This window comes from Neolamprologus multifasciatus, chromosome 12, assembly GCF_963576455.1.
Source record: "Neolamprologus multifasciatus chromosome 12, fNeoMul1.2, whole genome shotgun sequence".
Taxonomy (NCBI): Eukaryota; Metazoa; Chordata; class Actinopteri; order Cichliformes; family Cichlidae; genus Neolamprologus; species Neolamprologus multifasciatus.
The window spans coordinates 24,199,581-24,271,669 of NC_140450.1; positions in this window are offsets into that span (position 1 = coordinate 24,199,581).

The window sequence follows — 72,089 nt, forward strand, 5'->3', positions numbered from 1 at the left end:
TTTGCTCCTGAGATGTTGAACTTAAAAATATTTCAGCTAATAGTTCATACTTTAAAACCATCATTATTATGATTCTCTGTGAGGCCAAAACATCTCTTCTTCTTCCTAGCAGTTTATATCCCGCGATGCAGGGTCCGCTATTTTGCATGCCTTCCTCCACTTCTTCCTATCCAGGGTGTAACATTGGCAGCCTTCATAGGCAGGCCAAAACATCTAATTGTTTAAATGATATTTGACCAATCACATGAGCATTTTCAACCAACAGAAGATGATAACCATCTCAAATCTTCCTTTAAGTCATATGACATTAGACACGTGACTCAAGTGGAATAATGACTGTGTCTAATGTTATAATTTGGGACATTACAGCCCTGAAGATCTAGTATTCTATCTTTTTAAAAGTTAGATTTTTCTCATTATTACAGACACTTATGGACCACAAGCCAAATACTACAATCCATATACTAATGTGAAGAAATAACAGGACAATCCATAGATTTCTGTCAAATAAGTGAATCCACTAATCACCTTTACTGAGCGTGGACTAATTATACTCATGCATAGTCATCGTAAAGGCCCACTGTGAGCAAGAAAAAAATCTCTGGGCAGCGTCTCAGCAAAGATCAGAGTGACAAAGACAACGGCAGCAGAGGGAGTGACAGTTATGGGTACAGGAACACTCCCTATGCTCAGTGTTCATGCACTATTCCATCATTAGCCAATGAGGCTCTCATAAAAGTGAGTTATGTGCCACAAGAGGGGAGGTTCCATATGGCACAAGTGATCCAGAAAGGCAACGTGTCACAAAAGACCCCTAGAGCCCAACAAGTCAGCTTTTACAGGGGCCTCCCTCCCCGTCATTAATTGATTTTAATAACAGGCTGCAAGGGGGCAGAATGCTCTCATTCACTGGGCTGATGGGGCTTTTCCCAGGTCCCTCAGCGAACACTGCAGCACTTAGAGCTGTTTGTTTGGATTGCCTCTAGTGTGTGTGGCTTTCAGACCAGTTCGGTTACTCAGTCAGACACATACTCAATGTCCCAGCCATTCACTCGCTCGCTCACTCACTCAAACATTTGTTCATTTACCAGCTCAATAATTTCTTCACTCAATCACTGGCCTAGTCATTTACGTGCACATTTATTCATTCCTCCCTGTGTACTCACCAAGGGCCATCGTTCCTTAAATCAAGGTTTATGGGAATATGATCAGTGTCTCATAACAGGTCATGTAACCTCACAGTCAGACACTCTGTGTTATTTTTTGGGGGGGAAAAAACAACTAAAAAATAAAAATAAAAGTATAGAAGGAACAATGCTTGTTCTTTCTTCTCAGTCTGAGAACTCCACGCTGAGTTCCACTGTCTCTTCTTAGAGAGGTGGCTGCTTCTCTTACCCGCCTCCCATCACGTCTTTGTCCCAGTCATTTCACAGACTCAAAGTGAAAATCCCTCATTTTGCATGTTTTTGCTGTTTGCTTTGATTGTTCAGCAGTCTGAGTGATGGGTAAAGGGGTAGGGGGGTATTCTTGTTGATGGGGAGGGGATAGGGAGGGGGCTAGGCCTGTCATAACTGCATAATATATCCATTACTCCTGTGCAGCAGAATTACCGCTGATGAAAATGGGATTTTGGAAGATATATGGAATGTAATTATGATATACATATATGCATGGCCTTTTTTACTCTGAAAAGGAGCTTCGGTGTGGCATTTTCAGCCACAACTGCCTCATATGTGTGTAACTTTAAGTGTGCACCTGCCTTTATCCGAGCGAACGGATTTTCTTTTAAGCATAAATGATTTGAAACGGTTTGGTTTTGTTGTTTTTTGATGCTGCTGTTGTTGCGTAAAATGTGACATAGTGCTTTCCCGTCCCATCATTTCTGTGACCACTTGGTGCAAGCCTCTTGCCTCTGCATATCCGTGGCCTCACTCCCCAGGTAAACCCAGTGCAGAACATCTCTCTGAATATCCGAAGGCTAAGGTCTAACACTCCTAAACAGACAAAGAGGGCCATGCCGACTCATTCCAGCAGTGAAGCCGTCTGAAGAGTTATCAGCCTTTAGAATACCAATTTTTCAAACTCCCTCAACCAAATAACACACACAGAGCAACCAAATTCCCCCGCAGTGAGTAATGCCAAGATAAGATGCAGAGAATATGTATTTGCTATCATATCCTCGCTATCCATGTGAGGGGTAAAAATATTACTTTTAGGCTGAGTACAAATACCATGCAGTGCTTTTTCCATTATGTCTTATGTGACATTCTGTATTATCATAATAAGCGTGCAGCTGAAGCGTGCAGCTGAAGCGTGCAGCTGAAGCGTGCAGCACGACAGCAGGAACTCAAGGCAGTATGTATGGTTCTCAGTGTGCTGTACCTTAGACAAGGGGCCTCTGCAGGAGGTTTTCTTTGGAAAGCACCTGGGTGTGAAAATAGGGCCTCCCAGTCTGGCCCGAGAGGCTGTGTAAACAGAGGTTCCAGTCGGGCCAGCCGGCACTGAATTGGACCTCTCCAAACAGAAACCATGAGTCAGCCTCAGGAACCCATCCACATTCCTCCTTCAGGGATAATCAGCCAAACGCAGCCTGGAAAATGTACATGCTATAGGCGTGATGGTAGTGCTAGACTATATAATAGCATATAATGTAAGAAAATATACAAGTCTTATCCCTACAGGCTTTTCACAGAAGATTATGAAGAAATGTAGGATAGTGAGGTGATTTTAGACCCGATTTCATCACAGGAGGCAATAACCTTTTTTTTTTTTTAAAGAAAAAAAAATCTAAGCCAACTTTGCTTTTATTCTTAAAAAAATGCCTTATGTGACTTCACGTGTGATAGCTATTGCATAAATTGAGTCAAGTGAACGAAAAGATTGAACTCTTTTAGAATAAGAGGAGAAAGCCCATATGAAGTGTTAGGATCTTTGCAGTCATCTTCATGTCAGCGTCTGGTTGAGTGGAAGACTTTATTAAGGCATCTGAGCTCGGCAGAGAGGCAGAATTTCTCCTCATCTCCGGTCTGCGTGAGTGGAGAGGCAGGGGCCTCACACTCCACTAAGGAATATTTATCTTTCCAGCTGGTTAGATGGATTAAATGACCATGGCGCAAAAGGAGGGAGAGAGAGCGTGGAGGGGAAAGAGGGTTTGAAAGAAAGAGGTTTGAAAGGGGATTGAGAAAGTTTTGTAGCTTAAATGCGCTAAAGGGAAAAGGAGAGCAGAGGGCGAGGAGTGGAATGATGCTTTAAGTCTTCATCTAGAAGAAATGAAAACAATAAGAATGACTTAGCAAGACACATTTACCACCAGCTGTGACAAATATGATTGTGACTTTGTCGTCTCTCACTGGTGGGGGGTGAAACATGCAAAAAAAAAAAAAAAGAAAAGAAAAGGAAAGACTCTGACGCACATACACATGCAATTACAAATGCACGTGCACACTCAACGGCATGCAAAAACACAGAGCTAATTAACTTCCTGACACATTTGCAGAAATTCATTTCAAAGACAGAACGCATATGTTCATGCAAATGTGATGAGAAACCGTTAAGTGCTGAAATATCTGAAGCAAGTGGGGAAATATTCCTCACTCGCTCACCCTTTTGTCACTTTCGGTTTCGAGTTCACTTTTTATTTATTTCATTTTATTCATTTGCTTCAGTTTTCACACAAACAAGTCACCTGCTGCTCTTCGAGGTCGCTTCAAAGTCAACTTCTCTGATGTCAGCTGATTAAAATGGGCGCGATTTACGGACACAGACGTCACAATTATCTCTCTGCTTACTTGTTTCTAATGCAAAGGAACAAAAGCCTCATTACCGGGGGTTTCATGTTTCTTTTCATTGACTCGCTACTCTATTTAGTGAATTAGGAATTACACGTAATCAGCCCAGTCATATAAGGATGTAAACGATGAATAAAAGGAGGAGTGTATCATCAAAGACATGTCCTGTGAAATGCGACGCTAAGGGTATTGAGGCAGCAATGCTGAATGGGCAGCGGCTATGTGTATGTGTGTGTGTGTGCGATTGTGGTTATGTGCAGTGCAATCTAAGTGGGGAGCTGAAGTCATGGAAATTTCCCCTTATAAAAAGTGAAGCATGACAATGGATTTGAGCATCAAGGCCTACAGGATTATGGGGATCACATAAATCCCTCCGTGCCATAATTTTAGGAAACCACATCAAGCTCTGTGTTAAGGGTTAATAATCCGATTCCCCACCTATTCTCGATTCCCCTTCCACCCCGCCTGTAATACTTTACGCTGCATGTGTGAGGTCTATACCGGTTTCCCTACTCTTGACTGCGCACCTGGCACACATGCACGGGATTATGCACACATGAACCCACACAGAGACAGACTCTGCTCTCAAGCCTGCCATCTCCCTCTACGTCTGACATCATGGGATTGTCATAACTGTTGGCAGGGCATCGTGCAACCAGAGGAGCTGCTAACCACCCTAACCCAACCCTTGTCCCACTCCCAGCAGTGCATCATCTGGAACTGTGAGTTATAAGCGCAGAGGATCTTGTTGGAGTAGCCTGAAATCGATCAGTGTGCTACAACAAGTTGAGCTTTTCTCCGCCCGACCCACCCCACCCCACAGCCACCACTTCAGTTAACTGTGTGTACGGGAGTATGTGTACGTGTGTCTGTGTGTTTCTGAGTCTCAGTTTGTGTCTTCTTTAACATCTGTACTCGTAGTAATCAAGAGTTTACACACACACAGACACACACACACACACACACACACACACACATCAACTCTTCTATCTATTTGGAGAGAGGAGTGTGCTACGAGGAGTGCTCCAGCTCCTTTCCTCTATTAGCCTGCTGTCGGAGGGAAGGCAGGGATAATATATAAGCCAAAAGGATTAGGGGGCAACAAAGCATCAGGCTGAATAAATCCCTCCCAGCCTTGGGGTCCAACTGAGGCCTTCGCTACTCTTAGGCGGCGTGGAAGCTAGCAGAGCCAAGCAACACCACATTCACGCTGCGTTGTCATCTAGTCCGGCAATTGTGCGCATGGCTATCGCCATCAATATTCATTTTCAACCCCTGCCTCTTTAATAATAATTGCTGAATACTGTACATACAGCTAAGAGGTCAAACCCTCTATAGCCAGCTTTATCATCTGTTTGACAGTCATGATTATAGCCAGGGCCGTGCAGAGAGGTTTAAAGGGGCGGGTGCTCAAAGTTAAAAAGGGGCACATTGAACCAGGCTGAATAACAACAACACACATTCATCAAGAATCTAATATGGGCAACAAGGCAAAGCAAACATAGCCGATGTTTTACCTGATGGGTACAACGTTGCTGTTGAGGGGTTGCTGCTGATAGTGCTGGAGGGTAGGGCTGTGCTGATCTGTGACTGTAGACATTAAAAAGTCCATAGGAGAGATGGTAGCTGATTAAACAAGTGTCATGAGATAATAACAAAATGCAAAGATTGGTGACAGCGCTTGGAACCATAAGGCAACAAAAAACTGTGAGAAATAAACTCGGCTCTGCCTGTGAATCACTCTTTGCTTCTCTTCTTCCTTCCATCCCATCATTTCATACATATCTCTCCACTTGCTGTCTATCTGAGAACAAGGCACAACTTGCTATGGCAATAAACTATAATCTAATTATCCACACCTAACAACTCTTGCACTTAATCTATAATAAAATGAGGACAGAAAAATGTTATAGCCCTGCCTTTAGTAGCCTCACACAGCTCCTACTGTTTCCTCCTCATGTCCTTACCAGGCATGTCTGCACAATGTTATATCATGAGTAATAATTAACAAAAAACCCATCTAAATAAAACAAACACATGCACGCACACACAGTGACATTTTAGACCTTCTTCAGAATACTGTATATACTATGGGCATCACTGTGCTGATCCAGAATCCTTACATTATTATTTATTACTAGAGCTACAATAATAAAGCAATGAGGAGGGGGAAGTAATAAATATGAAATAATGTATTTATGATTCCATTTGTTTCACTATCCACTCTGTGCAGGGGCAAAGCTTATTACATTTTTAAACTGTAGAGATACAATCATTTTACTGCAGTAAAATCCAAATTTTGTCTTATTTAAAATATAAATCTAATATAATCTGCTTCCTAATGTATGTTCTTTAAAATACAGCATGTGTTTTTTAATATATTATAATTATAATAATGCATAATTATGTGGACATGCATATTAGATCGTTTTTTAGTGAAATATAATCCCTCCAGAAAGGCAGGAAAAGCCCGGAAACTTACTTTAAAACTAAATATGTTCCCTAAAATGGTGACAGAGCTACAGACCCATGACAGCCAGGTAGCCAGCAGCTATGACCAGCACTACTTGTGCAGTTAATAAAAGGACAGGTACTGTTCGTCGCGCTGTTGCACACACAACACGCTCGTTTGTTTCAACTTACCAACGTGTACGTAATAAGCTAATACTCCTGGGTGCTATACACTACAGTGTACGCTGTACACCTACTTACTGGTTTTGTCGCATCAGTCTGTGTCTCTGAGTTAACTTGTGTTTCTCCTACAGCTCCGGACCGCAAAAAATGCGCGTGCTCTTTGTGAGCTTGTTCCCGGCTCGTAACCAGCGCGTTCTGCCGTCAAGGGCGATCGTTGGTTAAATGTGATCACGTGACTGATGCAAGCCAGATCCTTTTATTTAGCAAAACTGTGATTAATAGTTAAATATTATTGTTGAGGGGCACAGACAGGACTCCGCACACACACACACATTAAAAAAAAATAATAATAATAGTTTTTTTTTAAAGTTGCCTCAACAAAAGGGCACTTTGGGCACCCATCAGGAAAGGGGCGGGTGCTCAAGCCCCTCTAGCCCCCCCCCCTCTGCACGTGCCTGATTATAGCTTTGGGTTTGCTACCTGCGAGAATCGCTTCTATCTGACAGTCTAACATGCTTTAACCACGTACCGTGTATCTTGTCCAGCATTTGCATTTCAAAGAAGGGGTAAGCACCTACATCATGAGCTTGATGGCTGCCTAACAGCAGCATGGCTCTCTGTATAAAGTGTTGAGCTGGAAGTAAATCCATGTGATTAATCAGGTCTGAAGCTAAAACATAATAATAACCCCCTTTATATTAATGCGCAGCTCATGGCTTGAACAGCTCTGCGGAAAGGCCATTAGTCACCAGCTCCCTGCAAAGCCACAATTAAGCAGTCACATATTACTCTCTCTTGTGCTCCCTGTGTTTCCAACTTTAATCACAGCGCTGTCTCCTTCGTTATGTATTCTGTTCCTGGGTGATCGTGTCTTTAGGCCCTGACTTGGACAAGGAAATCATTTTATTTTCCTATTTGTTAAACTGCAGACTAACGGAGGTAGTGCTTTTCCTGAACTAAGGAATGAACGGGCTTAAATATGAGAATGAGCTTTTTAAAGAGTGTGCTCCTTCCAAGTTTGACACTATATCTGCTGGAACACTGTGCAGCTTTTTGGAGAGAGTTGAAAAAAATACATCATTTCAGATATAGATAGTATTTTAGAATGTTTTAGAAGTACATTTTGCACTTCATCACCCACTGTTCTTTCAACTGAGGAAGTGGGTGTATGAAAAGGCGGAACTGACAGATTTTATAATTGTTATAGAAATCTTATTTGAATTCAGGAGCTTACTGGTTTTTTTGTTTTTAATGTGAGGGACACTTAAAAAGCTGTCATGCACACCAACCAGGCATTTCCTTTCCCCCTCCCTCCCTCCCCTCCCTGCACTCACTTCTTCCCAGTTCTCCTTTTTTGTGATATCCTCTAATTTTGCCCATGCCTAGGCAAATTTGTCGTGGAGCGTGGGCCCGTTTGATTTCATTAAACAGAATATTTAAGCATAAAAATTGTTTAATCGTCTCATGTCATTAGGAGATGGATTTCATTTTGCATATATTTGCATACTTCCCGCTCAAATTAAACCAGGCAAATATGCAAATGCGGAGGCCCAGGTTATGGCGGAGGTGTTTATTGTCATCACTTCAGGCAGTTCCACACTGCAGCGCCTCCGCAGAACAGGGGTGACAGCAACATCTGGAGGCCTCGGGGTTGGGAGGGAGGAAAGGGTAGAGGCATAAGGTGTAGGTGTGAGGATGAAGTGTGATAGGGCTGCTGCTCAGTCGTGGTATTTGCGCAAACATAGTTGCCACCGCAACGATTGCAGAATCTAGTGCACCGAAAGCCTGACTATCCGTCATCGCACCATAGTTACCGCTTTAATTACCAGCTTCATCCCCAGTGCTTTGCACGTCCCGTGCTAAAATGTATAGTGAGCCAATAAAGACATAAAACAGAGCACTGTTCTTTCAACTGTAGCCTCTGCATGTGTTTTTATCAGCTGTTCTGCTGCTATTGTCCACATGGCTAAGCACTGTTGCTAATGAGGCAGTAATTAGCAACAGTGTAATGCTTCTTCACCCGTGCTTAAGTCCTCGCTCATTCCCCCCCCTGCTCTGTAATTTTCTCATGCTGCAATTTTAGGCAACGCAGCAGAATTTGTTCGAGCACAATAAAAGTTTGAACTGCAAAAATGAACAGGGCGGTGTGTAAGCGATTAGAAATTTACGGCCCAAAGCTAACCTCATTTAAAATCAGAGAAAAGCAGCGTAGATGATCCACTTGAGAGTACATGTCTACATTTCACATTATGATTAGTTCTCACTACACATCGCTTGAAATGAAACAAAAGTTTGTATTTGTTATATATAATACATAAAATTAAATAGCATTGAGTGAAAAAAAAGAACAAAGAAGTCTGTGACCTACCACAAGAGACTAAAAAAAGCACAAGGAGGAAAGGAGTATGAGGCTCTTTGGTACAAAAAGACCTAACATAACCTTGTCTGTGTGGACAGATTAGGGCCTGGTTGTGTTGTATTTGTGTTCAGAGACTCTACTGTATAAGTCTGTTATAGCTGGGGGGGAAAAAAAGAAACAATGAAGGATCCTGACAAGTCATTATGTTTCTGTCTGACCAGAATTACCTTGTTGTATCAGGTAACCCTGCTGCAGACAGCTGGAGCCCAACAATGGGTCTAGGTGAGAAACAAGGGCCTTGTAGTGACTTTGCAGGATGGCAGTGGCCCGATGACACTCAACCCCAGTGGTAGGGACTGGGGCAATAAATCATGGGCAGTGGCAGTCAGATAAATGGTGCCGCGAAGCTGATTGGGAGGAGAAACTATTGTGACGAGCGTACGATGGTGCGGAGGCATTGACGACCTGTGTGAATAAGGGTCACCACTCCAAAGAGGCAGACCCAAACAGCTCCCTGCTTCTTAATTTACACTGAAAAGCCATTACAGCCACTCAGCGTGCTTCTTCCTGACCCCTCCTCTTCTTCTCCTCTGTCCTTCTCCCCTCGTTTGCAGCGGAGCAGTCTTTCTCCAAGACCTTGATGGCCCTTAAGAACACACTCTGAAATGAGCTCTCCTATCTGGGAGCAGGCATTGTGCAGAATGAGGAGTGGTGGACCCTCTGCTGGTCACTCAGGTACCTCTAGAATAATTCACAGTGCCAGAAAAGAAGTTGATTTTCCTTTTTTTCATTTGTTTAACTCAAATGTTAAATAGCAAAAATTTGAATTATTTTAACAGTTGCCAAAAATAAAATGCAATATTTCTTTTGTATGCATTTTTCAAAAGAGGAAAGTAACTAAGTACATCTGTTTAACATGATGCAAATTTTAAATACTTGTAATTTACCTTAATTGAGTAATTACAGTGATGCTGATGCTCAGATTACTGAGACTTAAATAAGCTCAAAATTTGCTTGTTTGTTTAAATATTCTGATTGCGTGAATTAATTTTTTCCACCTGCCGTTAACACTGAATCACTTTAGTATTTGATTGTGTTTTCTAAAATGACAGTATTTTATTTATTTTTTTGTTCTGTTGGCACTGCTGTTGCCAGATAAAAAGTGTTTCCAGCGTCTTAATATCTCTCAGGGGAAACATAGATCTGTCTCATGCCACCTGATACGTCTCTATTCTATTCAAGTCCATACTGAAGTCAAATATAATTAGATAACCACATTTTTAGTCCACTGAAATGATCTAACAGATTAGCAGTTCATTTGTAAAATAAGTTTTTTATATGAGCTTTTAAAATGGGATTCACGATTGTAGATTATATCGAAGAGTACATAACTGGCAAATTTATATATTTTTAAAACAGTGGACACAATGTGGAATTCTCAATTTTCAGCATTATGCTCACAATACTGGAGATAGTTAATTACTTATTTAAAAGAGAAAGGTAATTTGTTTGATTCATAGTATTCAGTGCAGGTCATTTGCACTTTGGTGTTTTAAAGAATAGGAAATACTTTCTTCCACTGGTTGATTGTTAGAATAATTTAAAAAAAAATTCTACATATAAACTAAAATATTTCTTCTTACTTTCATATGCTTGTCCACCCAAGCTACTGAAGGCTGTATTAGGACATCTGACTCAATAAAAAATGATCTTGGTTCGTCTGCAGCAGATTTATTTTCTGTTCCACCTCCCCAGATCCACACAGTTCATATTAATTATATTCCACAAACAGATACATTTGGTCTTTGTGACAGTAAACTTTTTGATTATCTGTTCTGAAGACGGGGAAAAAATAAAAATCAAAAAATCAGCATCTTGCTTTAAAGGGCAGTAGAGCAAAGAAAAGAAAAAAAAATCTATTCCCTTATTTCTATAGCAGCGCCGTTTTGTAAGGACAGCTTGTGATGCTTTTGAAAATGCCCTGCGCTTCATTTTTGGAGCAGACTTCTTGCTGTTAAATCATTAGTTCGACTATGACTAAAACAGGTTAAAGTGAGACTCCACTGGCAAGTGTAGGAATTATAAAGCACCCTTTATGAGTCACAGCATTTATCGGAGCCAGCACAAACACTGGTGTTGGACTAAGTGTGCTGTTGTGCTACTTGGCAGAGTTAATAACTACTCTTTTAAAAAGGAAAAACAGTCATCCCTCTTGATCACGACAAAAGTTGTTCAGAACTACTAAATTGCTCTCAAACTTCCCTTCACCAGTAAATCAGGTGTGACACTTATTTTTCTTCTTCTTCTTTTTTTTAAATGGCCAAAGTCTAAAGAATATTTATTGGTTGCATGTGCAGCATCTCAAAAACCTTAAAAACCTTTTGTGTTAGTATGAAGTAATTGATGCAGTTATGGAAATATTAAGCCCACAGTGATGAGAAAAGCTGAAGGATGCTGCTGACTTTAGAGGAAACAGGCTGCACATCCAGTTCATCCACACCTGCTACACCTGCTTTCTAAGAGCTGAACATTCTGGTAATATCATCTTTGACTTGGACACGTCACTATATTCTTCTTCTTCTGACGATTTTTTTCTTACAAGGCGAAACCATGATATGAGTAAAGCCAAAGGTTTTGATGTTTTACGTCATCCAGTCGGGGTTACAGAGTTGGTACATTCGGTTCATCATTGTTTTAAAACAATATGGTGGCTGAGGCTTGTTTTGTACAGCACTGCAAAGTGCTGCATTGTTTGCAGTGGCTCATCTAACCAGCACTCTGGCGACTCTCTCCCCTGAGTGATGCCTGTCAGTGACACACTATCAGCTGCCTACATGCCACCAACAGCCCCTTTGCTTCCCCACTCTTTGTATGCTTTCTCTCTATTCTTACTCCTATGTGCTATCTTGCCGCCTCTTCTCTCTTAGGATTGTTTCTGTCCTTTTCTGCTCTCTCTCTCTCCCTCGCTGACTCTCCTGGCCCCTTCTCTTTTTCTTTCCATGTCAACCCTCTTACCCCCACCTCCACTGCACCCCCACCTATCTATTCCAACTGGTTCTCTTTAAGAAATCTCCTCTTCCTCCTACCATATCCTCCTCTCCCCACCTTACTCCTTATCCTAGCTTTTCCTTCCTATTCCCTGTCTTATGATTAGATAGCATTGGTGTTTGTGGACTGGCTCCCACTGGACAATCACACTGCCAGGGTGGAGGGTGTGTGTGTGTGTGTGTGGGGGGGGGGGGTTAAGGTTCCATTTTCTATTAGAACAAAACATGCCTGTGGGGCCAGCAGGCGTCAACTGGAAATGCAATCTGGGCCTTTGAGTTGACACCCAGGGTGTGTGGGTAGGTGTGTGGTGGTGGGACTCCAGTGTGAATGTTATCATTCTCTGGAGATCCCAGCCTGCCTCCACAGGCCCTCTTCTTCCTCCCTTAGACACCTCAGGGAAAACTTGTCCCAGTGGGTTGGAACGAGGAGGGCCAATTCTGAGCAGAGTGTCCCCTTAGCCTTTCCCCTTCATCATACAGTAGCCAGTTGCATTGCTGAAAAGTATTTATCGATTGGGGGGGGGGGGGGGGGGGTTGTGTTAATATTCCACTTTCATGGCTAGGTTATCAAATAGGTCTTCCACTCTCTAACACTGGAGATAAATGAGTGGAAATGTGTAGGTAGAGGAAAGAGAAGGACAGGCGAAGGGAACATATAGGTGGTTGGTCTCTGCAGGGCTGGTGTGAATGCAGACTGGGAGATCCTGGACATGCATAATTCACCACAGGAGGTGGGTAGGAAGAAAGGGAATAGGAGGGTGGGTGAGATAGAGCGGAGGGAGGGAAGGAAAGATGGAGGAAGGAGAAAGAGGAAAATGAGCAGTGCGTCTCAGGCAGCGTCAGCGTCTACAGTGAGGAGGTAATTAGGGAGCTGTCACTTGTTCCTGTCAGGCACCACTCCCGCTGAAACATCGAGAGTGTGTGTGTGTGTGTTAGCTTGTTCGTGTGGGGGAGGGAACTGTGTGCGTGCACATGTATGTTTGCGAATGCATGCAGGGCTGCATGTGTATATAAATTGTGTGGAAGCGAGTTGGGAGGGTGCGGTGCGAGTTGAATTCAAATGAGACAGAAAAACCAGGCGAAAAACAGAATAAAGTAAGAGACTCACTGCAAGGGAATTGTAATAATGGTGGATAAATATGACTCAGAAGTACACAGCTCAAAGTATTAGAAGAGAAGAGATGGAAAGAAGAAAACTATCACTCAAAGAATTTGGACAGGGAAAAGGATTGAAAAAGATAAGGATGAATTACATTAGATCAATTATATTTATAGCCACTAGGGACTCTTATAGTACTCAAACACACACTGTGGACACACACACGCACAGACACACACACACGCAAGACAAACCTGGCGCAACAGTCAAGTCATTTTTTGTGGTAAACATATTTGTATGCATGCATTATTGACACAAGACTCACACGTAGCATCCAGTGTCACCCCTCTGCATGCTGATTGTAATCTCAAGTCAAAATAACAATGCACCACTGTTTAAACAGGATGCTTGTCATCTCAGAAAGGCTATGAAAATACATTTGACAGATACTTAAGGGAGAAAAACAGACATTTAGACGTAGGTACCTAAATACTGACATACGTGACACACACACGCGTGCGCAGACAAATACGCTTACAGTCTCAGTCGGGGGATGTGATCCACGGGTATTTAAAGTTGTGAATGCCTTTATAATCTGCAGCCCCATAGGAGACAGTAGCTCACCATATGAGTGAACCAGTGTGGGTCTGTCTGTGGAGTTTTCAGTGTGACACCAGCACTCATACCACTCACTGGGTGTTCCAATTAAAACCCACCCTGCCAGGAGAGCAACAGCTCTCCAACAATACTCCGGTTTCCCATATGCGTGTGCACCATGCATGTGCACATATACACACATCGCTGACAGACCACAAACACAGTCAGGCTGACAATGATGGATGACAAGCATAACCTGGCTGGTGATATAGACTTTGGCTAAACAGCTAAGGCCTTCACCGGGGTTTTGTCCTCAGGCAGGTGGTGCACTTCCCCACAGGTGGTTTACCAGTGATGTGGAGGGTATTTATTTTTGCAGGGAAAATTTTCCACAGCATTAGGAACTTTTAAAGACTTGGAACACACAACAATAATATGCTGTATCACTATTAAACTGTCAAATTTACCGCAAAACGGTTGGTTTTTGCGCTGCTTTTCTTTACACTGATAAATAATACTGATTACTGCACTTGGTAACTTACTGGCAAGTACGAGGAGTACAGAAGTTATCAGTTAAAGCCCGTCAGCACAGGGAAAACAAGTTGATGAGATAAGGCAAAAACACGAATACCAGCTCTTTCCACTGGGCACAAGGAGATGAGCATAATAACCACAATAACGATTTGTAAGAACTTCTGTGCATTGTTTTTCTGTCTTGCCAGTTCAGTGTAAACAAGACCGAATGTGCAGTAATGTCACAGAGTGAGATGTGCCATTTTCCCTGGGCTGGCCCATAAAAGACTCATTAGGGCACTTCAGACGTATTTGCACTGCAAGGGGCTGCCATTAAACACATCACAAGGCCTAATATATGCATTATTTAAAAGCTGTGCTCCAATTACTAATTGATTAGAGTCGAGCGCCTCATCAATAACACAGAAGCGGCCCCTTCAAATCAAAATACACATGATTTATACATGAAAGGCTTTAAAAGGGATAAGTTCTCTGCTAATGAGTCATAAATGTTTTAAACACCCAAATTTTTACTCATGATGTGAAAAAAAAAAATGAGGGCCTGTCAAAATGCTGCATGTGTGTGTGTGTGTGTCTGAGTGGGTGGAGAGAGGTTCAGAGTATGAAATGTGCTCGCTCTACAGACTCAGAAACACACATCTCTCCCAGTGGGAATCAGTATCAATGAGACAGACACGTAGCATGAAGCAACCCTTCAGTCAAACACGACAAGTTTATAGGAGGCGGATTTTAGTTCACAAATAAGTGAAATGGCGATAATTTACTTTGCATTTAACTGTATTAAAATAATTGTCCCTAGAGGCAGAGCGCTCTTGTCACCGAGTGCAATGGGGCCATTTGCAAACCAATGCAATATTAATTGCACAATTATTTAATTAAAATGTACTCTTAAATGTGTCATGTACAATTAAATTGAATAAATTAATAATAGCCATTTCACAATGGAATATACTTATCTTAATGTGGCAGACCAACTGCAGCGGGCCATAGAAAATTGCTATAATTTATGTTTTTGGAGATATTTACATATTGAATAGTGAGAACTTTGGTGGTGTTTTTTATCTGCCTTCATAGCGTGGAGCAAAACAGTATCGACATTAGTTAATAGTGCCAATGATTATCAAAGCACTGTGGGAGGTCTCACCACTTCAGTCTGCGCGAGGAAAGGCTGGCCAGCCGTACAAAGTATGAAACACAAAGACCGCAGCAAACTAGTAAATCGGCCAAAGAGCGTAGGCTTTCTTGTGTTTCTTCTTGTAAAGAGAACTCGCAGGATATTCTTCCAAGCATCTGAAGCTGATTTGCGCATGCTGCTGGTTCCACACATGATCGCAGTAAAGTAGCGTACCTAGAGAAACAAAAAGAGGGTGAGAAATGGTGTAATGAAAAACAATGCAATAATCAAAGCCTAGAAACCCACACGAGGCCATGGAAATGAGCAAGAAAATCTCACAACAGATTTTAAAAAAAGGGCTTAACATGATTATGTCACCTGCGCTATTCTTGTATGCGTATATATGTACGTCTATACTGAATGTGAAACACAGAATCAATTGTAGCTGACTCTGATTTCCATTGTAATATCTCAGCCAGATAATCTACGCGACAAAACAAGTCAAGTTAAGTTCGTTTGTATAGAATAATATCACATACAGTGTGTTAAAGATGTAACACAATTTCAGAAGACAAGGAAAAACTCAACAGAGAAGACTTACCCTGCTGGGAAAGCTGAGACCTTTTATCTATCTATCTATCTATCTATCTATCTATCTATCTATCTATCTATCTATCTATCTATCTATCTATCTATCTATCTATCTATCTATCTATCTATCTATCTATCTATCTATCTATCTATCTATCTATCTATCTATCTATCTATCTATCGTGTCATAATGAATTTTGCTGAATTGTAATTGTAGAGGAAGTAATTTTATACGACACTTCATTCAAACTTATTTCAGTAGTCTTTTTTAAAATGAAACACAAAGGGAAAACCTCTACTGAAGCCTGTTTTACAGTAATAATTGAATAACTCTTTAAACATCTTTACATTCTACCCTCATCATAAATCACAGTAGCTTTATATTGATGAAAAGATAAGTCATTTTGATGCAAATTTATTTTAAAAGATGATTTTCCTGTATTTTAAAATAACAATGATCTGAAAAAAAATGTGTTAATTTATAGTAGAAGTCAGTTGTTGTTTGTCACTAAAGAACAATGAGATGATTATGTATGTCGACAGCACTTCATATTACACATGAATAGGATTGTTTAGAAAGTGTGATCGTTCCATATTTGGTGAAATAACTTGAGACTGCAACACACTCACTTTACAGCTAATAGCCACCTGTGGTTTAAATAGAAATATCCCAATGATCTGGCTTATGTCAGACCACCCTGTTGCTTTGACAGACTGGAAGAGAAAAGAGGGAGAGCGAGGAGAAGATTTGAAGCATTGGGCATCGACAGAGTGTAGTCAGAACATTTAAATGTAAATATCTCCATATCAACCAACCTGAAAACATACAGTCAGATCTGAACAAGCTTTATATTAAGCTGCACCTGTCAATCAGTGCATTCAGACACGTATGTGTCTGAATGCACTGATTGACAGGTGTCAATGTGCAGTGGTAATGTTTTACCACTGAACAGTGAATCTGCAGATCAATGAATGTGCAGTTGAAGTCCATAGGAAGCATGGTTTAGAAGCATGCAGCAGCTATAGCAGCTAACTTCTAGAATCCGAGTACTAATAAAAATGAGCATTGTCTTCGTGTAAGCTCATGGTGAAGCTATCCTGTGCAGCACTGTCAACACTGTCAACAAAACACTAAAAATGACAATGTGAGGCAAACCAAAAATGTGCAAATCAATAACAAGCATAGAGAAGAAGATATAAGGAACATTGTGATTATGTTGATGATGGCAATGAAGGTAAGAAAGAGCATATGTACCCTGGAGATTTGGATGCAGCTGGTTCTTAGAATCGACTAAGTGCATCATGCCATAGGGGGTTGTCATTTTCTGATGAAGAGACAGGTCCGCATCGACGATGGAATCTCCCAGCAGCCATTGCGGCACCCCATGGAAACTCATGCTAATCGCTAGCTCTGTCCTCCCCCCCCCCCACTGACAGCTCACTGAGCTGGCTCCGCATCACCAGGGAGCTCCATACGCAGACACACATGCTGCCAAACTCCCCGACAGCAAGCATAGCACAGGGACACAAAAAGAGGCGTGATGGAGGATGATCTTCTGGAGTTAAGAAACATACGCTCACTCACAAAATCTTGCGAGGGTGCGGATGTGTGTGTGCGTGGTATGCACTCACATTTCATGATGACACTAATGTGTGATAGTTCTTTAAATATAGGCATATCATTTATCTGCTAATGAACAGAGGGAGATGAGCCTGTTGAATATGGTAATTTGCTGCTGCATTAGCCTTCGGAGGATAGCTTAGAAAGTGTGAGCGTGTGCGTATTTATTTACTCTGGGCCTTGTTGCTCTTTGGGTCTCGCTGCTCGGGCTGCACTGCTCGTCTTTCTCTGGTACAGGAGCTGTCGACATGACTATCTGCTATCTACCTCTGCCTGTGTTTGCTTATTTGGGATGAGAAGCAGTGCTTGTGAATGTGTCCAAGGATGTCCCAGGATGTTAACATTGCCATGTTTGCATGTCTGCAGCAGAGTATATTTATCTATGTGTGTGCTAGATTTGTCTTGTAGACTGTTTGTGTAGTTTTTAACTGGTTTATTTTGGTTCCAGCTATGCCTGCATGTTTTAATGTGAGAGTATGGCCCTGCTCCAAGTTTCTTTAAAAAAAAATTTTTTTTCTTGGTCTAGTGTCAGCCATTTCCTTTCTATAAGATTTTACTGAGCTTGTGTTGGAGCATGTGACAGTTTTATGAATTGTAACTCTCTGTTGTCAGTTATAGCAGTGCTAGAATATGTTTTTAATCATCAGCTAAGGATTACAGGTTAAAGGCTGGCGAGCTGTTTAAAAGGATGCATTAGCTGTTACGGGAATTGTTAACTCTCCATTGCATATTAATTCAACAGTTTTTTAGCCTCTGTTACTAAACAGCTTTTTCTTTGCAAAGGACCTTGTGTAGAGGCTGTCACCCTGGAGGATGAATTCTGCGGATGATATAGTTGAGTAGCATAGTGTCCTTGTCTGAAACAAGGAGCCAATGGTGGTGGTTTATATGGATGAGAAGTGACAGGGGTCAGTAAGTGAAGAGGTGTCTGTCATATGCGACTGTGCCTTTGACCTCATGTTCTCATAATAAGGGGTAAGGACTCTGCTTTGTCACTCCTAGGGCAGGTGATAGCACAGCTGTCTCAGCACAGGAAAAAGTAGACTGCGTTGGCTCTAAACAGCTATTTGGAGGCAGACACAAAACCACAAGGGTAGTAAGACATGCAGTATTCTGCACTGCACACAAACATCCACAGCGAAGGAGAGAGCAAAACATATATTTTGCAAGTTGCCTTCCTTAATCCTCTCCCTCAAGACCCCAAAGCCATACTTAACTCTCTTTGCTCCTTTCTTCTTTGCCTAAGTCTTCCTAATATTACAACCAGCAAAAAGCTAAGGCCCACAAGTGGAGAGATGCCAAGCAGCCAAAAGGAGCATTACTCATCAGGGTCATGCTCCACTGCGCAAAACACAATCCCTCATACATCATCATAACTGCCACCCAATGACAATTAAAATTGAGATGGCAAGAACTAGGAGAGAGCTCTTTAATTTAACATCCAATTATTACAAGTTATCACCCCTTGATCAATGTAATGTAACAGACAAGCAATGTTGCATGTGACACAAGAAGCGTGGGCCTTTCGTGGGGTGGGAAGGAGGGTGGTGACGAGTTCTCTACTTTGATTGTCAAGTTAAGGGAGGCATTAGTTGGTGGGTCTGGAGATATACCAGCACCTCTGCGATAAATAACCTTTCCTGAATTTCTGCTTAAGAGCCACTCAACATCCTCCCTGTGTGTCATGTCATGCATGAGTGCAGGACACCATAAAATGGCTAAAAGCCATTTGCATAAATGCATTTATTCCATGTGGCTAAAACATGTTGAAACACTAAAAAACTGATTACTGGGGAAGCATTTGATCATATCATTTCAAAGGCTGTGAAATTTCTGATTAACGTCCAAAGATCAATATACAAAGACCTGCAATTAGCTTTTCAGCATCTATGCCATTGATTAGATTGTGCCACAACAATAAACCAATATGACCTGTGGCAGAGTTGCCCGGCCACGTGAGATTAAGTCATAAAGGCAGCCACCAATGCTGATAAACTGCACTGTTTACTGGGCTGATCTGTTTAACAGATACAGATATTATTTGTCTGTTTCTAATAGGCCTTGACATAGACATGTATAGTTCCTCTGGATTACACATAAAGGCCGTTGACATATTATAGGAGGATCATCGTTACCCTAACTACTGTAACTAATGAGGCAAATTAGAGCGATGATGTAGATGATTCTCAGGACGGCAATAATCATAAAGATGAAAAGGAAGTGTAGGATGAGGTTTTACTGTTTCAAAAAAAATGGGAAACTGGCCAGAATTCTGTAAAGTTTATCCTCCATTAATTGGAGGATGTGAGTTCCTGTAAGCCTCTTTTAACATAAACTAAAACAAACATACTTGACACTGTGGTAAAGCATGGCAAAGCAGGGTAAAATCCATTTAGTAATTAAGTAAATCTGCATATCAGTATTAGCCACCATTAGCATAATGTATTAATGCTGAATGCACAAACTTACATCCTCTTTTCAGGGTGATCAGAGGCTGAAATCATAGTGGAATAATCAAAATAGGCCTTAAAGCCTTCAAATCCTAATTCAAATATATATGCTAATTAATCTGGATTAATACATAATTTATGCAAATGACGCATCCTCTCCCAGCTTTGCATTATTGCTCTTAGTGGATATAGACAGCAGCACCACCGACTGCACCGAAAATGGTAACATTTCCAATCCAAAAGTTCTCTTACTTCACGTTTTCTTTTCTCCTTCAGCTCCTCTAATACTTCCTTTACCTTCCTCTTTTCGTTTTCTTTCTTTCACTCTGATCTTATCTCCCTCACAACTCTGCACTCTGAGCCCAGTGGCAGATTTCTTCAGAATTTCAATCGAGCGCTAAAAATAACCATCTTTTCTTTTATTCACACTGGCTTTGCTATAATGCAGCCACTCTGCGCGGGCAGACTAGAGGTCAATCCATTATCTCACCACTACCTATACAAGCTACAGAGAGCACAAGATGTAATACTTAGTTAAGGAAGGTTTTAAGTAGTCAACATTCAGTTCAGCTGCAAAGCAGTTGCTTCTTTTCTGTTCACTTAGTTTTATGCCTATACTTAAACTATATATGTGCTATAATGTTTCAAACGATCTTACTTATTTATACATATTGTATTATATTTTACGAAGGTAAATGCCGTTGATGTTTTGGCATGTTTCGCTTTAAAGCTGCATGCCACGTCCTTTAATTTTTATGTGGTTTCTGCACTTTATTCTTCATTGGCAATAACGTGATTCTTCCTCTGAAAAGATGAAAGATCAATATCCTCTCAGGCCCGTGAGTTAAGGAGGGGAAGCAAGAAAAATAAGACCATCTACTTCATTCCCATTGATATATGTCACAGTAAAATGGTGTAGATGATAATGAAATTGTTGAAAACAGAGAATTTATGTGTCAATGAGTTAGCTTCTGCGAGGTTTTTGCCACATTCCCCACAGGCCATTGTCAAACCACAACCATTAGCACGTTCTGTGGGTAACATTAACCTTTCTACATGGGCTTACCAATATCTCATCACGGCCCTGAGTCTTGCTGCCCCGTGCTTTTAAATACTGCTCGTTTAACAGATTGGCCCGTCTCAGTGGCCTTTAAAACATATATATGCATTAGAAAAATGATCATTGGAAAAGTCCATCATCTGCTACATTTTCTGACAATTCCTTTGAGTTACAGCATTTGTCTGCTCCTCTCCGGGGGCCCGTTGGAGTCTGGGAACTTTCTAGTCAAAGACACGTGGCTTCTTTTTCCACAGCTATCAGAGAGGCATCATTGTCTTTAAGAGCGTGTCGCTTTTCATGTTTGGGTCAAGAGCTCTGAGGGCGAAATAGCCACCGAGTGAACCAATCAGGGAACAAAAAGTAGGCTATTGATCTATGAGGATTTTGCTGCCATTAATCAATCATTTCCACTGGCTGCACATGACATAGGGCAAAAATATTACACATGAAAATCTTGAAAATTGCCCTTAAAATTGTTCTCGTTTTAATTATTTTCACATCTCCAACTTTATATTTTCCTTATATTGCAGTCAAAAACTTGGGTTAGAGCATTGCCACCATTATAATATTGTAAATCAGCATCTACGTGGGAGTAGCTTCCATGCTAGTGGGAACATTTGGCATCATCGTTGCGTGCAGTACGTGTGTGAGCGCCTGCCTTGCTGCTTGTTTGTATGTGTGTGTGTGTGTGTGTGTCAGGAGGTTGATTGTTGTGGTGGTGGTGATCGCGGCTGCAGGGCTCCTAATGAAGGTGTGTGTAATAAAATCAGTGCAACGGGGTCCTCATCTGCGCCCCGCCTCCCTCAAACTCCATCTGATTGAAAATGGAACAGCTGTGATGATTTAATTTACATGTTAATAACCAACGGGCCCCCAGAAAATCGTCCAATAAACGTCTTTTTATTACAGCCTGTATCTCCTACGACACAGGGGAATGAGTTAGAGATGGAGCGGCTGCAAGGGAGGGGGCCAAAGGAGAGGTGTACGGAGGGGGGGAAGGCGACTGTAATTAATTGTTTAAGCGATTTTATTAAAACAAAAATTATCTGGTGGAGGTGTGTGGAATGAGCACGGACTAGCTGGCAGTAAATAGCATTAGTAGGTTGCTGAGTGGGGGTAGGATGATGATGATGGGTTTGGGGGAGGCTGACGACAGTGTCTCCTTCTCGAGCTTAGATGTGAATTATGCTGTTCTACAGATTTTCGGGAGCACACTTTCAGTCTGGATTTTTATGATATCCTGCCAATCGGATTCCATCTTGTTGCCTTGGCTGAAGTAGCATTAAGTTGTCAGCTTGGTGGAAATATAGACTCGCGCGTGTGTGCGCGTCTGCGTTTAGTATTATACAGTATGTGTTGTGGTAGCTCACAGTAGGATGCACATTTTTAGGATATTCTGCATGATTTTGAGGGGAACAGGTTGAAATAACTGAAGTACACATTATCCACGTCATTAACCTCTCCCTAATCTAGTGTCATTAACGTCATCTTTGCCTTAAATACCATTTAGTGGGTGCTATTAATAAATTAGGAGGGTTTTCAAGAAAGAAATTCTTCGCCACCAAGCTTCTGGTTCAAGATCTCCAGTGCAGTTTAGCTGGTGGCTAAACAATTCCCTGCCATTAAGTTTTATTGGCCTCCTGGGCACAGCAATTACATCACCGGTGCAAAAAGTGCAAATAAAGATTCAGGATCTGTTGAAGTTCTCCTGCTTGTTTGCCTCTTGTCCTCTATGATTTAGACCACCACCCCTCCCCACTCCTCATTCAATCTCTCTGTGTAAAAACCACCCAGGGAACTGAGAAATCCTTCCAAACCACAGAGAATAGAGAAAGAGAAATGGAGGTTGAACCAGGGCTCCCTGTGCTCATCTTTCCCACCCCTTTTTCATTGTCGCCATCTTTTCTCCTCCTCTTACACCTCCCCCGCCCCCTCCTTTCCTCCGTGTCCAAGTCCTCAGAGAGGTGGCCCTGCCACCGTGGCCATTCATGTCATTGTCAGTAAAGCCACATGGTTGCGTCTCCCTACTTCTCCTGGGACATGGAGGGCCACAGAGACATGGCTCTCACTGGGTGGGAACAGTAATTAAAGAATAGAGAAGAGATAGAAGCAAAAAGTATAAAGAGAAAAGAACAAAAGGCAAATGAACAAAAGGAATAACAGATTAGGCTGGGAGGAGAGAAGAAGTGGGCTTAGGTCCGTGGAAATCATTAGGGAATATTCCCAGGCAGCGTAAAGTACTGCACAACAGCTCAGTAGTGGGATCTATTAATGATCCAAATACCTCCAAGCCCTTCTACTACCACTCACATAGACTGCTGCAGGGGGAAATATGTATGCAAAGGCTTTGCATCCCTGTGTTGTGTTGTGTCATAGGAAACTTGGAATTTCATCCCACTGTCACGAGCATCCTTGTCACCTCTTTGATCACTGGGTGTTCATTTTATTGACTTGGCTTACTGCTGGTGTGTGACATTAGAGAACACAGGTTGGCTGGGGTCCTCCTAGCCCTCTGAGATTTGACACAGTTAGAGCTGTAATGCGTTTGGTGCCCTAAGGCCTTGTCATGCCAAGAAGGAAAGCTAACCCACAAACAACACCTAAAGCTGTTTACCTTTCAATCCTTAAAGCAAAGAGATCTGACTGTGACACTGCAGAAAGGCAGCGAAACAGAACCAAATTTATGCTAATAGAATATTTTTTAGTGGGCTTAAAAAAACATTCCCCCGCTATGTTGTGTTCACAGCTGGGACTGCCAGGGGGGAGAAGGATACACACAGAGATAGTGAAGAAGAAAAACGCAGTGATAGCGAGGAGAGAGGGAGGTAAACATAGAGATCATGTCTACGTGTCAAACATTCCAATACGGATCGGAGAAAAGTTCTGGGGTGGTTCCCAGGAAGCGCTAACTTTGGCGAGGTAAAAGGTCACTGTATCGGGACAATGACGCCAGCTCAGCGTCTATTGACGGGGAGGGGCCAGGGGCATTGTGGGAAGGGCACAGAGTGGCTCTCACTGCCAGTCATGGTTGTGTAGTATTTGCATGGGCTGCCAATCACCTCAGAAAGGAATGCACTCGGGTCAGAAGGGTCAGGCAGGCGGAGCCGAGCCGAGAGGGAACACAACAAGACCTGACGCATCAGGGATGATGGGGTAGAGTGTGTGTGTGTGTATGTGTGTGTGAGTGTGTGTGTGCATCTACTACAGCTTCAGATCAAAATGCAGAGCAAATAATAGCTCTCTATACCCACTTAATGCATTGCTGGATTTACAAGGAAAATATCTCCCAGCGAATAATCAGTAGACTATCAGTTTCCCATTTGCTTTGGTAAGACTCTTAACAGGCGAGTCATATAACACTAGCACCGTCTCTGAAATAAAACTCTTGGCCCCCAAGCTACTTTGACTGTAGCAGCCATTTCAAAGTTTGTGTGACAATTCTTGCAGGGCCTGCAGCTCTCCCTAACCAGCCTTACCCCATCGCTCTGACTGTGAGCAGGTCTGTGAAATGGAAGGAGGAAGAAAGCAAATTGTTTGTGCCGTGGGCCCTGACAGGAGGCAACAGCACCCCAGTATTAGCTAAGGATAAAAGTAATGGGATTTGTAGTGGTGAGGCAGCGTGTGTCGCAAGGTGCTGTTGATGGGTGATAAGGGTGAATCGCCACCTTTTAAAGCTGATAAGTATCTATGTGAGAGAGGGGACAGAGAGCAGGGCAGCCGGCAACAGAACCAGATAAATACCTTTCCCCTCCACCCAGCGTGCGGTGTGTCTATATCACTCGTTATCCATGCATTAGGATTTTGTCTCCCATCAACAATTCAATTCCGTTATATTAAATATCTTTCTACTGGGAAATTCTTAATCTGCTGTGTATCTGTGAACCCTCACATCGTTTCCAGCGCTAACTCGATGCTGCACATTAAATGTAAATCCTGTTAATATTCTTTACATCCACTAAGACAGAACGCTGCGGCCACCATAACAAAACTGCCTTCTTATGAGCAAAAACAAGATGTTTTTCATGTTGCTGCGCCATACAAATTTTTTTTTTTTTTTTTTTTGCACAGGTAACTTTTTGTTAAATCTAGAGTCTTTCACAGATAGCAGTCGCGCGTCTCAGTAGAGCAGAAACGTAATATTCTCATCAAAGGTTACACTCCACCTTCAAGCACTGACAGAGCTCTTTTTTTTGTCATTTTTGAAGAACACATGTACGTTTTTATAGGTTATAATAAGAGAAAAGGTGCTGTTTGTGTTAAAAAAAAAAATTTAAAACGCTATTTCCTGTTGTATTAACAGCAAAATATGTCACAATAACAGAATTCAATCACCTGCTTTGGTGCAATAAGCACCGCCAGTTTATGTTGTGTTCTGATTGTGCGAATGTCTGATTTCTTTTCATGTGGCAGCACCTCTGCCCATTAAAGATTTTATTATGCCTACTCTGACTGCACGAGTGTAACTGTATATCCTGGAAGAGAGGGTGTTGAGCTTCTGTCGAGCTGAGCGGTTAGCACAAGAGTCAAAGAGGTGCAGTAAGCCCTCCGACCACCTCTGTAGAAGCAGGTCAGCGTTGGCAGGCCTTTGGACTTTAACACAACAGCCACAGTGGCTGCTGATCTGTGACTGCATCAAGCGGGAGCTCAACAGCAGGTGGAGGCATGGCCTGTATTCAGCTGAGCTGCTGTCTAAACTGCTGAAACCAGATATGTAAGATCAGGTGTTTAAAAAAAAAAAAAAAAGACTGTGAAAAGGAAAAGTGCATTTATCAAACTGATTGAGGTGTGTGTCTGCAGCAGGATCACCAAAACACTGAGCATGAGCATCAATGGCTCTGTAATATTAGAAGAACCATTCTTTGAGGTTAATCCAACATCTTAATGTCCTTTATTTATTTCCTCTAGACACCAGTGGAGTGGGTCCCCAGGCTTGTTATTTCTGTTTCCCCTTTCAGCCACAAACTGGAAACATTGGGTCCTCTAGGCTGCAAAATATCATCCTTTTTAAATTAAACCTACAAAACAACCCTGAACTCATAGGCTTGAAAAATATACAGACATGTTATCCATTGCATTCAAAAATACACATATCGTTTTGAAAGAGAGATGAAGGAAGGAAGAAAAAGAAGGGACAAGGAGCAGTTTCTCATATTGACTCAGCGGGCACTACACTGCGCAATTAGTCCAAACTACGAAGGGAAGGAGCGGAGCGGGGGGGAGAGTGAGATAACCCAAAAAATAAAAAAGCTGTCTATGGAAAATTTGGAGAACTTCCCAAAATACATAAACTTTCCCGACGAGCACATTTCTTAGGTATGTTGTAATCTCATATGGCTGGCCTTTTCTGAGCCCCTCTGTGAGACTTCTCGCTCCTCTCCACTCAGCTTTCCAAGCTCCCCAGCCCCCCAGACTTCACCAGTCTACTTCACAGTCTGGCCTAGTCTCAGGCCCCCAGCCCCTGCCTCCACAAAATCCCCTTCCAAAACCCACTGTCCACACATGGCAATCATTAGGCAACCCTCTTAAAGAGCAACATTATACCACCAATTGCAGCCTTGCATGAAATTTTGATCACTTAAACCCATCTTAAAGAGGCAGCAGCCACTTTCTGCTCCACAACCTCCCTTTCTCTTTCTCCATGAATGGTAATGCACTTACTTCTCAATAGTAACCCCCCACTCCCTCATTGTACTAGCCCAACAAAGCCAAATGAGGCTTGTAGCCACTTATGAGAAGCAGCACCATTAAGGGGCACTCTTTAAATAAACGTCATAGCAAAAAAAACACAGAGCTTTGTGATATCACATTGGTTAGTTAAAGGCTATTTTCTGCTGCATTTGATGCCCCTGTAGTGAAATACAAACAAAAGAAATGTTGTTGTTTTTTAAACGCAAATCTCCACATTTCTCATGAAAATGAATCTCTGCTCGCAGGACTGTGTCTAAATACTGTAATGTGTTATTCTATGGGAAGAACATCATACTGCTAAGTGGGAATTGCAGGTATGTAGCAGGGCTAAATTGGGAGCACAAAACAAAAAAAACAAACCAAAAAAAAGATGAAGAGAAGAAAGCAAGAGCCAAAACCCTGCTGAGCTCAGCCGTAAACAATGATTAAGGCACCTCAAGCGGTGGCATGCCCACTCTTTGCCACTCACCTCACACCGCTGGCTAATTAGCCGAGGTTTTGCTTTTACTGCTGGCTTTAGTGTCATAAAATTAACACATTTTGCAAAACAGCAGAAACAGGCTCAAACTGTGCTGAGGGTTTAACAAGCCTCTCCTGGGTGAACTGTTTGTCTCACGCAGAGGCGAGAGAGGACAGTCCCTACAGGCCAGTAACTGCCGTTTGTGTGCCAGGGAGAAAGGAAAGGAGGGAATAGTTGGGGAAAGAACAGAAGAGGCAAAGGAAAGGAAAGGAAAGGAAAGGAAAGGAAAGGAAAGGAAAGGAAAGGAAAGGAAAGGAAAGGAGGATTAGGACTCCATGTGGAGCCGTTTATCCCGAGGAGTACAGGGAGGAGAGATAAAGCTCTGGAGGGGTCCACACGTCCCCTCAGACAGACTCCGTGCCAGGGGAACAGCTTACCCTGCCTTGTGCCCAGCAGATGAATAGGATTTAACCAAAAGTAGATTTCGCTGAACTCTTCCCCTCTCATTCATCTTCAGACTAGAAAAACTTTCCTCATTCTGAAGGCGAGCCACAGTGAACACAATGCCGTGTTTCAGAGAGGAAGACGAGTTGGGCCAGTTGAGTTTTGGAAGAGTTCAACTGACCTGGCTGCCAAGATTTGGAAACACATAATGGAAAGACGGTTCAGTGTTCATTTGATCCGGAATAATTTGAGTCAAATTATACTTATTATTATTAGTATTATTATTTTGATGTACTTTGATGTAATGTGGTCTCAGTGGTGGAGTTTGGAAATGATCCTTTTACCATCATCTGTTGAAAAACCCACCCTGTTCTAATTACCACACAAAATAAGCCTAAGGGGAAACATAGACCGGACCAAAAGAGCTTCTTAACAGCAACACACAGAAATAGCGAGGAGAGTATATTTGAAATATGAAAATAGCATACAATTATTACACATCTACACTACACTGCACTAAAATTAACACAGTCCTTATCCCCCTTTAACCAGCTTGGTGAAGGCTGCTCTTGGTTTTAAATCAGATAGTCAACCATTACTTGGCCTGTTTGATTTTCCCTACTAATTTGTGTGTGTGTGTGTGTGTGTGTGTGTGTGTGTGTGTGTGTGTGTGTGTGTGTGTGTGTGTGGCTGCATATTAAGAGGAGCAACGTCGTTTGGAATGCTGGTTTCTATTTTTGAAATGTTCTGAAACGATGTTTGCATACATTTGCATAGCCAAGTGCAAATTGAGCCATGAATATGCAAATGCAGAGCTGATGTCTGTGGCAGCCTCCGCTCTGCCAGGTTTATAGAAGAATTCATTTACACACACACACACATGCACACACACACACCCACGCTTACACACTTACACATGCAGATCTTTTCTCACCCCTTCCCTCTCTGCATGCTCAGGGAGGACTACTTGTTTTAAACATGATTCTAAAAAATCATTCATTTCCTTGTATTGCCTTATTAACTTGGTATTTTCTGGGTGCTGTTTTTTGTGTGTGTTTTTTTTTCTCTCTGTTGATGTGCTGGCCTGGATGTGTTTCCATTGCCTCATTAAGGCGCGAGATGGACTGCGTACTCGCATAAAGGTCCTCTAGCTGACACCGAGACCAGACGCCAGGTCATGCTCAGTGCACCCGGGCCCTCAAAATAAAGTCTGACTTAATTTGTTTACTGTATCTGTGGGCACTCACTCTGCCACCCTCTTAGCCTCTCTCACCGCTCTTCCACCCACTCTCCCACTGCCTTTCTTCTTTTAACCTCAGAAATATTAGAAGCGTTTGACACGAGAGTTTTTAAATAGAATTGTTTTGAGACAAAGTCGGCATCGTGGACTGGAGTTGTAATGCTTGTTGTTGGAGCTTGTGATGAAAAAAAGGAAAAGAGGTCATCTTGAGACATCATGGACACTATAAGTCATCTTGGCCCTGCAGGTCCAGTGCAGTGGTTCAACCAGATCTTGCGTCTCCTCTTTATTCTCTGTCAAGAATAGCTTTGCTTTTGGCTTTTTAGAAATAGAACAAGTAAACATTTCAGCATTTTAGCAGGCAGAATTTTTATCTTGCAGCAGTAAAACATTTTTCCATGTTCCATGTTCCATATATTTAATCTTCAAGGCTATCAGCAATTATCCTCATTTTTTTCTTTAGGGGAAAAATAATCATAAAAGTCGTCAGTAAATGTGTAGGTGTGTGTGTCAGGCTAATGAATCATTTCTTTCCCTGCTTAGGTGGATTTTCAATAGCACTCCGATTAGAGGTGGTCCAACATTTGTAATCCTCCATCCAGCCCTTAATGGCTTAAGTTGCACTTCTTAGCTGATTGGCACCGTGTCCATGCACAGTGTTATTGGATAAGGGGCAAAACAACGGTTTAATTAGGGAACGGAGGGGGGGAAAAAAAACAAATCTTGCATTTAAGTTTTCAATTAACCCAATTAGGGGCAAATGGATGAACAGTCAGAGACACAATAGGAGCTGTGTTGCTGGCAACGCTTGCCTTTACTGTTGCACTGGCGGTTCTGTAACATCTCAGAGGTTTTTTCTTATGATTCTGTGCTTCCATTTCAGATCTCAGTGGGGATCCCAAACAAAGCCGACGAAATCTGCACATGTACTCCAGAGAAATTATGCTAATGAAGGGAAAACAAAAAAAGAACCTTATCATGACGCTCCATTCCCCTGAGCCCCAGATTAAAAACTCATTCATTTGTTAAATATTTGACACATCTATGCTTGAGCTTTGAGCTTAGGGATTTGCAGAGTACTTCATATCAACTTGTGTGGGAGAAATGCCCCCCTCTGATGCTGGCACAGACAACTTGGCACATTTACAGAAGGACAGATAGATGCATCCATGTGCATATGAGCACAGATTCGCCTATAATGTGCTCTGAGCTGCCTCTGTGGTGACAACTCTTTGTTTACTACAGGTGCTTTTTATTGTAGGTTTTGATTGGCATCATGCAAAAATGCATGATCAAACCGCTGTCCAGTTGCTGAATTTTAAAGCTGGGCTGGCCCCATACGCTCAGCCAGAAGGATGCCCACCTACAGTACTAGTACAACTACATTATCCCCCCCCCCCCCCTTCTCCCTTTCAAATGTTGCAGTTACTGAGCCCCTTGAAACTCATCAGTTACTTGTACCTCAGGTTAGCATTTGAACTAAGCACAGAACTACACAACCATGAAGGAGGGATGAGAAGAAACATCGGAGAAGTAATGCAGCAGGGCACAAAGCCATTACGCCTACCCCGAAAATAATTCACAGGGGACAAAGCAGCTTTACGGCTTCATTCCTGGATAAGAATAAAAGGAGATGGGGGGGGGGGTTAGGATTTTGTGAAGGGAGGGAATCAAAGAAGGGGAGGGAGGGGGTGGCATAATTAGACGATCACAAACCATACCAGCGGCTCAGTTTTCAGTCTGTGGTCCAAATTACAAACCGTCATATTTTTAAAGTCATGCTGACATTCTTTCGTCCCCAGCAGCTGCCAAGAACAACCAAGGCTGGGCTTGTCTTGGCGTGTGATCAAAAAGAAGGACCCAGCTCCAGTCACACAGCAACTGAAAACATTTACACAGCTGGGACCCTTGAACCCTCGGGCTGCCCTGCCTTACCGCATCGACCTGTGCTGGGGCAGTAAGAGAGAGGGTGAGGGTGGAGGCAGGACCAGGTGCTTCGAGGGAACACAGGAGTTCCACGGATGGAGCAAAAGGATAATGACCGCTGTGAGCTCACTGCAGTTCACTCGCTGTTCTCCTTGTCCCAAAAGTCATGTTTACCTCTGCCCCGTTCTGATTAACAGGACAAATTACGCACATGACCGTGAACACAACAAATGGACAGACATTTATGTAGGCCAGCATCCATGTATGGGACACTGACACTCATATTCATACACATGTTTGCATGAGCCACTTGGAAAATGGGTTTTGATGGGTCTGCACTATTTTATTTCAGCATAACAATGTGTATTTGGCTATGCAGGCTTGTGTCTATAATGACGATTGTTTCTGTTTGATAAGCTGTGTTTGTGTGTTTATGCTGGGATTAGAGTAGATTCATCCACTGGATTAAGGGCTAAAGTCATAGATAAAGTCTGCACCATACTTTACCCATAAACTAAATGAAAATACCAGATGAGTTCCACTTTAATGCATACACACAGAACTCTACCAGATGTTTGCATTAATTATGTGTTTTTTCTGCATACTGAGGAAACTATCAAAAATTGTGATATTGCTTTACTCAGGCTTTTTTCCCTGGTCAACAGCTCAAAGCATGAGGTGGACTGACAAACACCTGTTATGATCACTTTTAAAGAGAAAAGTACCTGCAAAACAGCTTCTTCCCCACCTCTAGTTTTATTTTATGTAACATATTAAATGTGATCGGTTTAGCATATGGGTGCATTCTGATAGTTCACATCAACAAAAGCAGACCTTGATTCTGCCTGAAGCAGCTCATCTTTTACTTCTCAGTACAAAAAAATATGAGGGGATCGGGTTAAAGTCAAGCTTGAGACACTACAACTTTTCAATCCAATCCAGGTGAGCGTGAGATGAGAGAGGGTAGACCTCTGTATAGAAAAAAAAAATGCACGGAGAAGAAAGGTAGCATTTAAGGCTCCTCCTCCTGTCTCCTCCTTGGGTGTGAAGAGGAGGGGAGGGCAGAAAAGACTGATGACTCCAAGGTTGTGTTGCCCCTGAGTGACCTCATCCCAGAAACCCCAGAGGAACAATGACATCACCACCTCATTCCAAGACAGAGAATCAAAGCACTACAGTGCTGGACAAGCACTCTGCATTTGTGCACACCAAACTCTTAGACCTTGCTTCTAATGTGTGTGTGTGTGTGTGTGTGTGTGTGTGTGTGTGTGTGTGTGTGTGTGTGTGTGTGTGTGTGTGTGTGTATGCGCGTGCGACCATTCACCACTCTGGAAACAAGAGTAGAAATGGGCGGGAACTTCTCATAAGTAGAACCAGATTTGATTTTCAGGCATATATGCTCACATATTTTCTTTTATGGTTCTTCTACTCCTGAAAGCTACTCAAGTAAAAAGCATTTCTCAGTGAAAGGTAGACGCATGAACTGACGTGGCCATGACATATCACTTCAAACACCTTATATACGTTTTTCCCCAAAAATGTTTCAACAGTTAATCCTATAAAAACAGGCATGCTGTCTGTCATGATTTATGGTGGCAGAAAGTATCTCAAGACCACAGACCACCAGCAATAAAAGACATTTTGTTGGCGTACTGAGTGACAATAGAGTAGTTGATGTTGTACAGATTACTTCATGTTCTTATAGGTAGAGCCTCCATGCAAACAGCAGTGTAAGGTAACACTGGTAATGTCATCATAAAACAACCTCAATTTGTAACCACAACATGACATTATTAAGATGCAATGAAAAGTTATTTGTCCCATTAACATTACACAGTGGCAGAATGAGTGGCAGACACATCATATATTGCTTTACTTTGGAGTTCCATACTATCTATTTTTTTAAATCAGTGATGTGCTTACACACCACTCTGCATTTCATCATTAGTTATTATTAATCTCTGGCTCTTTTCCACATATATGTTTTTTGTCCCATCTTCCTCCCCCTCATATTCAACCAGTCGCAGCAGATGGCTGCCCCTCCCAGATTCTGGTTCTGCTTGAGGTTTCTTCCTGTTAAAAGGGAGTTTTTCCTTCCCAGTGTCACCAAGTGCTTGTTGGGGTTTTCTCTGTATTATTGGAGGGTCTTTACTTAACAATATAAAGCGCCTTGAGACGACTGTTGTTCTGATTTAGCATGATATAAATACAATTAAATTGATATATTATGTCAGTTTCATAATGTTCATCTCTACCAGATGACTTACTGCATGTACTGTATGTAAGTAAGGTCAGAGCACACAGTATAAGGCTCCTACTCACTCTCTTGCAAAACGATTGATACTTTGCAGTAAAGACAGACAGCCAGCATGAGCTTACACATAGACTGGAAACAATCAGCATGGTGCAGCTTGAAAGTAAAATATGCCTACCAGCAACTCGAAAGCTCACATGTAAACAATACAGTGTCTTGTTTGATTCAATTCAGTTCAGTTTAGGTCGATTCAATTTTATTTATTTAGCGTCAAATGACTACAACAGTTGCCCCAAGGTGCTTTTATATTGTAAGGTAAAGACCCTACCCTCATTTGTAGAGAAATAGTTAGAGATGTGCAATTATCCAGGTGATGTACTTGACTAGTTTTTAGCTTCTAGAAGTGACTGATTCCATAAAGTCATTTCATCTGTCCATGATATGATACACTGCTGAAAAAAACACTGAAGACACAGTGTGGGGATTTTGATGAATGAATTATTCAGCTTGAAACTCAAAATCCTTTCAGACACGCAAAAATGTACAAGAATTGCTAGTGAGAACCAGAGTCATCAACCCTTCGGATTCAAAATCACATACACATATAAAAAATATCAAAGTTAAAATTGTTAAAATGTTCCATTCATTTCTTGAGCAGAAAAAAAATGAATGGTACAAAAAAAATTAATTAATAAAGAAAAGAAAAGGCGCACGCACACATACATAAGTTGCCATTTTTACATTTGGTTAATGTACACATTAAATACATGCAAGATAACGTGTTAATTAGTGAGCTTCAGAGGGGTTGGCCGACTTTGTTTGTTGCACACATAGTCAGTGTAGCTGTTTCCTTTTGTTTGCAGTAATCACATTAAGATAAGCCAACTGTCTGCTGGCTATAATTTCACTCCACTGCAAACGCTGTCTTCCTGTGTAACTTGTGACAAGAAAGCAAATAAGCTTATTACCCAAAATGTAAAAGATTTTCACTATTTTAATGAGTCTGAGAGAATTACTCCCAGTACATCACTTCATTTTCACCTTTAGTAAAGGTAGGTTAGGGCAAAATTAAGGAATTTGAAAACGGCAACCTGCTAACTGTAGCTGCTATCTGATTGGCTTGACAGTGCTTTACGAGTTGTGCGGTGGGTAAAAAAGTGACAGTGTGTTTAGCTCCAAATCATGCAGAAGATGCATGCTGAGCTGTCTGATGCTGCTAGAAAGGACTGCTCAATTAAGGAGCAGATTTAAGATGAGAGCGTTGATTCCCCAGTCCAATTAATTAGCACTAGGAGAGAGGAGAGACAGGCAGAGAGCAGAACAGAGATTTAGCCAGGAAGTGCCCACCAGGGACTTGCTCTCCTGCTCCTACCTTCTCGCCCTCACTCTATTCTATGCTCTATTTCCTTCCTTCTCCTGCTCATTCTTTTATTCTTATGTTTGGCTTCTTTGACCCCTAGTTCACCTTACGTGCTCCATTGCTAGGTCTAAAATCCCGGTATAATAGTCTGCCTTTGATACAAAACCGTTGCACACATTGTCTAATTTGTGGTATTACAAATTCAGTTTAACATTTTCTCAGTACAGTTCTTTTTTTTTCCTTCTTCTTTTTTCTTCTTTTTTTTTTCTTCTTTTTTTTTCTTCCTCTTCTTTTTTCTTTTTTTTTTTTTTTTTTTTTGAAGGTTGGTGGTTCAATCCCTGGCTGCCCCAGTCTCCATGCCAAATTTCTTTGTCAGGAGACTCACCCAAGTTGCTCTCTGATGCATCCATCAGAGCAGGGGTGGAAAACTCCAGGCCCCAAGGGCCGGAGCCCTGCAGGTCCCAGATGTGTCCTTGATTCAACACAGCTGATTCAAATGGCTGAATGACCTCCTCAACATGTCTTGAAGTTCTCCAGAGGCCTGGTAATGAACTAATCATTTGATTCAGGCGATGACCCAGGATCTAAAACCTGCAGGACACCTCAGTACAGTTCTAAGAATTATGGTGCTGACTGTTTTGCTGAATCCACAAGCAAAGCCCTCTTTAAAAAGTCTTTCATGCCACTTACTGCTAAGTGGGTCCATCAGTGCAAACACAGGTTCCTGACATCATATAGCAAAATTTAATTTCACATGTTCCTTTATACATTTCATAACATGTATAAAGTGATGCCGTATATTCTATATCTGTCTATCTACAGGACAACCACAGTGACTGAACTGTGATGAAACGTGGAGGTGAGTATATTAATATAAGGATGCACAAGGTGTAGGGGTGATGGTATTAACTGATGTTAATGCAATTTGTACACTGATAAGTGAATAAGAGGGTGATTCCCAGGCAGCCCCACAGGTCAAAATACATATGTACTGTATACCAAACAAACAAGATGTGCTGCCAAATCTCCAGGAGATAAGGCATGTACTGGAAATGAAAATAATACTGAGTAAATCCTCTGAGCACTCCACATATGATGTGACCTGATGAAGATTTCAAACTTTGATATAGTTGTAAAAAAAAGTTGTTTATAGTAAGAGAGGGACCGCTCGAGAGCCTCTGAAGTCAGAATAGGTGTTCCTGTTTCTTCTAACTTAAAACCAATCAGGAACTTTTAAATGTTTTGCTGTCCCTTACTGCTTCTAGAATTTATCGCTAATCTTTACTGTATAACCTACTTGAAATAGACAACAACTTAAAATGGGCCATAAATTCTGTTTGTATGGCTTTCCAGTAGCGTGCCACCTTAAATGAGTCAGGTGTTCATTGAGAAGCTAAAGTGCATTTTAGTGGGCAGATGACGTGTGGTGATATCTTTCACGTGTTTAGCTGAAAGAACAGCAAGTTGGTATGGTAAAATGTCAGCGTGAAACGTAAGATCTTTCTCCATAAGTTCCTCCAGATTCCAGTTGTGTGGACCATGAGGTGAAGAGGACCTAAAGTGCAGGATGAAGGATGCAGACTTTTCAGTGACCCCTTAATGCTAAATAGAGTCTAAAAAGGAGATCCAAAGATAAAGATACTAAAACCAAAGGGGGCACGAAAGAGACCAAAACACTGGAAAGGAAACCCAGGAATATCACAGAGCAGCACTGAGAGACTAAGCAGACAACCAGGAGAGAAACGGGAATATTTATACGGAGGCAACTGATTGGGGACTGAACCCAGAAAATTAATCAGAAGTAGGTGAAGACAATCAATACTATAAGACAAGAGGCGGAGTGAGTCCAGGTAAGACACTAGGGACAAGTAAAACAGGAAACAAGGAAAAGAGAATCCAGCTAAACTCTCAGACACCGAAACTCATACTAGGAACACGGAAAGCTAGAATGACGAACCCATTTATTTCATTAATAAAGAAACTAAAAAACTTTTCCATTCTTTGCAACCTCAGTTTGATAAATCCATCATTTTCACCATTTAGTGTTCAGTTGTGCTCAGTTAAATATCAGTCATAAAAAGCTTACAACCACATTCATGCACCCAGTACTGTAAAATGTTGTTTACTGCAGTGATGAGAAAATCACTGAGTTTCATCTTTTTACTGTTCAGAGTAGGAGACGAACATGCAAGATCTTGGAATCTACCTGTACACCTGTACAAGGAAAACCTTATATTCCTTCTCTACATTTAATTCAGAGTTCATAATGCTTCCATTAATAACAGTAATAGCTCTTTCCGTGGCGTCACTGCATATACACTATACCAGCAAAACACAATTAATCTTTTTTCTATAGTCATTCGTGTCCATGATGCCAGAGTTAATGTAGTTTTCACCAAACCAGGCTGCAGATTTGTCATTATAATGCTTTTCACATTAGTTCACAGACCAGACCTTTATTTTTGGGCAGGCAGCTCAGTGGTACGATATAAACCAATTATTTGTGTCTAAAAAGTACCAATCTGCAACATACATATTTATTATGGACATGGCCGATACCTGCGATGGTTTGTCAATAAGTGAGGGGCTGTGAATATATTGTGTCTGGACCCGTGACCCCGTCTGCCTGAACGACAGATAACTTACAGTATTACTGCCACAGCGCAGTGGCCATCTATCAAAACACGGCAAAAAGTCAATATCAGAAGCTCGTCCCAAAACTCAAAAAATTACCCTGGTTAGAGGGAGGAAAATAAAAACTAATCAATGTGTGGTCTGAAAGGAAGGGCCAGTCTTCACTGGGCTGTATGAATTTCTGATGCCTCTGCTGCTTAAGCTCCAGACTATCAATTACGAGATAAACAGGGTCTAGGTGATTGTTGTCATGGTGCACAGGGCTGCCATCCAATTAGATCTTGCGCCGACTAATGTGTTAATATCTTACATAATTGGTGTTGGGGGCTATTTTTTCCTCCCTCCCTCAAATGCCAAGCTGATTCTTATAGAGACTAATATCACACCATTAGCACAGTCTTATCGGGGCAAAGTAATATAGATGAAATATATAGAAGCGTACAGTATAATTCAGAATAATTCCAGTGCCTCGACAGATTATTTTATGCATGTTTCCCAATCATCACCTTTTTTCTAGGTGCCTTTTTATTTCCCATTGTCAGGACAGAATTTTAATCAACAGAGTGTTCCAGCAGCAGATCACTTGATTGTTTTTGGAAAATGCATTTTATCCACCCCCCTTTTTTTTAAAAAATTTATCTGTGAAAAAGCTCCCAGATAAAAAAAAATAAAAGAGTCCGTTTTTAGTTGGCAGAGACTGGAGGATAAAACCTACACAGACTGAGAGGGGAAAAAAAAACATTTGAGACCGAAAAAGTAAAGAAACAACAGAGCAGAGAGTATTTGTAAAGAGCAAAAGCAGGGGGATAAGAAAGAAGAAGAAAAAAAAAGAAAGGAGAAAGAGAGAAGGGACCAAGGGATGAGACGGCTGCCTGGAAAGACGATTAGTATTCATGCGGCGTGGCGCTCCAGAGAGGATTAATGGACTCTGATGCCTAATATCCTGGAGAACAATTAATTTGCCCACAGTTTTGTCATGGTTGAAAGTCAAATGCTGGAACAGATCGATGCGCACAGCCGCCAGTGAAATCGCAGCAGCCCCTTCTGCCAGGCGCAGAATTTTAATTTCATCATCATCATTTTCCCCGGCTGCCACCCTCAACGAAGCTGTCCCTGACATGGCTGAGAGGGCCGCCACATCCCGACAGGCCTAGTGTGCGCACACACACACACACACACACACACACACACAAAGATCACATGGAGCACACAAATATGAAGCAAACATTTATGTATACAACTGTTCAGTGAAAAACTCCCATGCAGGCATATGCATAAACATACACATATTCCTCTGATGCAAACCTAAGTAGACAAGACAAAAATCTGAACTTACATCGATATGAATCCTTCTCTTTGTATCAGTCACTGGTGTAGGATGCGTGGGTGGAAATACACATGCAGAAATTTGTGGATTTCGGTCCTAAATGCAAAGGAAGCCTTATACGCTGTATACGTTTACATTCATCCTCCACGGCCTTTGACAGGCAAGAGTTATACCACAGAGAACAAAGTTACAACAGTGAGTTATTTTTCCAGGTTTCAGAAGGGGGAAAATGACAGAATTTGAAAACAAAATGTGTACATAGCAACAAAAAAACCCAACAAAACAACAACAACATCTTTCATCAGTCTGGTAACAGAGCTGTGGCATTGTGGTCTAATGTGCATTCTGCATAACTGTGAAGCCATCGGTCAGCGAAGTAGAAGAAAAATGAAAAAGAAGAAAATGAAATCATCCCGGACAACACTGATGCAAAAACACTGGTGGTTCAAGTCTTCACTTGGAGCGAACCTAAGCTAATAGCATTAATAACACAATGGCTCCTCGACGTCACCATCGGCGGCACAGCGCCGATCGCCACGCGTCGCCAAACCATCATCAGAGGCGGTAAATATTTCATCAGGGATGCAGATGTGTCAATTAAACATATGTAGAGACACAGCAAGATCTCTCGTCTGACTCCTCGCTTTATTTGTCTTTTAGCTTCTCTGCCTTGCTCAAGGATATTCTCATTAGCACATTAATGCAACACAAATGAGAGGGACACAGGAGACAGTCAGAAAGCCAAGTGGGAAAAAAATGAAGATGTGCTGTTTGATAACATGCATCACTTCATATGGCTAGCACAGTAGCGCTATGCTAACTTTGTGTGGCTAATGCGGTAGTGATAATAAGCGCCAAACTGCAGGTGTAAAAATAACGAAATCTAAAATAATATAAAAGTTTAAAATGCAGTCAGAGTCATAATCTGCAGAGGAAAGATGGTTTCCGGCTCTCCCAAGAGCTCTGATTTTAGTTTTCCCAGTTCATGAAAGTCTCTCACTCTGATCGCCTGCTCTCAGTTAAGTATTACCTTGCAGGTCTTGCCTTCATTTCCATGGGTTTTTTTTGTCACAGTTACCCTCTGTGAGAAAGAAAAAAAAACCGAGACATCATTCTATGAATTATTAAAGGTGCTGGTGCTAATTTATTTAATGAATTAAGAAGAGTCCGGTGGGGGGTATTTCAATAACGGAGCACTGTTAGTAGTGTTTTAATAAGGATGGCACACACTGATTGGGTAATTACATCTCAGCTCTCCCCATGCAGCTTCACTCCCACAAGAGGAGGAAGCAGTGTGAAAGTGGAGAAGTTGTCTGGCTTCTATATTTATCATAAAACACACATCACGACATGGAGTCCTACTAGCTGGCCTCCCATTAGAAATTGAATTGGGTTGTGCCTCACAGCAGTTATTGGTTATTGGATAAATGGGAGTGCAGTGCACAATCAATCAACGAGCAAATGTTTGTGAACACAAACCTACATGCATGTGTACACTGTATGCACTTACCTGTATTTGATCTATGAAGTTTTTGTGGTTAACAGTGTCAAAGTAGGGTGAACGTTTTGTCTATTTACATAATTACAAAAAGCTATAAAAGTTATTTTACATTTTAAAGCGACAAATACATCTAGAGCCCTTTAAAATAAAAAATATATACATACAGTTTAAAGCCAAAATATGAGCCAAAACAACTTGCCTTTAATGAAAGATATGTAGTTTCATTGTAACTCTAAAATAATAATGGCATTACAGCCACAATGACGTAATAACACCAATACAGTTTTAATATGAAGCTTTAAAATGAGTGACAGGTCTTTACGTGGTTTTTTGACTACAAAACAAAGGCATAAAGTAAAAATACTCAATCTGTGCTTTGACCGTCTTCAAGTCCAGTCAAATAAACTTGAAATGTCTTTGTTTCCTGTTCAAGAAAATATAAAAAGAATAGTAATACACTCCAATGCATTTCAGTGTGAGATCTATTAGGCATCTGGTGCACATACAGTCCATGCAGTACTGTAATTCGCTACAGTTGGTGTTAAATGAAACACCTACTGCAAATTACCATGTTAAAAGCTTTTTTACTGTCTGTTGAGAGAAAAAGTCTAATATAAGCTTTAATTTGGTGATAATAATTGCATGTCATTTTCTTTGCTTAGCTACACCCTTGCACTGTTTTATAATCTCATATTTAATATGCAGATTACTGTGTATCCACATTGTGCAGTATTCTGCTCTTAAGAATAGTGAGCAAATTAGCAGTTGCTTGATTACATAGGTAGCAATATTGCAAATGTGATGCATCTAGTTGAGTTTCCATAAATACCTGAAAAAAATCACAAGTGTGAAAAGGTGCATGTTGCAGAAATGTAATGCTTTGTGTTGTTTCAGCACTTCACAATTAATATGTATTATCAAACCTTTTAATGTGCTTTGTTTCTGCCAGCTAAGGAAACACTGGTATACCTGTCCACAGCAGCAAAACACAGGAATTTAACATCAGGTGTCTGTCTGAGGTGTGTGAGGAGTGTGTGTGTGTGTAGGGGGGGACGACACGGGCACAGCAGAACAACAGAACTGATCAATTCTGTTAGCACTTAAACACTTTTGCCAGTTTAACCAAAAAGTGGGAAAGAGCCACGAGGGAAAGTGGATTGAGGGAGGGACAAAAATAATCATTCCTCAGCAAAAATGTCAGGCTTGGTTATGAATTTTTTAGAAAGCAATAAAAATCCGCAAGCTTCGCCTGGCTCTTGTCTCACCATTCAACACATCGAATAGCTTGCACTGTGATATAATGGAGAGGATAGTGAGGGAGAGAGAAAGAAAGACATAGACCATAACCAGGAGAGAGAGAGAGGCTGTCTATAATAGGGGCTTCATTGGTCCGGGGTGGGCCTGTAATGGGACTGGATCCCAATCAATAGAGATGCTCCTCAGGCCATTCGTAGGCGTAATGACTTTAGGTTTCTCAATAATTAAGATATTGTCACTGTGCTGACTGCAGGGTCAGCCAATCATTAACCCCATGTTAAATATGCCTTTGTTTTAATTGCTTTGCCTTAACTCCTCCAGATACGCAGGGATGAAAATTAAAGGGACAGCAACCATTTTTCTGCATGCATCCAAGAGAATCAGAGAGGGTGCGATGTGTGGAGATAGGAGCCCCGGGGCAACGTTGTATGTGCGCTGCTGAGATGCCTGTTTTCAGCACATAAGCAAATTATTAATAGTTCCTATTTTTAGCTTTTTGGAATATTTCCAAAGTTAATTGGAAAACATGTCTTTTCACAATCAACTGTGGTGGTGTTTTTCTTTAAAAACAAAAAAACAAAACAGCTTTCTAGAGGTATGACATGCGAGACCCCAGCAGGATTTATTTTGTTTAGAGATATTAAGCAAAATCCAGTGAACGCTACATGATCTGATTGTCAACATTTGGACATTTTAAAAAGTTTCTATTTCTATAAGTTGTTTTTCATAATCCGGCCACCAAGGCTAAATGTGGCCCCAAAAAATGGGCGCTCATCTCTTCTCTCACTACTCGCATGGTAATATTCCTACCTCACTTCCCCCATCCCAGCAATCACTCCCAGCCATTCCTGCCCCAGCTGGGTGATGAGAAACAATGAATTTATATCCGACGTGCTGTCATTCTTTTCTCTCTCCTACACAGAGTTCTGTGCTTCCCTCTCTGCTGTCTGCCACCTCACCATTGGCTGTTGGTAAATGGACTAAAGCGCCACTCAATAGGCTGATGCACTCCGTCAAGGCGAGGGGGCTTGACCTTTCCTGGCGTGGGGAAACGCAATTCATATCGGCCCCAGACCAGCTGCCCGCTAAACGAACATCTCATCCAATTTCCAGACGCCTGCAACACAAAAAACAGGAGCGGGGGGTGGCTGGGTGTGTTGGGTGCTGGGTAGGCATGGCGGTAGAGTGAGGTTAGGGGGAGAGGGGCTTGTGGGCAGGGAAGTCCTGATGGATTTTAGATTGGTTTCTCAATTTCTCTTCACTCGGGAGAGGTGGGGGGAGAAATGAGACAAAGAGGAAAAACAAACACCAATGCTTGAACAGATACACACACACACACACACACACAGAAGGCAGCTTGAAAAAAAAAGGTTGCTTAAACTGACCTCTTGATTTACTGATTATTTATTTACTTGTTGAGGTGTTTATTATCCCAGGTTGTTAAATGATTTTATGGGATTTCACATGATATATCTGACTAGAACTCTGTTATTTTTTACGGATCTAAATCATCAACGCTAGACAGACTATTAATGACAGACCACCAAGAGAGACGGTTACTGTGGAGACCGCATTCCCTGAGGACTTACTCATGACAAGCACACAAACAGGAATATAAACACGCACGCGCGCACATGGGAACCTACAACCTAATAAACTCCAGTCTGAATGCATCCACACTCACACTCGGATTCTTGCAAACGCACAAGGACAACCATTCGCTGTGACGGAAGTTGTTTTAGTGAGTGTACCGCTTCTCGTAACACTCGGTAGCTTTTAAAGCACAATCATTTATTAAATAACAGAAGCCAGTGCATGCTGCAAAAAAGGCAGAGCAAATTAAGTATGAGATTTGTCATCATATATACATGCAATGTAAGGCAAGTCCATTCAAATGCAAGGCAAGCAAATTGTCTGAGAGAGAAATGAGGATCTGCTTCAGTGTATTTTTGCATGTGCGGGTATGTTTGTCTGCACAATATATATGAAAGAGGAAGACAAAAATAACCACACACACTCATGCACACAGAAAGAAATTACAGCCAAAGTAGCTTGTGCATCAAAGCAATTGTGGCCTTAACACCACCAAGTTCTCTAACTGTACTGAAGATTGCTTCATTAATTTCACTGGCATCTACTACCACATACCATCTCTGCTGTTTGAATAAATATCTGATGGATTATTTCATATTTATAGGACACTAGCTTAATTGATTTAGTGGAAATAATATGGTGTACGTTTCGCTTTTGTTACAGCTGATCTACATTTTAGCGTTTGCTGCAGGGGATGTCACAGACCTTTTTGTGGCTGAGTTGGAGAATTCTTTTACAAAGATGCCTACACTAAGGCATGCAGACAAATGCGCTTATTCATAAACAAGCACACAAACACACACAGACACTAGGAGGTAAACAATTCCCACTATTGAGAGCAAGAGTTCTGCCTTGGGCAACAAACCAATCATAGCTCTGCTGTATGAGCATGTTTTTTTTAGAGAAACAACTGGTATTGGTAATTTGGCACAGCTCCCTTGGACACAGGAATGTGTAAGCAGTGTGTCCTTAAACCGTGAGTATACCAAATGAGCCACACAGCAGCATCAAGATACAGGGACACAGTGCCTGAGGTCTCTTGGGTGCTCTGCTTTACCCCGTAGCCCAGTTTCTGTCTAGCGATGTCTGCATTGCAGTGTTAGGCCTGGCCCAATTAAACCTATTTAGAGAGCCTTCAGCCTTGGGCTCACCAGGGACTCAACATGTTATCCTACCTTCCAGAGACATGTGACTTCCTGTCTGTAAGAAAGACGCCTCATGTGGTATGATGTAATCGTTCAGCATTTTAGTGAAATATACACTTTTTCCATACTCACATTTAATGTTTGTTATTCTTACTACTTAAGTATCAGTGATACCTGTTTTAGTGGCGACTGTCCTCACAGCCCCTTCATTCTTGGAGGTAGTGATGGGTGGGATGTGGGATGTGGTTTGGCTACATGGATGGAGATCAAATTTCCTACACCCCACAAAAGCAAACACAGCTAGTCGGCAGTGTGTGCTGAGCATCCCTGGAGTCCAACTGCTGCTCTGAAACTAATTTAGCAGCCCATGCTGGATGGAGCAAACCTCTGCCCCTACCCTTCTTTTCGTCTATCCATCCATTCATCTCTCTTTTCCTTTCCTCCCCTCCTGTGGCTACTCAGTTCTCTCCCAAAGCGTTACTCTTTGGAAGACAGTGAGACAGAAGTACAGGGGGAGAGGAAAGGGTGGGAGTTTGGGCATGAAAAGGGGGGGGGGGAGAGAGAAATGGGGAAAGGCTTCTCTTCTTTCTGAAATCATGCTCTGGATCAGTCTGGAGAGGCCTAGCGTGTTTGGATTGGCATGGTGGCTGGCAGACAACAGAGGGAGGTGAAGCTGGAGGAGAGTTATAAATAAACATTTCAACAGGGTTGGGGAGAGGTGTCGGCAGGCCTCAGGCCATGGACCTTCCATGGGCTCACTGGCATCCTTCCAGGTCACATTACATGAGTAAAGTGCACACAGAAAAAAGTGTGTGTGTTCTGGTAATCATCACAGTGTGGGGACAACAAAAAAAATCATATACACGTCATGGGGACCTCTTGTGGCATAGGGACCAAAAATCGCCTCAGTAGAGAAATCCTTTCACCTTTAAACCTGCAAGTGTCTGCAATCTGTAACTTACATACACGTTAGCATCCCTTGTGCTTCTCACAAGGTCCTCATGGTCCTCATAAGTGATGACAGGGAAGCTGGTACATACCTACATAGAAACCAGTGTGTGTGTGTGTGTGTGTGTGTGTGTAAGACAACGGGACAAAGAGGGAGCTCGGGTTGGGTTGCTATAGCAGTAAACTTAATGAAGACATCACTATTCCAACCTCCACACACAGAGAGAATTTGTTTGCTGTTACATAAATAAAAAATCTTCCATTTCCACTTTTCTCACTGAAGATGTGCCAATGTTTGAAAATCCTCAAAAAGCCAACAAAATACCTACTGTAGAGTAGAAAAGAGTTAATCTAGTCCGGTATGTGGGCTTTTGTCTTCTCAGTGTATGGAAATGTATAGAAACTTCTGACAGCAACATCAGGTTTCTGTACTTCATGTATGTTTGAAAAGCCCAATAAAATTAATATCAGAGTGATGTTATACAGTATATCTAAATTTACAGACAGAGTAATGTATGTAAAACTGAAGATAGATTATATGCAACTTAAACAATGTGTTTTATGACTTCTGTGTGTGGATTTCTTTGTCCCGTATAAACGCAGCCTTCCAGATGTGATTTTTTTCCCCACCCAGTCAGGTCTCAGAACTTCCCTCAAGTTCCTCTGTGCAACTCAAAATGCATGGCTGACAGAGCAGAATCCACAGTTCTGCTTTAGAAAAAGATACATTTTATTTTCATGGCTGCTTATTGCCGGCAGATTTTTATGGTTGCATTTTGGCAAAGAGAACTGGTGCTTTTGGCTTGAGATGTCCACATCTGTGCTCCACAGTGAGTTTCCCCCCACTCCTTCACTGAAACCTTGCTGTAAATAAATAAATAAGGAGCAATGGTGTTCACATTTAGCAGGATACTCTGAGGTGTGGCCTTAGTCTACAGCCTACAGAACTGTGCAATAGGACAAAATGTCTTTGCAAAAAAAATAAAATAAAAAAATGTGGCTGCACCATTACTGCAGCAAACTTTGGGACTTCTTGAACCCATTAAGGCCTTCACGAAAATAAATCTTCCTATGGAAATCTGTAAAGATAAAACACTGTTGTAAAGGGCTAAAACAAAGAAAATATGAGGAGGAATGGTGGATCCAGCTGCATTTTGAATTAAGATGAAAGGAAAAAAGAGAAGGGAAAGAGCCTAAAGAAAAAAGAGAGAGAACTCAAAGGGAAATGTAGACCGCAAAATGCTATGAAGTCAGAGCAAGCCTATCTCTTTTTAGTCAGTTGTGGTTTTGCTGCACAATTTACTATGAAAACCTGGCAGTGTCCACGGGGGCTGGTTAGCAGATCCCACCTATATGACGAGAGTTGGGTGGCTTCACCACACGCTTGACCAGGGGTGAAGTGACTCATAAACACTTGGGAGTGTAGTGGTAGGACGGTGGGAGGTGTTCATCCACCTGTGGAGAGACTGCATGGCTGCAGTGCAGACCGATACAGCCGACCCTTCTCATTTATTGACGTGACAAGTGCTATTACAGTCTGAGAAAAAATAGGTCAAGTTTATTAGAACAAAAACAGAACCAAAAATCTTTGAAACACTCTTAACAAAGTTGCAAACAAATGCACAATAAAATGCTTACTGAACAGATTTTTTTTTTCTATAGAAATATTCTGAAAGTGGAAAAGCTCAATATGTGTGGCTTGATTTTATATTATGCTCTATTGCTGGTCCATTTTCCACACATATACGGTGTTAAACATTTCTCATTTTTTATTTACCGAGAGACAGAGAGAGAGGAACTGGGATACAGATAGGGGAGGAAAAGCAGTGCAATACTATTAAAATTTCCTGTTTCTGTGGAGCCAGGGGTCTTCGGGGAGTGAGCTGAGAGGAGTCCTGGCGGCCAGCCGCCTCTGATGAGCCAAGACATACTGTGGAAAGGGGAGAAAAATCAAGGAACCTGCCTACAAAGAAACCACTTTTAAATAATCTTAATATAAGCCTTGAAGCACTCGATATAACCTACAAGAGCCTAATGAGAAATTAACTTAAAATCAGATAAGCACTCAAAACAATCACAGGAATGGCTTTGCAATGAAGTTTTCTAAACTGAAGCCACATTTTCTATGAAAAATCTCTTTTCCTTGAACAGAACCTCGCTACATTTTCTTCTTGCTCTAGGCATCTCATCTTCACAACAGAAACACAACTGTTTCAAATTAAATTTTAGTACCAGTTTCGAATAGTCTTTACCGAGAAAACATTCTTATAACTCGAGGTTTTTTTTCGCACCATTGTTTTTCACTATAAACACTCATAACATTACGCCGCTGCTCTACTGCCAAATTACAAAAAAGTAGCGCATTAGTAGTACAGTTTGCATGGTCGTAATATGAATATATGTACAGCATCCATTAGAGCATTAATCAACAAGCTTTAAAATCCACTTTGATATAAGCAAAAACAAATATCAATAAAAAAAATATCAATGCACGTGAGCTGTTTGTGCAGCAACGAAACAATAACACAAGCCTCTTTGAATACTGTAATGTTTGTGGAGGCACGCTAACGAGAGTATTGCCTGTAACACCATATAGATTTCTTGTCCTTAAAATAAACTAACATGCACACAAATAATCACCAGCAGTTTTGCTTAGCTATGCAATCAGGATTTTGTTTTACATCAAAGCATCGCACATGTGCTTAACCTAAACTGGAAATCTGTCTAAGAGAGAATGAGGGATTGATTAGGGAAATTTTAAAAAAAAACATATCAACTAAGAGGCGAATTGTGCAGAACCCCTGAAACTCCTAACCTACCCTGTAAGAGAGCCCTTTTTCTCCCTGAATCCTGCTACCAAACACAATCTCCAGCACTGGCAGCATGCTGCTCTCCTGACAGGCTTGAGCTCAGAGGCCTAAAGAAAACAAACTGACTCTGATTGTGAAAATAGTGCCGTAAGGCCTTCCTGGTGCCCGCCACTTATCTTACACAAGGCGAGCTTTGTGTACTGCGGGAGCTCCTTGCTGGCCCTCAACCGTCCCACCAGGTGGAGACGTCCAGGGCCATATTCTCCCCCCCCCCCCCCCCCCTCTAACCTTCCCTCCCACCATCGCTTACTCGCTCTGCCCTCATGTGTACCATGTCACCTCCACTGAGACCGCTGTGTATATTTTGAAAGGGGAGCATCAGGAAATTGATGCACAGGCCCCACACAGGTCTGTGGGCAAAAGCAATTCCTTAACAGTTGGAGATGATGAGACTCCCAAACCACAAAATGCCAAATGGCGTTTCGCATACACAGTATCTGGAATAATAGTTTAATAGATGGAAAACTAATAGCCTGGAGATTCAGAGGAGAAAACAGTGGATCGAGGATAACTAGTGTCAGGAAGTAGATGTACTAAAACAGAATTATTACAAGTACATTTCACAATACCTTTGGGAGAGTGTGGTAGCATGACATCATAGTATTATTGTGCATTTTTTTAGTACACAGAAATATGCTGAAACTCTGACCTCTTGACTTATTTCTTTTTTGTGAATTTTTTTAACCTTTTTAAGTAAAAAAGTTTCCTGTAACAGGAAATTAAATCATTTTTTTGCATATTTAAGGAGGTCATCAAGTAATAATGTGGGAGGAAAAAATGTTAAATGAAAATTAGAGAGCAAAACAATTGGTCATTAGCGCAATATGTGTTTTAGCACATGTGCACATCAGAGATATTAATACCACAGTAGTGACACTTTAGTTGCTGGGCATTGCTATTGGAGTGAAATTTGACAACAATCAAACGGCTGCCTCTCTGTCTGATGTTCAGCCAAGGCAGATCGTCAGTATAAGAATAGATGTTTCAGTGTTGCTGACCTCAAAATAGCTGGATACAACATTTGTATCTGTGTAATTCGAAAGTCAGTGATAACACACCCACAGCTATGACTGATGTTTTCCCTGATCTCACAAGCCAAGTCAAACTTCTAGATGTGCCAAGCTAACTGGATAATAAAGATCCTTACCGTAGGCTATTTACTTAGACCGTCAGAAACAGCTTTTTAGGCCAGAAACTGATTAGTGCTTGTAATGTTCTCAACAACTAATCTAATTACTGTGTCTATTGCAAATACAACTCTCAAGTTGTATTTGCAATGACCCTTTCTTTTTGTGGTATTAGAGTAGATTTCTTTACTTTATATAGATGTAGAGTCAAAACATTGTCTTCTAACTTAATGGTGTGAAACCAAACTAAGTATAACCACAAATATATACCATGGAGTCATTACAACAACGTAGCTGTGGGACAGTCACACAAGAAGTCAAACTCCACAAAACATAAATGCAGTTATCGCCAAGATGAAACCTGTACTCACTTTTTCATGTATGTTACTGAAAAATCCAGGAAATTGTGAGTTAGATTCAATCTTTGACAAAAGCCATTATGTTAACTTCTTCTCTCTCTCTCTCTCTCTCTCTCTCTCCCCCCCCCCCCCCCCCTCCTGCCAGGCTGTTACTTGGTCTCCCACTTTGGCCCTGACTCAACAACCACACAGAGGATGACATTGACTTTGGCAACTCTCCGACTTCTCCACATTGAGACTGATCGTGTAAACTGTTATGACAAGTACTGGTTGGATTATGATTAATTGAAAAAGAAAATTTCAATTTGCTTAATTATCTGCTCCATCAGCCTTGGCAGCACATGTTGTTTTAGAGTTGTTAGCAAGTGTCACTAATATTCCTAAACTTTTTTTTTTTAAAGTAAACAGGACAATTTACATGAAATTGTTTACCTGCCAAACATGCAGACATAAATACCTTTAACCATTTTCTTCCTTTTAGAAATAAAAGAAACGCAACTTATGTTTGTTTTGTTTTTTTAAAGAGACAATATACCACAATACAAAAAATATGAACACCTCTGACCTAAAAAACCACTGGATGTTTAAAGACACAGGTCCAGGGGTTTTCATTGCCCCAACTTCAGGCTCTAAGACAGCATTACTTAAAAGCTTTGTACAAATCCTCCTGGCAGACTCTACAGCTCAAATCCATCTGCCTTTAAACTGGTTTACAAGTGCATGAAAACACAGAGTGAGCTATCCCTTATACAAATGCCATACAGAGATTCACTCATTAGCTGGTAAATTAAACGATACCTATGAGGTATTTTTACATTTTCCTGAAACACTGAAATGAGAGCGATTAGTTAAAGAAGGCGATACTCTATAAAGTGACTGACTAAGAATGATCCCCACTGATCATTTAGAGGGCTGAACTTTTTCTGCTACTGCCACATTCCACATCTGTCAACAATTTTTCAGAATTCAGAGTTCAGAATAATTGTGATTTTTTTTTCCCCCTAGAGTAGGCTTGAGCTAGTTAGCATGCCAGTAACAAAGTAGGGTTACCATGCAGCCAATGGCTGATGCTCAGTAGATTAACAGCAACAGACAACAGCAAGTTCCCCTGGAGAGCTGATAAACAATTCAGAGAGATGTGGTATAACTAGAACCATAAGACTGGTGATAATGGTAATTACCAAAAACACTGACACCGACATGCTTATTGTTGAATAAATGCAACTAAAGCAACTTAGTATACACTACACGAGTTCATATTTTACAGTTAAAAAAATGCACCACGACAAGAGGCCTCAAGCAAACAAATATCAAGATGAGAAAGACAAACTCAAATCCTTGGACTTAGCTGGACTTTCTATTTGAGTTACATAGAAAGTTTATGTAATACTTAAATTCTTTATTGAATTGTTTCTTCAACTAGGAAGCAATAGTTTGGATAGTCATGTCTGTTTACTAGCTTTCAAGCTTCTCACTCTCTGTGGTGAGGGTAAAACAAAGATCACCAGATATTATGTGCAACTGCAACATCCTATTAACATGCATCTTCTACCATCGGGTAGAAAACTTTCAGCCTTTATTTAGTTGATTTTGATGTCTGTAAACCATTTAATACATTACTCTTACTTTTTGCTACTGTGGTTGGGTCCATTTCTGGAGGCATTTGCCTACATAGAAGGGTTTTCAACCGTCACAAATATGCTCTCGTTCAGTTCCCATGCTTGACGAGGCTCCCTTCCTTTGGTCGAACAGGGAAGGACGTGACAGTGGAGCACAGAAAGATTAAAAAAAGTGAAAAGTACGCACAGTTGCTGCAGTGAACAGTTTTCATTGTGTTAAGAATGTTTTGCCACTTGGTTTCAGTTCAGCTCTTTGTATGTTATAACTTGGTTCTTTTGCATGGCAGGTAAATAGACCAGAAACAGCACAGGTTGGAGCACATATTTGTGACAATGGGCACATTTGACAACAGACACTTTCTGCAAGTAGACGGGCAATCCAAAGCTGCCTACAGGCTGCTCATGTGAACCGTGACTTCCCTGTTAAATTGCCCAAATATGCTTGTTCTGCTCAGCCTTCACCAGAAACACTGATGAACTTCTTGAAATGCAGCATTTACTTCAATTCATCTCAGTTTTATTTAGATAGCTTTCAGAGTCATATCGAGATGATTTATATTGTAAGGTAAACAGTATTAGCATTACACTAATAAATACAGAATCCTGATGAAAGAGAATCCAGCGATTCTCTATGACACAGCACTTGGCGAAGGTGAGGAGAAAGAACTCCCTCTAGTTTTCTGCTTCCTTGGCACTAATATAAATCATATTAGGCTGTTTATTACTGACAAATCTGAACTGTCTCAATATATAAACCTTCTAACACGGTTCTGGCACCAGAAAGATATTTGGAAAAGAACTCAGACTGGGCTTTGTCAGTAAGAAGAGAAAACAAATCAAGCTGATGACGGAGATTTAACGCTGCTGCCAGCTGTGCATATATAACTTCACATAGTTTGTAGACATAAAGCACTACAAGAGTGCACCTTTACTGCCATTCAAGACTATAAAGTTTGAATGGGGGTTAGCATAGAAAGGGGTAAGAATGAAGATGATGAAAATCCAATGATCTAATTTGTTCAATGGCATAATATGTTCCATATGAAGCATGAAAATACTAAGCTGAAAAGCCTTGTTTGAGGTACATACTGTTACACCAACCATATTTCAGTTGGAATTCATTAGGAAGTTGGGGTTACATATTTCTTATGGAAACAAAGAGAAATGAGAAATGTGGATGAGGTTGTTTTTTCCAAGGTCCTTGGAGAGTGTGTAAGTGATCTGAGACACTCGGGGTGGCGTCTGGATGAGCTTGGGTTTGGATGAGGACCCTGCATCTGGGGCACATGTGCTTTCAACGGGGACAGAAAGATGGGGATACAAAGCCAAAACCTCTCTTTCCCCATGTCTATTTTTTTATTTGAATGAATTGAGAAAAGGAATCTAATGACTTTCCTGACCATGCCACAAATCTGCGCTTATTCCTTTCTAACTTCAGAACGTATCTTTTTAAACAGCTCTCAAAGCAATGAATATGGTGAGGACAATAAGATTACTTACAATCAAATGTGTTTATGAAACAATGCTGTTGAGACGCTCGCAGTGAAAAACGATCTCTGCTTAGTCCAGATCTCTGTGGCTAAATTTGTTTGGGTGTAAAAAGGAAACACAAACCAGCAACAGATACACCAGCAACAGATACACAATCCTACTAAAAAAAAGGGAAAAATTATAGAGGAGAGGTAAAGAAAATACTGTGGATGTTGTTGTTCTTTGGCTAACAACAAACCACATCTAGTCATCCCAGCGGTCTCTTGGCATCTCTCCTGCTAGCCCTCCATTAGCAGCATCAGAAGGCCCGGGGCGGCAGACAGAAGTGTGACTGGAGATTATTGTCCTGTGTGCTTGTTTGGGTTAAGGCTTTAGATGGGGAAATGGGATTAGGATAGGCCCGGCTGGAGAGACACACACTAATGGGAAGCAGAGGAGCAGTCGCCTGATCCTCCTCCACTCACAGAGAGCAACCCTGTTATCCCACCTGATTGGATTAGCCCCCTGTTAAATGTGCTGTGATAAGGGTGGACCACTGCTGAGACGCTCCTCGGTTGCTGCTGGGGTGGAAACATGCAGATACTGTATAGGGAGCGAACAGATTCCATCACACCCTTTTCAGTGAATGATGTCCATTTCATGCCTTGCACAATTTTGACTGTGATGACACATTTGTGGTGTAAACAGAGAGTATTTTCGGTGAGATCCTTTGACTTTTTGAGAATTTTCACACATACATAAGTCCTTTTTTTACCTCCTGCGATGTATCACTGTAATATAAGAATATTTCCTGCAACTGCACCTTGCTTCCCTGGGCTTTTTTATATGTATGCAAATCTTCAAGACTCAAACTTGCTAATTGCAGCCACTCTACCAATCAGACAGTAATTACTGGTATCCTGCCTGCCTTTCCTTCCAATGGCTGAGCAGCTAATTTGAGCTGTGGTTTAAACAGCTGGAAAACAGCATCCTGTGGCAAAACTGCAGGCCTGTGTTTGAGTGTGCATGCCTGCGTGTGCATCTGTGTTACTATTTATGTATGGCGCATGGAATTCTTTTTGGAAAATATGGTGCGAGCTATGATGAATTTAACTAGCAGGAAAATGTGGGTAGATGTGTGTAATGTAATATTTCTGCAGAATCAGATCCATACCCCCTGCTCTGCCCGGTAAAGTCGCTGCCCGTATCAATATGTTAACTCTGCCTGACTTACCTGTCAGAGTAGACCCCTTCTCTGTGATTGATTAACAATTTATTCATGTTTCCTTTTTTGCCACAGGTTCAGGTGATACAGCATGACACCTAGCACAGACTCTGGCTGATGATTGGATTAAAAAGGTTACGATCTCATAATTGCTTTTAAATTACACTCCATGCGAGCGCGTGTCATTAATGTAATGATTATCCACATCGCACCAATCTTATCCCAGTGAATCTTTAACCATTTAATCTTGATAAGGTGACATGTCACACTCATCATCAAACACACACCTAATCTTCAAAAGGGAAAAAACGATTTGGAATTTCAGAGAAACCAAACTACTGCAAAAAAGAGATCCAGAGGCATCCAGAGAGACAAAAAGTGCCATTTCTCCCACCTGCTGGTCATTCGCTGGACATTTTGGTGCAGCACTAAAGCCACTAACTTCTGCAACAGTGAGGTAAAAGTGCAAACCGTGGAATCAATTTGGCCAAAGCCACCATCAAGCTGACAGGCACTTACGGAATTAGCCCTTGGAATACAGATCGCTGTTAGCTAATTAACTAAATTGTTTTTAATGTGGGGCATGTACAAAGGCCACTACTCTCTAATGGCCAACCAGCTAGAAATGTTGCTGTTTTGCCCGCTACAAAGCAGTTATAACTAAGCCTGTTTAGTGAAACAAAAGTTGTATTAGTAAGAAGAGAAGGACGTGTATTCCTTTACAGCTCATTACAATGTTTATTGTTAATAAGAGGCATGAAAAAAGTGATATTTTCTGAATCTATTTTAAAACATTTGCAGATGCTTATTTTCCCTTTCACTGCTTTGTGCCTAAAAGGCTTTTCTCCTCCAGAGTCCTTTTCACAGTTGCACTACTTTTCAAATGCAGTGTATTTCCCATTGCACGTTTTGCTGTTTTTTTCCCCTCATCTCTCGCTCATTAGTTGCAGATCTGTGGCTTTGGCAGAAACAAATTGAGAACACATTTCCATCCTTATGTGAATGTAATATTATTTTGTAAACAACAGTAACAGTTTATGAACTATCAGAAAACAAGCAGGAAATATAGAAATACAATTGATATGAGCTATTCTGCTGGCAACTTGTAGAAAAAAACATTTTGCAGCCTTTTCCACTGCAGTAGAATATTTTCCACAAGTTTGTGTTTTGTTCATCTGATAAGTTCAAGGAATAAGAAGTGCTTCGTGATCACGTTACTGCTATAAAGATGTCAGGAGAGTAGGTTTTTGGCTCAGTTATGGACAAAAACCCCAGGACTCTGACAGGTAGCAGAGTAGAAGGCATTCTACTCTATTAAAAGGTAACTGGTTCAAATCAGAAAGGACATCTTAACTGAGGACAGTCTGAGGAATGATTCAGTAATGAAGTCTCACAAAGAACAGGCTCACTCTGTATTTCTAAAACTATGATGCAGTTTTCTTTATATAATCATGAGGGTCAAAAGACCAAAACAGTAATAATAATAATAATAATAATAATAATAATAATAATAATAATAATAATAATAATAATAATAATAATAATAATAATAATAATGGATTGGATTTATATAGTGCTATAACCCCTTTCTTTCTCACTGATTACAGAACACTGCAAAAATTTTCTCATTGGTGGCTTTTCCACTGAATCTAACAGAGCATTGCACTGTTTACTCTATGTCCTCTGCCTGTCCAGTGCCTGTTTTTCTTTGCATTGTTGCTTTATTAAAGTGGATGGTTTCAGGTTCAAACACAAAATTTAACACGTTACACCACATGTCAAACATCGATCACTAGAGGAAAACGTTTAAGATACAAACATCCTCTGTTTCGGGTTTTGGATTAAACTCCAATAACTTCATTACAGACAATAGGCAGCTGTGGTAATGTATTAGTGACCAAACCGCTACTAAAGAGGTTTTCAGTGCAGCATTTAATGATTTTTTTTAAACAACAGCCAGCATCCTCTTGCAACCACTTGGCAATTGGTTGGGGAATGCATATTTTTCCCTAGCAAGGTTCCAAAGGGTTGCCAACTGGTCTCTAGGCCTCTAGATGGTATGCTGTCTAGTTTGCTTTTTTTAGATATTATTGCTTTCTTCCTTTCTGCTTCCTCCCTCTAAAGACCTGCAGTTAATGGCATTAGGTTGATTGGTGATTCTAAATTGAATGGTTGTCTGTCTCTCTGTGTTAGCTCTGCATCAGATTAGCGACTTGTACGGGGTGTTACCTCGCCTCATAGGCTCCAACCACCCCACAACCCTGATAGGCACAAGATAGAAGACTGATAAATGAAAAATGTGGAACATTCAGAAGAAGAAGCAAAACTGTGTGGTGTGGTCACCACAGCAGGTAGCTCCACATGTTTGCTTGAAGTTTTATACTGGATGCCCCTCCTGACGCAGTCCCAAGGGGGATTTGTAAGCTGACCAACCTTTTGTTTGCTAAATGTGTTACCCACTACATCATTTGAGGCACTTCCAAAGTGAAATGATTATGAAAAACAATATTTAAAATGTATGCCCCACCTTTTAAAATTCAAAGCCAAAAGCAAGTCAAGCACTCCTTGAATCAGCACTTGACCACTTGACCGTGCCTGCACACAACAATCACAGCTGTTCCCTGCCCCGCAAAGCTTTAAGTTTGCTGGATTGGTAATAATATATTAAAAGACAGATAAACAATAAAAATCAAATGTCTTGGACAGATGAATGTGAAGAGCTTGTCCCTCGAACAGGATCTTCATCCACTGCTTTGAAATATTTTGGAATGACCATAAGTGACACTAACCAACTTTGTTGTGTCTGCACCGTGAAACAGCACAGCTCAACTTCGTCAACCACCTGAAAACATACTACAAGTTTAGGCCAAGAAAAGCAATGCAATGGCTGCTAATGTGAATTATCCAACATCAACCCAGCGCTCCGCAAAAGTGAGAATGTTCAGTGCGTCATTGTATCCACCCAGCTCACAAAGACGCACTGAAATCGCCAACGGAATCACACAACGCAATTTGACCAAAGACATAATGAGTCATGAAGGCTTCAGGGAAAATAACCTGTGCTGCATGGAAAAGGTCGTGGAGGGAGGGGAGCCTTAGCTACACGTTATTTAGCTCAGACTTTTTATTTATTTTATTTATTTATTTATTTTACTTTTCTTCCACTTCTACTCGTTACTCAGCAAAGTAATCATGACAATCATTTCAGCCAATATCGTGCAGCCCTAGTAGGGACCTTTACTGTGACAACACAGTAACTGGCCTGCATGGAAGCCAGGTAGATAGATCTGTGTCCAACTGGCTTACATGTGTGCTCAAACAATATATGTATGTTTGTACCTCCATTTCTGAAGTGTATTTTTCAGTGTATGATCCTGAATATTATTAGCTTAGCCGTGTTTGTGTTTATGCTTTGAGCTTTGAGCTTGTGAATGTATGTGTGTATTTCTCATCCAGAGCAAGTAGTGAAACCTAATTGCTTGCAGATGGAGGATTTTCAAGTGTTTAGAATGAAGTTGGTTTCCAAAATGGGATAGGGGGTGCTGAGCAGTCTGCAGTTAGAGACAACCCGCCTGCATCCCTCCCTCTGCTGAAACCAATGCCTTTCTCTTTCTCTACTCGCAGGAGTAAAGGTCAAGGGTCGCAGGAGAAGATCTCTGTGATTGGACACAGGCCTGCTGTATCAAAAGTGGAAGACATATTAAAGCTGCTGTGTGTAACGTGACACTCCCGTGTGTCTGATCAAAGAAGTATCATGAATGAAAAAATGCCATAGCTAAACATCTCCTTTTTAATCAACAAATGTATAAGCAAATACAAAACAAATGAGGGGAAAAAGAAGAAGAAGGGAAAAAAAAGACAAGGAAAAATTCTTGCATACCACCCAAACCTTGCCCTACCCCTCCTCTTATCCCCCAATCCTTCTTAGGGGGAGATAAAGTGTTCCAGAGACAGAGAAGCAAGCACAATTTCAAAGATATATCAGAGGGAAAAGATGGAAAAGTGCTTTTAATCTTGTGTAACCCTATAGGGCTCTAAATGTGAAGGGCTCCGGAGAAAGGATCCTTTAAAGAGGACATATAATCCTAATTAAAACACAGAACAGAGGTACCACTTGATCTAAAGGGAGCATGCAACCATCTTCTAGTTCAGGATCTTTTATTGCTTTGGAAGCCACACTAATGAAATAATGGTTGCAGTCTAAAGAAGCAAATCAAGCGATCACATTTGCTCTAATGAATACCTTCACGTTAAGATCTATATGTGCCATGTGTAAGCTGATGGTCCTTATAGCATTTAATGTGAAAAAGACAGAAATTGTCTGATTTATTTCTGCTAAATGCAGTTCTGTATTTTTAATCTATTTTGCAACCAAAAAACTTTCACATGTATGGTAAAAAAAAAAAACTATAAAAGAAACCCTTTCCTATTTGAGCTGATAGTTTAGTTTAAGCTCTTTGGCCAAATATTTTAAGTCTGCCTTGCTGTGCAGTCCTGCCCCCTGAAACACACAAACATGCACACACGCACCATTCCCCTTTTTCCACTGATCAAGGTAATTGAGAACAGCCATGTCACCCAACTTCTCTGTCGTCCACTCCCAGTGCCCCTCCCCACGCTCATGAAAACCCAGACATCTGGTCCGCATACACCCCAAGTCTTCATCCCCCAGTCACCTCTGAGCCCCTGTCCTTCTCAGGAGCAACCAGACAGACTCCCAAGACATTTGAGTGTTTTTAGAACAAGAACATAGACGAAGAAGAAAAAAAACAAAGCCCAAAGAAAAAAATAAATACGGAGAATATCCTAAAGAAAAACCAACTGCAATGCATAAGTAAAGATGCTGTATTTATGGATGATGGGAAGTGAAAGTCTAATTCTAAGTTTTATGTATATGTGCATGAGGCTGCGTGTGCATGAATGTCTATGTGTTCATCCCACAGCAGCAGCAGCAGCGGCAGCAGCAGCGGAGGCAGTGTAAGTTACGTGTTACAGATAGAGATCAGGCTGGGACAGATTTAATTAACAGATATCTCTTCTTAATGTAGATTCTTTTGGCTCCCTCAGATACACCCCTTGCGCTTATCCAACCAGAAATAACTTATCTTAGCTCTGCACTAGTCTTAATGTATTTCTTACAGCGTTTAAGGAAATGGAACAGGGGATTCGGCAGAGAGACTACACCTTCATGTTTACTCACCGCTAACAGCAGTGGACAAGATTAGCACTCAGGGAATTGTCTCAAAAATCTGCACTACTTATTACATTCACATACATCGTCTGTGTCAGCTTTTTACTCGCTGTCTTCGGAAACTGCGTGCATGCATGTCTGTATGTGTGTATGTTTTAATTTGCCCCCCATAAACTAAAGCTAATAGAGATTTGCCCTTTTAACTATCTCTCAAGGTGACCAGATTACTGACATCAATTAAAGCAGGTCCAGTTGGCTGGAAGCCCATAGCACACACTCACCCTGAGAGGAAAAGAGGGGATCATCATCCGATAAATCACCAAAGGATGGGAAAGAAGGGGGAGAAAATATAGAATAAAAGTGACTGAAACTTGAAAAAGCAATGGAGGGATAAGCACTCAGTATTCTCATAGAGCATATTTGCCCTACAGCAGGTTACATAAAGCCCATTTCAGCGATTCCTATAAAATAAATAAAGAAATTAATCTTAATGCTTATGGACTTCATATATATATATATATATATATATATATATATATATATATATATATATATATATATATATATATATATACATATATATATTCAATGCTAAGTACAGTCCTCCTATGTTCCACAGTTCAGCGATCTGGAAAAGTCAATGGGATGGAAGAAGGAGAATATGAAGTAAAATTGAAGACTATTATTATATATCAATTATGAGGTTCAAGATAAGAAAGGTCAGGGGCAGTCTGGAGAAACTGCACTGAAAATGTCCTGATGAAATGATCAACAAAGCATGTATTTTGTTTGTTTGTGTGTTTTTGTGCACAATATCTTCACTGTTATCAACAATTAGCAGTGTGCTAATTGTTGGCGCATGGATAACCCATGTTCTGTGTCCATGTTTGTTATCAAGTGTCTGACGAGATTCCGCCTATAAGTGAAAGTAAATGTGGGTGACAAACTCACAACTGGGTTTACATGTGCATGCGTGCATTTCTATGTTATTGTATGTGTGTGTGTGTCTGTGTGTGCGTACTGGAAATTGAGTGTGTGCATGTTAATCCTTGCACATGTGTCTCCACCACAAGTTTCTATGGTGTGAGTCATACTCTTATCGCAAGCCAGGATTATAGTACCTTGCAGATGTGAGTGTGGATAGTTACTGTAGACACACAACCTGTGAGAACCTGTTTTTATTAAACTGCTTTCTAGTCCTTCTGGAGTACACTAGAGGATGAGTTTCACACAAGCACAGTGAATCAGCATCTGCACGCAGATGTGTTCTTCTCTTTTAAAGGTCTGGGTTGTTTTCTCTGCAAATTATCATACCTTTGATTATCCTTAAATTCTTTTAAAGTCAAATTGTATAAATGTCTGTGACCTTTTATCAACACATGAGCACATGGAAAGTTGTTCCATTTGTAGCCGGTGCACCAAAAGGTAAACTAAAGTCCACACAGAGCCAGGTGCACCCCTGGTTGTGACAAAATTTACATAACTAGGACCCTAACTGAGCATTATGAGTCAGACAAGAAGCAGCCTACTTCTCTCATACTTAAACTTGTGGATACAAAGTAGTTCACATCATAACAGAGGAATGTGAGAGCCTGTGGTTTGTTGGCTTGTTTAAGAGACATATCCACGGACTGAGCTTCCGTATTTACCCTCAGTCTCTTCTTTTCCACTAATTCCCATTTGACGCATTGACGCATTATACAGGTGATGTAGCATCATTGTCACTGCGTGGGTGGAATTTTTACTAACTCCCATACAGACGAGGAAAATACTTCAAGCACAGATTCCATAAGGCGAGCACATGCCTCATTCTTCAATTAGATCAAGGTTAAATGCTGCTAATCAGTGATCTGAATTTGGAAGATATTTTCAGTATCCAAACAGATATTCCTGCCTCGCATGTGCAACCAGATGACAAAATTAAAAGCATAGCATGCCCATTCAGTCACACCCATGCGCACATGCACGATAAGTCCTTCATTAAATGGACTGAAATACAATCCAATGACACATAGCACTCTGTTTAAAAGCATACTTTGAGGGGAGATGAGGAACTTTAATTAACCTGTGTTGCAGATAGGAGGGAAAGAGCAGTTATCCTGTGGCCTCTGGCATAGCGCCTGTCCAGTGCTGAAAGGTGAAATATATTCATATGGATCTTAAACCACCACCACGAACACACATTAACCTTGCAGGTGTGAACACAGGCAAAAATTGGGAGCGAACGTAGACAGAAGGCATGCAAGGATTACAGTGGCCGATGAGGGAGCAGGAGTGAGATGGAGAGGAGAGAAATTTTCCGCCCGCTTCACAGTCAACAATCCAATTGATAGTGCAGGAAACATACAGTGAATTTTCATACATCAGCTCCAGACAATGTGGGGAGAATCAATTTAGGACATTGTCCGACGCTGCCCTTTCTCAAATGCGGCACACAACAGGAAATAGTCCACTTCAGATGTATTCTTGAGACAGGAAATGCTCATTTTTGTTTTGAATGAGGGTGCTGTTTGGGTAGAGTGTGCAGAGAACAGGAAATAAGACATTCACTTGTTTAGCGGTGGATTCAGTGGACAATTACCTGCTCTCATTCTTGGAGATTTGCTTTCTCACACATAGCTCAGCTGGGCAGTGTTGAGAAAAGGTAGGGTTGTAGTGCACGTGTGAAAGCAGTTTAAAATAATTTAAACTTACCCCTTTGTTTTGTTTAGTGTTTTTGTATTTCAGACATTTTTATTTGATTAAATGAAACTGCACTCAGGTTGTGACACACCTCGTGGTCCTGTGGCCTATTCCGTCTCTGGTCCGCCCTCGTTTAAACTCTCCTTGGCTCTGTGACTCTTTAGACCTTTGGTCCAGCTTTCCCAGACGGTGATTTAAAATAACAATTGCGTGCATATCAGGTTTCAGGCATCTGAAATAAATGTGAGATGAGGTAATAGGATCAGTCCAGAGCCCCATCTAAACTTGTCTCTCCCTTTGTGTGCGTGCATGCATGTGTGCACCTGTGTCTTAAATATTTGTATGTATGTTTTATGTTAAAGTCAAGCAGCAGTGTGTTTGCAGTGTATGCAGGCATATGCATTTGCTTATAAAGCCTTTATTCGATTGTATTGTTTTGCATGTAAAATACAGTGTGTGAAACATAAGTAAGAGTTCAAACCTATTACAAAAAACCTATCCACATCATATTGGGCAGTAAGCATGAGCCCTTAGTGCCTGTTTTCAATTAGATTGAGAGTTAAAACAGCATTAAACTCTTACATGGTTTCATTGAGTCAAAATTACTACTCAATTAATACCTCATAAAGTGGTCACAGAGTTAACGATTGAGCAAAGAGACAGAGTCATAACGTTACCCATAACATTAAAACAAGAAGTCAGGGTTGCCTCACTGCACAGGGAGAGACACAGGATGCTTGTTGACCCTGTAAGTGCCAGTGAGTAAACACTAATAATAGCTTCCATAAAACCACTCATATGGCACTGTGGGCCTGGCCTATGGGGAACATTAAAATGCAGTGGCTCAAGGCACCCCTTGAAAGATCTGGGCAGAAGTGTTATGGTTTGTGTGACAGTGGTGAATTGGCAGCATAGTGAGGTGATAAGAGCGACTCGTGGAAACAAAGAGCCAGAGGGACAAGCAATTACAGAGGAGAATAAAAGCTGCCATAATGCTGGAAAAGAAACTAGCGGTGGAAGCGCTGCAGTGATCAAGCAGGGCCCTGATTAACTGTAATAGCAGGAAAATGTTCTTCTCATTGGGAGGGAAAGCAGGTGAGCAAGGTGTTTCTATTCTCTGGGATGATTTGTGGACTTCTCAGCTACCTCTGGATAAAATGATACAAACTCAATCGAACTACTGGAAAAGACGACAAAGTTCAAAAAGTCGAGCAGCTGAGTTTCCTCTCGTTCTTTACTCTGTTCAGAGCTTTAAGTTCTTCCACCACCTAACCCCAGTCCAGCTTTCTCTCAAATTCCACCCGTTACCTCCCCCTCTGCATGGCTTTATTAAACACAAACCCCGGGTTTAATCTCACAATAACACGTTTGTCGCACTGCAGAGACAGGAGCGAAATCGCTCACTCCTATCCTCCCACACGTCCTTTCTATTCTTCCGGCCGCTTCACTCGAATGACAGGTACCTTTCAGTCTGGTAATCATTGGTTAAGTAGCCATTTTCCATTTCTGCCCCCTATTGAAGGCTGGCCATGTAGAAAAGGCAGGGCCTTGTAGGGATGGCTGCTAATGGGGCGACAGACAAGGCTCTCCCATTTTGTCAGAGGGAGCTGAGAAGGAGGGCCTCTTATCAGCAGGCCACAGCCACCAATTTTTCATCAAATTGGCTTCTCTTTAGCACCTCCCTCTTTCTCCCACTCCCTTAAGAGTACTTGCCACCATTCCCCTCATTCTTGTAGTTCCTTCCCAACATCCATAACTTTTAATCTAAACCAACAACTGAGAGGTAGCTTTCTTTCCCCTTAAGGAGTGATGATAAGTTACTTCACAGGTTGTTCAAAAAAGGCAGTCTGCTCTTCTGGAGAAGGCCATGAAGAAGACTTCTGTGTGACAACTGCAGAAAAGCGGGAAACCTCTATTCTGTAGTTTTCCACTCCAAATTTTAGCACTGACTCCAATTTTTAAGCGAAAACACTTAAACAGCCTGTGCCATAATATGCAATCAACCATTATGCATCGCTCCCTTTTTTTTCTCAGCATTTTTCCAAATATTCCTACACATTCGCTTTTATCCATGTATGTGTGCAATTAAAGTGTAATCTCCTCTCATGCTCCCCCCTCAGCCCCATATGTTGTTGAGTGGTGAAGCTGTTGAGAAAGAGAAGTGTTAACCTCCACTCCAAACCGCAGGCAGAAGGGCTGCATTCCTCCCTGAGTACTCAACGTGCTGTTTATCTGCATCCATGCACTCTGTCACCATGGCAACCCCAACCAAATACACTGGCCTGTTCAACTCTGTTTAATTTTTTCCTCCCTTTTTTGATTTCATCATTGGGCTCCCATGCTCACTCTCACTAAGATAAACAGAGATGGAGCCCATACTCAGCCAAGCCTACTTCAGTTTATTTTGAGTCTCCGCCCGGTTCGGTCCATGACGCTGTTTCGCCATCCCTCTCACTTTTCACAGCTTGAAAATTGGAAAACGCTCAGCATTTGTCAGGCAGAGGAGACTGGAGCTGTGGTTTAAGTTGGCTCGACTCATCTGAGACATAACGCCCCAAATAGTTTCAGAGCAGCGTGTTCACTGCATGGCTTACGACATGTCAAATCCAGAAATGAGACTAGTCTAAAAAAGCGTGGCCTCTGGGAGCAGTGAAAAATTCATTATTTATCTGTTTACAGACTGTCACCACTACCCGAAATAAACATTTTTTCCCCCCCATTTGATACACAGAGTACACACGCGCAACCGCACACAACTGGTCATATTTAGGAATCGAGCGATGCCAATGAGATGAGCCCTAAAAGTCACATTAATGGAGGGAGCCTGTAAGACAACACTTTGTTCTCTTAATTAGCACTTCTTTTTTCCATTCAGCCAGTGTTCCAATGGTTGACTATTCCTTTATTAGGCAGGATTCCGTCTCCAGCTTTCCAATAGGCACTTAACTCCTGCCTAATAGAGGATTTTCCCACACTTCCTCTGACAAGCCATTCAACTGAGAAGAGTTAATTTGTTTCTAATGCTTGGCTAATGGAGGATTCTGATGGCAGGAATTGAGTGCTATTTTTTGGGGGGGAGGGGGTGGAAGGATTGACTTCCTTGCCACACACTCGTCTTAAATTAAGTCTATAAGATGAAAATTTTTCCCCCTTTAAACCGCAGAGAGTCAGTTTACCTCAAGCTCTTGAGAATAGAAAAAGACGGCAAAATGGAAGTCAGTGTAGCACAGTTACACTCTACTAACCTGAACTGAGGGCTGAGAGCCCTTAAACTCTCATCAAGAGACACACAGTTTTTCACCCAGAAAGCATCTCTCCTGCAGTGGTGCATACATTGTTGCTTTTTTTCCTCCCCCCTCACTGTGGATGTCAAAGGAGGGAGTCTAAGGGACTATCTCAGTTCTGCAGTGGCCAGTCAGTTAGCGTCTGATTGACAGCCTGTGGCGCTATCAACTGTCCTGCTGCACAGCAGGAGTGTCAGGGAAAGAGAGCAGGGGGTGAGGGTGAGGACGAAAGCAGAGCCATGCCTGGCAAAAGGGATGAGGCTCACCAAGGGCTATCTGGAAATAGCCCAAATATGGCTCTTCTAATCAATCTAATTCCGTCTGCAAGCTTTGGCCTTCTCTCTCAGACGTTTCACAGCGTCAAGATAACCTTATCTTAACCTGCCACATCCTTTACAATTAGCGCTCTCTCTAAAGACACTCACAAACACTCACACAAACACACACGCACATAGATGCTCTTGTGTTTGCATGCACAAATCTTAAACTGGCCACATGCATGCTCTGCAAACTGCTACCTTCTATTAATTATATGTTGTTTTAAATTTAGCCTGTCTGCATTTAAATACAAAAACAACGTACTTATGCATAAACATAGCAAACCATCTGAAACCATCATTTTTAATATTCGCTTTGGTTACATATCTTAGTTAGTTTGTATTAGCTGTCAAACATTTAGCATGGTTGGAGAAGTGAAGTGCATCCACTGGGATGATGCATGACAATAGCGTGAAAAGCCGTATCACAGGAAAGCTTCAGCTCTGCTCTGCTTATATTCACACCTGTGTTCTGGAAGAGCGAGCAAGCAGCGCGGCGCATCGTACACCTGTGACAGATGATTGGAGCATTTTGGTGCGGCTAGCGTGTTGTGGGGAGGGGTGTGTAGTGGGTGTCTAAAGTCTTGCGGATTATGTCGTGACATTTCAGATGGGCGGTAGTGAAAGGCTATGAAGATGAGACTTTAATGAGGTAGCAGGCAACATGGCGACATGTACACCTGCTCAGCTCCTGATTGGCACAGTAATCGTCCACTCAACGGTCCTGTGGGAGGGAAAGCAGAGACAGCAAATCTTGATGGAAGTATGGGCAGATGAAAGAAAATCTGTCAGGAATTTATATGTTTATGTTAGCATAAAAGATAGGTACATGTCGCTTTCTTGTATTGGAGGAGCTGGGGGGGGGGGTCCTTTTACATGCTTGGTTTTATCCTGGCCAATCTTAAAATATCTCAGCAGAAGATAAATCTCAGCAAGGTCATACTAACAAAGACTTTACCTCCTCCCTGTTTTTTCTTGCCTCAGATAACTCTTTGGATTTCAAATACCTTTTCTGCTGCCTTCCATGAAGTCAGGGACACAAGCTGGCTATTGATCCACTGCTTCACCGTTTAATGTCTGTGCATTCAATGTATGTTTGTGTCTGTGCCAGGAATAAATGTGTTGGTGCTCGCACAGCTTTGTTTGTGTCTGCAAAATCAAGCACACGCACACGCACAGAGACACACACATACAAGCTGGTGGTGACTTGTCAGGATAATTAGGACTAGTAATGAGATGTGGTGGGTGGAGTGCATTCACTTTACCAGTGCTGATGACCAGTGCCCTTGAAGTCTATCAGAGGGACGAGGCAGTAACAGAGAAAGCACAAATACCACAGTGTTTTAGAGAGCATTCAGCAGAAGTTTAAACAATGCTTCCTGTCTGCATAAATAACAGAATGTTTAGGAGTTATATCCGATGTGAAATAGGTTGATTAAATAGACTCTACCGGCGACTACTAGCACCACCCAGAGCAGTCTGCCCCTCATTTGACACCGCATGCCAAAAAAAAGGGGAAAAAAAAGATTAAAATAATTGATCAATTTACTCAGGGACCAAACTGATCAATGAGATACATTATTAAAAGAAGGCTATTGATCAGGATGGAGGCAAGCCGAGTAAAATGTTTACCGCAGCAGAGAGGCCGGGATCAATTGTGCGGCCAGTGCAGTTGAATAGAGCCCCATTTGGATCAATCTGTGATGGAGCAATAGGGCGTATGGATCTGCCCACTGTTCACTGTCCCTTTGTAGCAGATGAAGAATGAAAGAGTGAGACCTGAAATACAGTGAAGATCAAAGCTGGGTTAAGACAGACATTTTTGTTGCAACAAAAACAGACTTTCATCAGTGAGAATATGAGAAAAGATTCCACTGGGAGCTGGCTTCCTCGCTCACTGTTTTTATACAGAGTATACAACGTGCATGTTTCCATTACAGACTTTTACGTCATCGTTTGCTTACCCTCATTCTTTCCAATAATTGATGTTTAAAAGTGAGGCATTTTAAATCATGTCCAATAATATGATGTATGGCCCGACCCCGCTCTTGGGCAACACCTAAAACGGGAAACTAACCCTACACAAACTGTTTCTGCGTGTTCCCATAAACGAACGCACGTCGCATGTGTGAGCCCGTTTAAGTATGCATGCACAGCTGTACGTGCAAGTGAGCATACGCGTGCGCCGAGCGTGCGTGCGCACAGAGTGTATGTGTGACTTTAGCGGCTATTGATTGTGGGCAGGAGCATTTTAAAAAATGTCAACACACACCACTACTCCACCATCAGTTCAAGGAGCTATTTTCCACACAAAAGAAAGCTTTGAGGAGAGAAAAGAGAAGGGCAGAAAAAAAGAAACAGATTTTAAAATGTGCTCTAAAGAACAGCAGACCAGCAGACTCAAGGCTCCTCTCTTCCCTCCCTTCTTTTCTGGCTGCTTTCTTTGCAGCTATAGAAAGGAACAGAATGATTGTGGGCTGCGATCGGAGGGAGACGGGGGTTACTGAATAGACCTCAACTCTTTTACAGATTTCCTCTCTCCCCACCATGGAGGACATCTGACCTTTGAGGGAGGGGGAGAATAAGAGAGACAGGGGGAGACAGAGATAAAGAAGGAGGGGTAGCTGGGAGAGAGGGGAGGGAAATCATAATGAAAAGTGGTAATTCCTTAGAGAGGGAGCGAGAAAGAAATGTCTAAGGGCCAGTAATGAGATCGTCTGACTAGCGGGTTGCTATAGCAACCACCACAGTATTACTATACACTACACTCTATGAATGAGAGAAAGACCATCCATTGTGGCCACAAGTGGATGGGTCAGAGAGAAAAAGAAAGACAATGGGAGTATGAAGCAAGGGAACCAACTCAGTGTTAAATGGGCGATACATTAAATGTCATATAGTTTAAAGGGCAAACAGGAATAGGGAAATGTAGGGATGCATAATGACAGATACATAAAGTAACTTTTTAACAAGCATAGACAACTATAATGTGCCATAATTTCTTTTTTAATTGGTCAGTTACATTTAGGAAGGCTGATTGCTGAAAGCTCCACCTCCTGAACGGTCCAAGACAGTGACTGTGGGTCTTGCTTTTTAGCCCAGTGTTTGTAATGTCTAATTGGATAGCCAGGGATCCAGGTGGGGGGAAGTTAACCCTTTGCAATTGTTAGGTTGGTTGGTGGGTCTGGGCTGGACTCCCCCAGCTCTGTTGAGTTGAGCTGCAGATCTGATTACTGTGGTCTCTTCACAAAGCCTGCTTCCACCACCTGCTCCCACTCCATTCCTCCAGCCTCTGATAAACTATCATCAGTGCAGATTGAGACAAATGATCTCCCTCTCTCTCGCAGTCCCACTGCCCAACTGTTTGTGCACGTACGAGTGAATATGTGCGCGTTCAAGAAAAATGTAGGGTTGGTGGTTGAGTGGGATGCATGGGCTGGGGCGATCAAGAGAGGAGTAGTTTTGTTTTTTTGATTAAAATATGTTTCTGAAGTGGATTGTGCTCACGAGTCATTATGTGATTTAACTTGGAATAATTTCAGTTCCTTGGCGGGAACACAACGTTATCTAGGGAGAGAGCAGAAAAGATCAGTTTACATACACATTTTTTTCAGTCAAACTTGCCTTTTGGGTCTGTACAGCGTAATCGTGTGACACTGGCCCATGGGTAACGAACATTTCCTTCCTTGGAGGAAGTACTGGTTCATGTGAGCCCCGGAGACAGGAGGCGGTGTGGGTTCATGATAATCATACTGAATGGACAATGCCGTAGATAGGTTTGGGCGAGCTAACATGCACTCATGCCTGGTTTGACAGGCAGGGCCTGCAGGAACTGGCCATGAATACACACTCACGCTATGGGGCCAACAACAAAACAAGCAGATAAGAAGCCTAGACATCCCACCTCCATTTTTTTTCCATTGGTTTGTGAGGCGTGGTGAAAAAGGTACACAAGGATGCTATACACACCAGCATGTGTGTGTTTGTGAATTAGGGAAAAGGACCAAAAATGACCCTTTATGTTGAACATTGCTGTTAACAGGCTAGCTAATATTATGGTTTGTCAAGATTAGATCAAATGGCTGGGTTTGTTTGGGGGGTTTTTGCAAACTTGTATTTCTAACATTTAGACAGACATTTTCCCTTTTTTTGAACCAATTAAGACATTTATTAACATTAACACGACTTTGACACAGAATGAGAATATTTTACTGAAAGAGCTCGATGGGCAAGGATCAGGGGAGGAGGAGGAAGGGTGGACCCGTCACTGATACTCTGTCAGATTTACAGCTAGACATGCTGACCTCATTGTGCTACTTTTTTATACTAGAAGCCAACTTACATAACAATTCAATGCTCCACAATGGTCTCTAAAACTATTGGAGCAAAATGTAATTCCATATTCTTTTACTTCCAAATCATATCAACTTTAGTTGGCATGATTTGGAAATATATAATAAGTGTATGTGTAAGTTCTTTTTTAACCTGTGTTGATTAGTAGTCCTCAGCTGGTGATGCTTACCTCTAACACTGCAGTTGCAAAAGTATGACAGCCATCATGTTGGATTTATTTCTTCTCACTCTTTATTGTATTGATTTCAAAAGATTATGGGAAAACAGCATCAACATTTAAATGCAGACCTAAGTGCTGTAAATACACCATCAACTAAAAGTACAGAATTGGCCTTACTGCTCAAAGAGCAGGTGGTGCAACAAGGGAAGGATCACATTCATAAGCTGCAAACATTAAACCTAAGAAGATGTCTTTTATCAGAATAGTCAGAAGAAGACCACGCCTGTAAATCCTTTAATGTAACCTATATTACTTTTCTATCCTGGTGAAAGTGTTAGTCTTTAATCTGTCAGAAACAAAGGTGCGAAACGGTATTTCAACTCCTCGCATGTGAATCGTAACTTTGAGATGAATGTTTCACATTTGCTTCTTAATATTAAATGAAACAGTAACCATGGCAACATCAGGATGTTTTGCTTTCCCAAAACAGTAAGACAGACATAAATGCCATTTCTATCTATGTCCTTATCAGCACTAGACCAGAGGACACAGGCTGCCCTTCCTTGTCCCCGCAACTACAACCTCTTTTAGGAATCTGGGGCCACCACTTACCATTGTGCTGTCCTACAGGAAGCACAGCTCACTGCTCACTCCCAGCATTCACTGGGTTTCCTGTGTCAGGTTACCACATCCTGTGTTTATTTTCTTTGCTTTTTGTCTGTATCCACCCTATAGGATTTTTCTAACATCCACTATCTCAACAGTTGGAAAGAGGTGTTCCTCACTGACAACTTCTTTTTTGCGTCTATTTCTTTAGAGATATATACTCTCCCTCTGTGAGGAATTTTGATTTGCTTTGATTAGACTTGGATCTTTGAATGGTTTTCCTTCTCAAGTTAGCAGAAAACAGCTAAACCAAAAAGAACCTCAATCAATTTCAAATTAAGCAGTTCATTCAATGGACATTGTCTTTGACAGATAAGCTTGTTACACCTTGAGAAAAAGGCTAAAGGAAAGACTTTAAAACAATCTCTTCAAAGTAATTATTGCTCAGCTTGTTTTTTTCCCCATTTCTACTCTTCTAAAACAAACAGCTTTGGAAAACTTGGAAGGGTGTGATTGATAGAGAGCATGAATGATGTATAAAGTCTATTTTGCTGAGATCGATACTGAATTTCATTAGGACACAACTCGTGTGATTACACACACACACACACCACTCTTACTGAGGGCATTGCAGGGTTTCCACCGTTGCAAACCTTCCACTGTATTTCCACTGATGAACATAAAGCTGAGTATGTGCCTGTTATCATCTTATATCAGCGCCTCGTAACAAGGTGCCCTCTCTTATGCTGACTTGCATTAGTTGCACTGATATGGTTAGGCTTTCCATGTCCTACCACAAAGTGTTCACTTGCATGCTAAACACTGACCTCTCAACCAAAGTAACACAGCTCTTCTTCATTTACCTCTTTGAGAATCCCCACGAGTATAGCTCACCTCTATTGTCCTTCCTCCTACTCTTGTATGCCCGGTGTGATGACTATGCTGTTACTGCATTCATATCCAACATCCATCTTAGTGTCCATCGTGCAACTTGATAAGCAAAGTGAAAAGAGAGGGCGGACATACAGTCTTGAAAAAAGTGAGTATATCCCATGGAAACTGACTATATTTTTGTAATGGCTGTAGAGGCAAATATGTGTTGCTATTTGAAGACTGGCAACAGCTAAAAGCAAAAATGTCTTCTTTGGAAAATGCAAATATGCCCTTGGGTTTACGAGCCAATATTGCTTCTGTTAAACAGAAATGACATCATGAAAGTATTTTGTGTACCTGTCCACTGGTCCTCAGGTTTTGGCTTTATGACATTTTTGACCACTTTTCTATGCAAAATGCCTTCAGTTGCAAAAAGTTCCAATGTGTAATTCTCCACATAACCTTTAAATTTGAATTAAATCTGAGCTTTAGATGAGTTTAGGTCTCTTATTATTATATTTGATTTAATTTTATTTCATCTAAGGCTTTCTTTGGTGTTATCTTTTGTGTGTGTGTGTGTGTGTGTGTGTGTGTGTGTGTGTGTGTGTGTGTGTGTGTGTGTGTGTGTGTGTGTGTGTGTGTGTGTGTGTGTGTGTGTGTGTGTCCCAGTTCGGCCTTAACTTCAACTACTGGACAGATGGTCTCACGCTATCTCCAACCCTTCCATATGATGTAGAACTTCTTGCAGAATCAGTGACTGCAAGCTGCCCACTCCCTGACGCAGCAAAGTGACTCCCAAACCGTAACATTTTCACAAGCCAGCTTCACAGTTTGTATGAGATTCTTCTTCTGAAAAGCTGTTTTTTGTCTGTGCCAAGCATGTCAACTGTTACCCTCGGCAAACAATTCAACCTTTGGATTTATTTGCACATTATTCCAAAAGCACTGGTCTTTGCCCATATTGTTCAGCATATTCATTGCAATCTCATACTGTTTGTACATTCATGCACTTTGGCACCAATAGTTACCTGCAGCTTGCTGAATGAAATATTCTTTTAAACTCTTTATATCAAACATTCAGGTTTCGGATTGTATTTGCCAGGTTTGTGAGTTCGAGACATATTGGCTGTCATTTGTAAGCTACACCATTTGTTGATAACTTCCATTATAACCGAATGATTTGCTTATATTATTTGTAAAGTGTCTTACCAGACACGTGGGTATTCGCATTTTTCCTGAAGCTCTGCTGAGAGCCAGGCATCATAACAAAATGTATTTCTTC